Source organism: Capricornis sumatraensis, chromosome 3, assembly GCF_032405125.1.
Source record: "Capricornis sumatraensis isolate serow.1 chromosome 3, serow.2, whole genome shotgun sequence".
In the NCBI taxonomy this organism is placed as follows: Eukaryota; Metazoa; Chordata; class Mammalia; order Artiodactyla; family Bovidae; genus Capricornis; species Capricornis sumatraensis.
In genome coordinates, this window is record NC_091071.1 from 139077655 (window position 1) to 139144770 (window position 67116).

At 39.3% G+C, this 67116-nt stretch overlaps 1 protein-coding gene across 1 annotated transcript; it reads left to right on the plus strand.

Moving 5' to 3' along the window:
• Positions 1 to 789: 789 nt before the first annotated feature.
• Positions 790 to 35778, plus strand: ZDBF2 (zinc finger DBF-type containing 2). Its single transcript, XM_068968475.1, has 6 exons — positions 790 to 849; positions 2104 to 2231; positions 4122 to 6765; positions 6898 to 7202; positions 7320 to 11050; positions 35720 to 35778. The coding sequence occupies exons 1-6, from the start codon at positions 790 to 792 to the stop codon at positions 35776 to 35778; spliced, it is 6927 nt and encodes a 2308-aa protein (XP_068824576.1).
• Positions 35779 to 67116: the final 31338 nt, after the last annotated feature.

Here is a 67116-nt window from a genome sequence, read left to right on the forward strand (position 1 = left end):
ATTAGAGTATAGTAAGTATACTATTAGTAACAATTTAGGAATACTAATTTATCTTTATAAATTGAGTATTGTATTCAATACTGAACCACTTCCTGATAATTCTTAACAACTAACCAGGAAATCAGTAAAAATGTAGTCATCAAGGCTTCAAATATTGGCAACACATTATTCTTTTAGAAGATGCATAGGTCTCAGTGAAAGACAAATACTGTTTGATATCATATATATCTGCATATATGAGGAATCTAAAAAATAAACTAGTGAGTATAGCAGAAAAGAAACAGACTAGCAGATACAGAGAAGAAACTAGTGGTTACCAGGGTGGAAAGGGAAGAAAAGAGGGGCAAGATAAATGCAGAGAATTAAGAGGTACAAACAATTATGTATAAAATAGAGAAGCTACATGGATATGTAGTACAATACACAGAATATAGCCAATATTTTATAATAACTCTAAATGGAATATAGCCTTTAAAAATTGTGAATTGTGCTATGTTGTACACCTGAAACTTATATTATGCATCAAATATTCCTCAGTTTAAAAAAAAGATAGAAAGGTCTTAGTTCATTGCAGGCTCACTGATTGGTTCAGTAGCACATGGTAGCCTTTTCTATTCTCATAGTTATTAGAAATACTAGTGAGTAGGACTCAAGAACGAATTTCTGTTCTGTGGTGGTATCATAGCTATCTTCTTCATGGTAGTAAGGAATTATTGTGTTTTTGTCATTTTTCTTTTCTTCCAGTTTGAGTATTCAAGGACAATAGCCATCTGACTTTGGTTTTTCAACATGCAGAACAGATCAGGATATTGCGGTTTTTGTTGTGTATTCTATAATAACCTGGAGCAGGTGAGAAGATCCTATTACTATGGTTATACCACAAAGGACCTACTCATAACTTTCCCTTCTTTTACACAATCAAATTCATTTAACAGACCATATTGAGAATCTACTAATGAGGAGATGTGCCTTGTAGGGATATGGCTATGAACAAAATCAGTTTCTTTTATTCATGAGGCTTACAGTTTGACGCACTAAGACAGAAAATAAGCAGTCACATAAATTTAGTACATAGTATGTCAGATTGTGATAAGTGATATGAGGAAGGTAAAATAGGGAAGAAGGTCCGATTTTAGATAGAGTGGCCAGGTGAGGTTACAGAAGTGACATTTGAGCTGAGATTTGAATGAATTGTGGGGACCAGGCTTGCTTATATCTTGGGGGTGCAGAATTTCTAGGTTAGAGGGACAGGATAGCAAGGATAGAGACCCTGAGGCAGAAGGGTAGGATTACATCCTGATCATAATTTGAAAGTCTCTTAAGTTGATAATTTGTGTAACACACCTAACCTACTGAACATCACAGCTTACCTAGCCCACCCTAAAAGTACTTGGAATACTTACATCAGCCCACAGTTGAGCAAAATCATTTAATGCAAAGCCTGTTTTATAATGATTGGGTACCATGTAATTTACTGAATACTGTACTGAAAGTGAGAAACAATCGTTGTATGGGTCATTTACCCTTCCGTTAGAGAGAGTGGTTTCCCTTTGCCTTTGAATCCCCTCCCCTGAGCACAGGTGCAAACCACTTGCTTGTTTTTCTTCCCTTCGTACCCTTCCTGCCCTTCCTGTGTATCTTCCTTACAGCCATGGTTGTGCAGGAGTCCTTTTACTCATTTCCAGTTAGTTTTCAGTGAGAATTGTTTCACATGTAGATGTATTTTTGATATGTTCATGGGGAGAAGTGAGCTCCATGTCCTCTAATATTCTGCATTGATTTGCGCTCCCCTTAAAAGGTCCTCTGGAGAAGGAAATGGCAATCCACTCCAGTACTCTTGCCTGGAAAATCCCATGGATGGAGGAGCGTGGTAGGCTGCAATCTATGGGGTCGCAAAGAGTCAGACATGACTGAGCGTCTGCACTAAATGGTTTTCAGATGCGTATTTTAGAATTGCTTTATATAAAGGGTATATCAATTTATACTTTTACCAAGAGTATGATGAATCTATATTGTGATGCTGTCACTACTAATGAGTGTTACTCATTAGTATGTTTACCCATTAGAATATTTAGAAACATTCATTTTCTTTTTACTTCCCAGCATCTATCCAGTGACTACCACAGATCCTTGATCACACAGAAGAGACAACGGATGGGTGCTGCTAGTTTGATGGAACGTTTCTTGCAGGATGTACTGCAGCACCACCCATGTCATCATCAAGAAAGCAGGTAGAGTAACTGAGTGAAATAATACTAGTATATCCATGTGTGCTAAGTTGCTTCATTTGTGTCCAACTCTGTGCGACCCTGTGGACTGTAGCCCCACCAGCCTCCTCTGTCTGTGGGATTCTCCAGGCAAGAATACTGGAGGAGAGGGTTGCCATGCCCTTCTCTAGGGAATATTAGTACGTAGTTATATATCACAGTAGATGTTTGTGTTAACGTCCTAATATTTCCTAAAATGAATCTTTGAATCAGGGAATATAAAGTGAACCTTTATCTAGTAACTTATCTTTGCAGTTTAAAAATTTTTCTTAGGTTAAGTAACAAAAATCTCACTCTAAAAGATATGGACTACGCTATGCTTTTTCTAAAGAAAAGTCAGGCCAGTAAATATGTATCATCAAGGATGTCACAGGATTAAGCAGGGTAAAAAGGTGGGAACAAACATAACTTTAACAAGATTACCAAAAGTTGGTGATAGTAGCTAAGTAAGGATAGTCAAGGTAAAAATTAATTGCACATTAATGGAATGATTTGCTAACTCTATGCTACTCTGTAAAACAGAATTGATTATTTTTATAATTTGTCAGTATCTTGATAGCTTACTTTTTATTAATATATTTTGATTGTTTTAATAAAAAGAAATGTTTTGATAACATTTTAAAAAGTTAATGTCCTATGTTGAAGAAGAACTTTGGTAGAAAATCAGATTATGTACTCTGATGAGTTTGCTGCTACAGCTGTATAAGATAAAGCAACATAGATCATTAGCACACCTGTACAGTATTAGTTGACTTTAGTCCTAGCAGCAGAATAAAGGATAAACTTCTTGCACACTTTGCAAGTCATCAACCTAAAACTTAGCAAATTGACGAAAAAGTTATGATGGGGAAAAGTTAGGAAAAAATGTTTGTTTTCTTAGCTGGTGGAAAGATGGAATTAACCTATCTTGAGGTCAGTATAAAACTACCAGTTTATAGTGTATATAAGCAATGCTTCAACAAACATATTTGTACATCCAGCTCTTTCTGTGGAGTAGACTTCTAGACTGTGAACTTTGGGGCTAAAGTTTATGGACGTTAAAATATTTTTATTTTTTAACTTTGCATTTTAGAATAATTTCAGACTTAAAAAATTTAGTTGCAAAATGTTTCTTGTGTAACATTCACCTAGCTTTCCCAAATGTTAAATCTAAAATAACTGCAGTGGACTTCCCTAGTGATAGTGGATAGGAATCTGCCTGCCAGTGCGAGGGTCATGGGTTTGATCCTTGATCTGGGAAGATTCCACACGCCATGGAGCAACTAATCCTGTGTGCCGCAACTAGGGCCTATGAGCCGCAGCTACTGACGCCCGAGGGTCTAGAGTCTATGCTCTACAGCAAGAGACGCCAGCGCAATGAGAAGCCCGTGCCCCTCAAGGAGGAGTAGCCCTGTTCCCCGAAACTAGAGAAAGGCTGCATGCTAGCCAGGAAGACCCAGTGCAGCCAAAAATAAATAAGAAAAATAAAGTAACCACCCACTTGATCATGGTGTATGATCCATTAATGAATTGTTGGATTTGATTTGCTAATATTTTGTTGAGCGTTTTTATGTCTGTGTATCAATACATAAGTGATACTGACCTGTAATTTTTTCTTTGTGTGTGATATCTTTGTTTGGTATAGCATTAGGGTGATGCTGGTTTCATAGAATCCTTTGGGGTTTCCAACTTGTTTGATTTTATGATTTACCTTCCTTTCTGTCCTTAGCCAGATGTTACAAAATTAATTTATTTTGAAACTCTCTGTTCTAGGAATCCGGCCCAGGACAGAAGGAACATAGCATTTATTATGCGTTGAAAAATCTTAAATGGATGTCAAAATAGTTTAATGGAATTTTCCCCCTTATTTTTTAGATCAGTGCAAAATGAGAGACTTCATATGACTACTGTGTCACCTTCAGAAGTGATTCCTAATGATGATTTTAGTCCTGAAATAAAGACTGAGGATGTTGCTGGAGTCAGAGAAGAGATATCTACCAAGGCATCTGAACCCGTTGAAAAGTTGTTTTCTAGGCCTCAGGGATATATGCATAGTGTTTCAGATAGACCATCAGTTATTCAAAAACTGGAGAAAGGACAACAGCATTCCTTGGAGTTCATTCATAAAATTGGGAGCAGTATGAAAGAGTTTAATCCAGTTGGTATTGGTCACAGTACAAATAATAGACAAAGTGTAATATGTTCATCAGTGATTTCTAATGCTCCTGTTAGTTGTTTACCTGAAAGTTCTGATGAAAGACCAGTTACAACTGACACTACCACTGGTTTATCACTTGGAGTCCATTTGGATTTAGTTAACAAATGTGACCCAAACAAAGCTGACAAGTACCTTAAACAGCTAAACAAGGGCTCTAGAAACCCTATGCTACCGTCCCATCCAGAAACTTCTTCAGTTCCATATCAGAAATCTAAAGAGTTAAACAGAAAGTCTTTATGTACAAATTCAGATAAGTTGACCTTACAGGAAGATGTAAATTCTCAGACTAAAGCATTGTCAACTGGCTTTAAAGTCCATGAATTTGTGGGTACTGAAAACTCTTTAAAATTGGAATCTCTTTCTAAATTTGCAGTAAATCCAGTAGTCAACCTGAGTAAAACTGACATGCCTTCTAATATAGGAATCTTTGAAGATGACATTCCAAAGCACCATGAGAAATTCTTTCTTAATATGGATCATAACCAAGAAGGAAAGCATTTGGTTTTTAACAAGTCAGCCTTTTTGGAACAGAAGGTCGCAGTGAGTTCTGAAATGAAGTTTGCTGGTGGCTCTCTTCAGTCAGCATCTGATCACTGTGAAGAGGCTGAACCAGACCTTTGGAAGGGGGAGCAAACTGACCAAGAAGATAAGAACTGTGAATCAAGAGATTCTGAAGTAAGTTTTGATGGCAGTTCCTCTTTTTATCCACTGATGGACCAATCCAAAGTGACTGTTGAAGAAATAAAGCTTTCAAAGGAAGTACATACTGATTTGCAATATAAGAATAATACATCTTATAGTTCTGAAATAAGCTCTAATTGTGATGACTCCCTTCAGTTGACTACCAGCAGAACTCAAGTGAAAGAGGAAAGTGTTCAGAAGGTAATGCGTATTAGGCTGGTTGATGAAAGCTATGAATCCAGTGATTCTGAGATGAATTTTGATTGTGATGTCTCACTTCAGTCAACTGATGACTGCCGCCAACAGCCTGAGAAAGAAGTAAACCTTCCTAAGGGGGTGCTCGTTGGCTTGGTTGATATGAACTATGGATCTAGTAGCTCTGAAATAAGTGCTGATTCTGTTTCCTCCCTTCAGTCAATGCCTGGCCAATTCCCAGTGACTGTCACAGAAACAGAACTTCAGAAGAAGGTTCAGATCAGCTTGGTTGATAAGAACTATGGATCGAGTTGTTCTGAAACAAGTTTTGATTGTGATGTTTCTCTTCAGTCAGTCTTCGACCATCCTCACATGGCTGTCAGTGAAAGAAACCTGGAGGATAGGCCTGTCTCTCTAAAAGATAGGAATTATAAACCCAGGAGTGCTAAAGCATATCTTGATTGTGATATCTCTCTTGAGACCGTGTCTGATGGACCTCAGAAGGATGTTGAAAATATTAATCTTCAGAAAGAAAAGAATGGCCTTGGGGATATGAACTGTGAATTTCATGGTCCTGAGATAAAGTTTCATCTGATGAAAACAGATCCTCAGTTAGTGCCTGCCCAATCCCAAGTAGCAGTTAAAGAGGTAAATGCTCAGAAAGTAGCTCCTGACCTGGAGAACAAGAGTGTTAAGTCTAGCATTTCTGATCTCAGTTTTGATTCTCACCCTATAGGTGCTTGTGGTGAAATGAATCTGAAAGCATTAAATGTTGACATGGAAGTCAAGAGCTCTGGATGCTCCAGTTTTGAGTCCACTTTTGACTCTGATTCTTCTTTTATGTCGGTTTCTGAGTATCCTGAGCTGGATGTTGAAGAAATAAGTAAGAAGCATGTTAACCTGGAAGATGAGAGCTTTGAATCAATTAGTTTGGAAAGAACTTTTTATTCTGATAGTCCTCTTCACCCAGTAGTTGACCAATCTCAAGTAACTGTTCATGAGGAGGATCCTGTTGATCTGGAAAATAAGAGTAGTGAATCTTGCGTTTCTGAAATAACTTTTGATTCTGATGTGCCTCCTCATTCAGGAACTTATCAACCTGAAGTAGTGGTTAAAGAAACATTCATTCAGAAAGAAGTGTGTACACACTTAGGAGAGAAAGATGATGCACCCACCGGTTCTGAAATAAGTTTGGCTTCTTATATCCCTTTTCACTCAGTGATTAAGCAGCCAGAAGAAGCTGTTAAAAACCTAAATCCTCAAAAAGAAGAGTGGGTACACTTAGAAAATAAGGAAAATGAATCTAGTGATTCTGAAATTTTTGATTACGATATTTTTCGTTCAATGACTGGACATTCTGAATATCCTATTAAAGAAAGAAACCTTCAGAAAGGGGAGAATATACACTTAGAAAATAAGGATAATGTACCTGTTGTTTCTGAAAGCAGTTTGAAATCTGGTAGTACTTTTCATTTAGTGACTGGTCATCTTTCCATAGCTATTAAAGAAATAAACCAAAAAGAAGAACACATAAATTTAACAGATAAGAGTACTGAGTTAAAAGTTTCTGAAACAGGTTTGGATACTGATATCCCTGTTCAGTCAGTGACTCACAAACCGGAACTTATTGTGAAAGAACTAGGGCTTCAAAAAGAAAAGCATGCGAAGTTAAAAGGTCAAAGTGCTGAATATAGTGGTTCTGAAATAAGTTTAGATTCTGATTATTCAATGACTGAACCTCAAATAACTGTTAAAGAAAAAAGTGTTCAGAAAGAAGAACATGTTGTTCTAGAGAACAAGAGTGATAAATATAGTAGTTCTGAAATAATTTTGGACTCTGATGTCCCTCTTCAGCCAATGAATGAAAAACCTCAAACAACTGTTTTGAAGGAGGACCATGTTGACCCAGAAGATGAAAGTACTGGACCCAGAGGCTTTGAAAAACTACTGAATACTAATAACCTTCTTCATTTAGTCATTGACCAACCTCAGCTAGCCCTTTTGAAGGAAAAACATGTTCGTTTGGAAGATACAAACAATGAATCTAGTGATGGTAAAATAGGTTTTGATTCTGCTGACCCTCTTCAGCCATTGACCAAACAATTTCAGGAAGTGGCTGAAGAAACAAACGAGCAGAAAGAAGAGGATACGAGCCTGAAGAATAAGGTTGATGAACCTAATGATTGTAAATTAATACATAATTCTGATGTTTCCCTTCCAGCTGTGTCCAGTCAACCTAAAGTGGCTGTTAAACGAATAAACCTCAAGAATGAAAATCATGTGTGCTTGAAAGATAAGAACAGGCAAGATAGTGGTTTTGCGATGAGTTTGAATTCTGATCTCACGGATCAGTCAGTAGTTGATCATCCTCAGATAACTATTTTGGAGCAAAAGCATACTGAACTAGAAGATAAGCACAATCAATCTTGTGGTTCTGAAATAAACTTTAATTCTGATGACCCCGTTCAATCAGTGGCCAACCAGCTTAGACAAACTGTTAAAGAAATAAGCCCTTGGAGGGATGAAGTTGACATGGAAGATAAGAGAGACGAACCTAAGCATTTTGAAATTGAATCTGACTCTGATGTCTGTGTTCAGTCAGTGGCTGGCCAAACTGAAGTTGTTAAGGAGGTAAACCTTCTGAAGGAGCATGTTGACTTGGAAGATAAGGTTGTCAAACCTAGTGATTCAAAAATAAACTTTGTTTCTGATGAAGCTTTTCAATCTGTGGCTAATGAAGTTCAAGAGGCTGTTACAGAAATGAATCTTCTGAGGGAGGGACCTGTTGGTCTGAGTGCTAAGAGCTATGGACCTAATGATTCTGAAATCATTTTTGCTTCAAATACCCCTCTCCAATCAGTGGTTGAGCCACACCACGATTTGGAAGAGCAACAAACCAATTTGGAAGATAAAAGCAATGATCCTTGTGGTCCTAAGATAAATTTTGTTTCTGAATATCCTCTTCACTCAGTGACTGGCCAGCTTCAAAGAAAAGCTGTTAAAAAAATAGGTCTTTGGGAGGAAGACCATATTTACCTGGAAGATAAGAGATACAAACTAGGTGATTTTGAAGTAAGTTATGATTCTGATGTTGACTTTGTAGCTGGTCATTCTGCTGTGGCTGTCAAAGAAATAAACTTGCAAGAGGAGGATCAGAATAACCTAGAAAATAAGAACTGTGAACTTAGTGTTTCTGAAATAAAATGTGATTCTGGTGGTCATCTTCAGTTAGGAGTTGCCCAACCTCAGGTGGTTTGCAAAGAAATAAACCTTCAGATGGAAAAGTACCTTGGCATGCAAGAGGTTAGTGAACCTAGGGATTCTGAAATAATGTGTGATTCTGATGTTCCTCTTCAAATTGTGATAAACGAAGAGTCAGACAGAGAAACAGATAAGATGCTGTTTGTGGACCTGACAGCAAGTGATAATGACTGTGAAGTGATTTCAGATTCTGATGTCCCTTTTCAGCCAGTGATTGATTCACCTGAAAGGACTGTCAAAGAAATCAGCTGTATAAATGCGGAAAGTTTTGACCTAGATGAGAACTGTGACTCTTGTGATTCTGACCTAAGATATGTTTGTGAAGCCTCTCCTCAATCAGCGATAAACCATTCCAAAAAGGTCTTCAAAGTAGTAAAGCAGAAGCAAGACTATATTATTCTAGAAGAGACAAGCTGTGAGCCTTATGTTTCTGAACTGAGTTTTCAGATTGATTCCTCTCATCAGTCCATGACTTACCAGTCGCAAAAATCTGAAAAAAAAAGGGCAAAATATAGTGACCCCAAAGATAAGAGCTGTCAATATAGTGGTCCTAAAAGAAACTTTGAACGAGAGGAGACTTCTCAGCCAGTAACTCAGCAACAGCAGAAGGTTGACAAAGGAGTCAGCCTTTGGAAAGATGTAGAAAATATTGGCCTAAAAGATAAGAACTGTGAATCTGGTGTTTCCGCAACGGATTGTAATGCATCTCCTGGATTGGTGATCCATCAAATGCCTGATCAAGAAAACCTTTTGAAGTTAAAACATACTGATCTAGAAAGTATGAGCTGTGAACCTTGTGGTTCTGGGGTGAATTTTCAACATGATCCTTCTCTCCAGTCTGTCAATAACTGGCCTCAAGAAGCTGTTAATAAGATCAACCTATTTACGAAGATGTCTTTTGACCAGAGAGAAATAAACGATACTAATTCCCATTCAGACTCTGTTCCCATGATTGATTCTATAAGGAACTTGGCAAAAGCAAAGGAGGTCATAGAAGATGATCTTCATGAACTACTTCCTGAAGACTTGCCTCCTGTCCCTCCTTCATTTGTGGGGAAAACGCGGTCTCAGATAATGAAAGAAGATGATGTGCAAATGAGTGCTCTTGTGAAGGAATTCAAGAAAGATCATTTCTACTGTTACTTTGTTAGCGACTGTGAGATGAGAAAAATGAAAAAAAAAATTTTGAATGAAGAAAAAAAGATGACCTGGACTGACCTCAATCAGGATACCACATCAATTCAAGTTCTGTCAGATTGTGATGATAATGCAGGTGGTATTTTTGATGACTTTTCAGTGCCTTTAGATAAACCTAACCATTATCCTTCAACAGGAAGGAATCATGAAAAAACATGGCAAGTTGCCTCTCAAGGCCAGGCTATAAAAGTTAGCCATAGAACTCAAACCAATCTCACAAGTCAGCCAGGGACAAAAAGAAGAATTAGTGGACAAGAGAAAGACTCTCCAGTAAGGAAGTGTTTACTTTTACAAAACAACGGGAAAACAAGAGAGAAAGTTAAAAAAAATGAATTTCCTGAATCATGTATTAGTGTTTTGAAGCCTTTGCAAGGAAATACCTTAATTTATATTCTTTCTTCAAATATTAAGTTGAAGAAAGGTGAATCCAACAACTTCTCTAAAAGGAGGCACTGTAGTAGAAATAATTGGGGTATTGACATACAGTACAAATTTAACCAGAGTTCCTTTAATTGTTATGACCCATTGAATAAGAAAATTGTAATTGATCCTCCTCTGAACATAGAAGTACCAGGGTCTGACAGGAATAATTGTGTTGAAATGCATGTTAGCCCCTTAAATTCTAATGCAGAAGATAATGATCCTCATGCACAAAGCTCTGCTTCAGTACCTTTTATGACAGTGTCAGTAGGACATGAGCTAAAGTCACGGCAGGAGGCCAGTGAATCTTCTGTGTTTCCAGAAAAATCCAAGATTTTTAGTTCTAGTGAAATTTCAAAGGAAAGTAATTTCCAGTCAACTTTTTCAAGTCGTGATGTTGCCAAAACTTCATCAAAATCATTTAGAAAAAAGTTTTTGAAAAGTAAAAGCAAAAATCAGAGAAAGAAGGTATCAACAAATAATAAGCCAGATTCTCCCAAAAAAGGTTGTAGATCAGTTATTCCCCAGCAAAATATCAGAATTGCTTCAGAAAAACGGTCGATTTGGATTCAGAGCAAACTAAGTGATATAATTAAAAAGTATATTCCAAAATACTCTGTTTTTTTGCGTCACAAATATCAGCCCAGGAGCACTTTTGTTAGGACCCATATTAAGAAGAAAAAACCTAATGTGAGTAGGTTAAAGAGGGCGAAGAAACCTGCTAATATGCTCTCAAACTCCTCAGTTCTGTCAGCAGGAGCTGAAGAGCAGTCACGAGCTATAGCAGGCTCTTCTAAGCAACGTGTGCAGACGTCTTCCAGCGTTGCACGAAGTAAGAAGAATGGCAATAAAAAACACCCTAGAAAACAACAGAGAAAGCCATGTAGACCTATTAGAACATATGATTTGAGAAGTTTGTTTTCTGGTGTACCGTATTCGGACAGAGTGAAGACTCGATTCTCTAATAACAAATTATGAGGTAATGAAGTAAGCTAGAAGTGTTTCTGTTAAGGGCTGGTTGAAGATTCAGTGCTTCAGTTGAAAGTACATTTGGTACCTAGTGTACTACCTAGTTTACATAGCTTTCTTAACTTTGGTGGAAAAAATGAACCTTCAACTATTTTGCTATAGCCTTATTTTTCAGGGCTTTTAATATTCATTTAAAATTAGTGTTAGGGTCTCTTTTTTTTTTTAAATGCCCTTTGTCCCTTTGTTGTGGAAGAGCTTCATCTTAATTTATATTACATAATTTAGCACAATATATATACCATTTTCTACCTTCAATCATGTCCCATTTATTTTTTATGATTGTGTCTCATGTCAGCAGCTTAAAATATTGCAAGAATGAATGTGGCAAACATAAAATGCTCTCTTATTATTTACTTTTTAAAAATTGGAACAGATGAAGTTCCAATGTAGTTATGTAGTTATTTTCTGTGTGTTTCAAAGTAGTGTTGTCAATGTCATATTCTAACTGGGTAGTTAAAAAGAAGAAGTTCTAATAGATTATCTCAGCTTTTGAGTGGGATTAACCTAAATAATCACACACAAAATACAATTTATCTTTCTTTCAAAAGCATTACAGAGAATGAGATTTCATTTTTAATCCAGTTTTTAAAAAACTGCTTGGTAATTTAAATACATAACAGACTCCTGTTTCACTTAAACTGTATCTGCAGGCCTTCAACTTTCTTCACTGAGACACATGCATATTGTATATATACAATATCTGTAGGTTTTTCTTTAGCATTACTAGATCTTAAGGGGAAAATGATCTTGCCAGTGTGATATGCTTTTCTACCAGCTTCCCTGGTGGCTCAAGTGGTAAAGAATCCGCCTGCAGGAGAGCCAGGCTCGGTCCCTGGGTGGGGAAGAGTCCCTGGAGAAGGAAATGGCAATCCACTCCAGTATTCTTTCCTGGAGAATTCCATGGACAGAGAAGCCTGGCGGGCTGCAGTCCATGGGGTCGCAAGAGTTGAACACAACTTAGCAACCAAACCACCACCACCAATGAAACTGATAACCTAAGTGGAGCCCCATTTCGCTAGTGAAAAGCTGTATTTGTACATTGGTTTGGCCTTCTTTCAACTTGCTAACTGATTTTAATAGTTCAAATGAAAGATGTCAAGATATGCAGTTTAGGTCTGACGTACTCAAAAGATCTTCAGATCTTTTATTCAGGGACACTGGTTGTGCTGGTACAGGTTCATTTGGTTATTCTGCTAAGTCAAGGAAACTGGATCCTTTTCTGTCATTGATACTAAAAGGGAAACATGAATTTCAGCTTCTATATTGTATAAACCATATTTAATTGAAACGATCAGTACCATGTTTTCAGAAATAGAAATGTGTTACTTCAGAATTAGGTACAGTGTAACAGTTGGTTTCTAAATGTAGCTTTATTTCAGGTGCCATTATTTAGCCTGTGGGTATGTTATGGTGTTACGTTGTATTGTATTAATAATTTCTTCTAGTTCTGTTCAGTTGCTCAGTTGTATCTGACTCTTTGTGACCCCAGCACGCCAGGCTTTCCTGTCCATCACCAATATCCGGAGCTTACTCAAGCTCATGTCCATCGAGTCGATGATGCCATCCAACAATGTCATCCTCTGTCCTCCCCTACACCTCCTGCCTTCAATCTTTCCCAGCATCAGGATCTTTTCCATTAAGTCAGTTCTTCACATTAGGTGGCCAGAGTATTCCAGTTTCAGCTTCAGCATCAGTCCTTCCAATGACTATTCATGACTGATTTCTTTTAGGATGGACTGGTTGGATCTCCTTGCAGTCCAAGGGACTCTCAAGAGTCTTCTCCAACACCACAGTTCAAAAGCATCAATTCTTCGGCGCTCATCTTTATAGTCCAGTTCTCACATCCATGCATGACTGCTGGAAAAACAGTACCTTTGACTAGACGGACCTTTGTCGACAGAGTAGTGTCTCTGCTTTTTAATATGTTGTCTAGGTTGGTCATAGCTTTTCTTCCAAGGAGCAACCATCTTTTAATTTCATGGCTGCAATCACCATCTGCAGTGATTTTGGAGCCCCCTAAAATAGTCTCTCACTGTTTCCATTGTTTTCCTATCTATTTGCCGTAAAGTGATGGGACAAGATGCCATGATCTTAGTTTTCTGAATGTTGAGCTTTAAGCCAACTTTTTCACTCTCCTCTTTCACTTTCATCAAGAGGCTCTTTAGTTCTTTGCTTTCTGCCAGAAGGGTGGTGTCATCTGCATATCTGAGGTTATTTCTCCCAGCACTCTTGATTCCAGCTTGTGCTTCATCCAGCCTGGCATTTCTCATGATGTACTCTGCATATTAGTTAAATAAGCAGGGTGACAATATACAGCCTTAACATATTCTTTTCCCGATTTGGAACCAGTCTGTTGTTCCATGTCCAGTTCTAACTGCTGCTTCTTGACCTGCATACAGATTTCTCAGGAGGCAGGTCAGGTGGTCTGGTATTCCCATCTCTTTGAGAATTTGCCACAGTTGTTGTGATCCATACAAAGACTTTGGTGTAGTCAAAGTAGATGTTTTTCTGGAACTCTCTTGCTTATTCTATCAACGGATGTTGGCAATTTGATTTCTGGTTCCTCTGCCTTTTCTAAATCCAGCTTGAACATCTGGAAGTTCACAATTCATGTGCTGTTGAAGTGTGGCTTGGAGAATTTTGAGCATTACTTTGCTAACATGTGAGATGAGTGCAGTTGTGCAGTAGTTGTACATTCTGGCATTGCCTTTCTTAGGGACTGGAATGAAAACTGACCTTTTCCAGTTCTGTGGCCACTGGTGAGTTTTCCAAATAATTTCTTTACTTCTAACTTTAAAGCAGTAATTTGATTTTAAAATGGACAAATGTTTTTATTTTTAGTTGCAGAGCAACTTCAACTTACCCTATATTCAAATATTTTAATTTATTTTCTTAAAATATCACTGTCAGCTGCTAATTTGGAATAATCCTCCAATTTTAATTTAGAAAGAAAACTGTCCTACTGATTAGGAAGTAAATAAGCAATTAATTCATAAAAATATTCTACTTGTGGTTATTGGTGTCTTTTTTCCCTATGAAGTAGACATGTAATTCTCTTGAGTACTGTTAATAGACATTCTGCAAGCTTTTAGTGTCAGTTTAAAAGCAAGAGATCATATGGAAAAAAATGTACCACGTAATTGTGATGTATCATATCTTCTGTGATTACATCATGCAGAGAGGAAAGTTCTTATAATTAAACTGACCAAAAACTTGAAGAAAAGTTACTACCATTTTCACATTGGAAACTCTTCTAAGTACTTTTTTTTTTTCCCTAAGAAAAGGTTTATATCTAAAGTTTAAAGTATAAAATAGCCCTGATGATTTTAAAAAGTATTTTGAAATGTTTACTAAGTTCCTATAGTCATTGTTATTTTAGACAGGCTTGAAATCTTGAAATTGTAAATGTTATAATTTAAACTAAGTAGTGAATAACTTTCAGAGTTTGGTAGGATACAAGTGTGTCCCTTTGTCAAAATTTGTTTGGGCTTAATTTACATATTAGATAAAAATTGGATTTTTCTGTGTGTGTATTCAAGTATGCATTAAATTCTTTTAATAGTAAAAAATCAAGTGATAGCCATAGTCAGTGTTTTATTAATCTTGTCCTTGCTCAGTATCATACATAAATGTTTATTATAATTATTCCAAATTTTGTAGTATGTAGACAGTATGTAAAGTGTGTTTTGGACTTGTGTGTTTGAATTTTTGTGCAACTCAGGCTCTGACTGACATGATTTTGCTAAAGAGAAACTATATTTAAATACTCAAATGATTATATATTTCCATGTAAAATGAATGTGAAGAGTAATGTATTTTTTATAATGCAGTTTAAAGAGTAAATTTGTTTTCAAAGTTAACATGATAAAATTTATCAAATATTGAAATTTGCCTCTATTTTCTCTTCACGTTAGGAACTTTATCTGGGAATACTTAAGAAATGATAGAATAAGGAAAACAGAAGTTCATTTTATAAATCATCATACAGATAATATAGGGGAATATAAATGTTGATGCCGGTGAGAAAATAATTTAACCAAAGATACGTAGGCTATCTTCGATGAAGTAGTTATTTCAAAGGATTAAAATTAAACAACTTTTTCTTTGTCTGGTGGAGTGGTGAGTTAGCAGTTTTTCACTTTGTATACCTGTATGGAAAGAGTCCGTGAACAGATTGAGTTCAGGAAGCAGTACCTGTATCATTATTTGACACCTACTGGAAGAGAACTTGGTGCCTCCAATACCATAGCGCTGTTTTAAAGAATGAGAAAACGTGGAAGAGCGTACGTATCTGTCAGTGCCTTTCTCACCAGTATTGGCTTCTAGAGTTTTGGTTCAGGATTATATTGGATTATATAAGGAGAAGTCTCTCTTATATATGTCTCTTAAATAAGAGACTTCTCCTTATATAAAAATGTTAATAAAGTAAAAATGTTAGTTGAAGCCAATTTTCAATAAAGGACTTTTATGTATAGAAAAAATGTGGAAAACTGTGAAAAATCATGTAATTAAAAACATAGGAAATTACCCATCAAAATGTCAAGAAGATGAAAGGCTGAGGAAGAGTCTCAACATTTCCTTATACTTCACTGAGACCGCAAATATTAGGGAAATAACAGTATATTTAATAATTTTCATGTGTTCTTGTACTTGATTGTACGTATTTAAAAAGTTCTCCTAAAGTCTTTTAAATTATTTACCTTGATTAGGGTGAACTATACTTAATGCTGAATCTTTAAAGTATGAGCTTGTACTTTTCTCTATGTTTACCATTTATTACATGCATTTTTTTTACATGCATTTTATTTTCTGAATTTTTAAGCTGGACATGTGTATGTACATGTTGAGCCCTATGTACCAGACATTGTTTAGACTTTTGACCTGTGTTGTCTCCTTTGATCTTCAAAGGGCCCTTTTGAGCTAGGAACTGTAATTGTGACTAAATAGCCAATGAGAAAATTAAGGCATTGAGCTTCAGTTTGGCGATTTTAAAGATGAGTTGTTTTCTATAATCAAATGAGGATTACAAATAATCCCCATTCCCTTCCTCATCCCCAATTTCAGGGCGCCCCTAATCTATTGTCTGTCTTTATAGTTTAGCTTTTTCTGGACTTTTCATATAAAGGGCACCATATAATGTGTTGTGTTTTGTGTCTGACTTTTTTTCATTTCCTGTAATGTTTTTGAGGGTTATTCATACAGCATGTAACAGTATTTGTTCTTTTTTAAATTGCTGAGTAGTATTTATAATTAATTTTTGATAAAAATGGTAACAGAACACTGATCTTCTGATGACAAATATGATAAAAGCTATTAGGTGTGAGGTTAGATGTTTATGCGTCATATACCTGTTACCCTTGATTACTACCCTAGATCCACAACCAACTGGATATCTGCCTTTGTGAGTGCTCTTATTCCATACTTGAATGCTTTATACTTCCTGTTTTTGACTCTTATTTTCTTTATTGCCCTTCTTGGCATTCTTTTCATTGTGCTTTGTGAATTCTCATTTTCAGTGTCAACACATTACTTTCATTATGAATTCCTTGCAAGTAACTAAACAGAGAATCATATCCAAGTTGCCCATTTTCCTAATCTTACATGTATGATAAAGCCAGGAAGTGTTGATAATGGTACCGGTCATAGTGAAAGTTCTTGTTTAAAATGACTGTCCTACGGGGATGTCCCTGCCGGTCCGATGGTTAAGACTTCATCCTTCCACTAGAGGGGGTCTGGGTTTGATTCCCTAGTCAGGGAACTAAGAATCTGCATGTCGCTTGGTGCAGCCAAAAAAGAAAAAAATTACTCTCCTACATAACCACAGTGTACCTCATCAAAATCAGGAAACTAACATTGATATGATTATTACCCTCTACTCGACTGGTCTCACTTGGATTTTACAGACTGCTCCAACGCATCCTCTATAGGTCCAGGATTTAATTCGGGATCACACATTGTCATGATTCTGGTTTCCTTCAATATGGAACAGTTCCTCAGCCTTTCTTTGTATTTTATAACTTGACATTTTGAAGTGTACAAATTTCTTTGTGAAACGTCCCTTAGTTTGAGTTTGTGCAGTGTTTCTTTATAATGCTTTTTCTGTGGGCGGTGGGGTGGGGCAGAAAATCTGTGGACTTCTCAGTGTATTAGAACAAAAGTCATGTGATGTCAATATGAATAAATGTGATGATTGAAAATATCTAATTTTTGTTTTTATTTTAGAGTAAAAGCGTTTAATAATCTGAAATGGGGGCTCTCATATAAAGTAAATTATCAACAGTGGAAATAGTGTCAGACTTTATTTTCTGGGGCTCCAAAATCACTGCAGATGGTGACTGCAGCCATGAAATTAAAAGACGCTTGCTCCTTGAAAGAAAAGTTATGACCAACCTAGATAGCATATTCAAAAGCAGAGACATTACCTTGCCAACAAAGGTCCGTCTAGTCAAGGCTATGGTTTTTCCAGTAGTCATGTAAGAATGTGACAGTTGGACTGTGAAGAAAGCTGAGTGCCGAAGAATTGATGCTTTTGAACTGTGGTGTTGGAGAAGACCCTTGAGAGTCCCTTGGACTGCAAGAAGATCCAACCAGTCCATTCTAAAGGAGATCAGTCCTGGGTGTTCTTTGGAAGGAATGATGCTAAAGCTGAAACTCCAGTACTTTGGCCACCTCATGTGAAGAGCTGACTCATTGGAAAAGACCCTGATGCTGGGAGGGATTGGGGGCAGGAGGAAAAGGGGACGACAGAGGTTGAGATGGCTAGATGGCATCACCGACTCGATGGATGTGAGTTTGAGCGAACTCTGGGAGTTGGTGATGGTCAGGGAGACCTGGCGTGCTGTGATTCATGGGGTCACAAAGAGTCGGACACGACTGAGCGACTGAACTGAAGTGAACTGATGTGCCTAGCCCTATGGTGGGTGCCCAGGATCCAAACATCAATTAAACAGGTCTCTAGTTGATCACTTTCATTACTGATATGAATGAAAGACAATTTCTGTAGTGGTAAGTCTGTGGAATTGCAACATAATTCTTAGGCTTTCAAAAGATCATTAAAAAACCTTGTGTTAGATCAAGATAGTGCTCTTTGGCATTAAAGAATTCCCCAACTTTCTACATTGGGGCCCATTGCAAAGCATTTCTCATGATTATTTTGGAATGATTGTTTTTCTATATTTGCATTATTATGAATAGTCTCTCCTGTGTTGGTTGATGCCCCAGGTTCAAGTGTTATTTATATAGATTCACTTAGTTACACATCTTATCACAGCACAAAAATGACTTCCTAAGGAGAAGTTTCTATTTTCATCAGATGTTTATTTGAAAATATTCTAATTGAGGTATAAGATGATTTACAATATTACATTAGTTCAGTTCAGTTAAGTCGATCAGTCGTGTCCGACTCTTTGTGACCCCATGAATCGCAGCACGCCAGGCCTCCCTGTCCATCACCAACTCCCAGAGTCCACCCAAACCCATGTCCATTGAGACGGTGATGCCATCCATCCATCTTATCCTCTGTTGTCCCCTTCTCCTCCTTCCCTCAATCTTTCCCAGCATTAGGGTCTTTTCAAATGAGTCAGCTCTTTGCAGCAGGTGGCCAAAGTATTGGAGTTCCAGCTTCAACATCAGTCCTTCCAATGAACACTTAGGACTGATCTCCTTTAGGATGGATTGGTTGGATCTCTTATAGTCCAAGGGACTCTCAAGAGTCTTCTCCAACACCACAGTTCCAAAGCATCAATTATTCGGTGCTCAGCTTTCTTTACAGTCCGACTCTCACATCCATACATGAGCACTGGAAAAACCATAGCCTTGACTAGATGGACCTTTGTTGGCAAAGTAATGTCTCTGCTTTTTAATATGCTGTCTAGGTTGGTCATAACTTTCCTTCCAAGGAGTGTCTTTTAATTTCATGGCAGATAGATGGGGAAAGTGCAAACAGTGGCTGACTTTATTTTTCTGGGCTCCAAAATCACTGTAGATGGTGACTGCAGCCATGAAATTAAAATTAAAATATTATGTTAATGTATAGCATATTGATTCAGTAGTTTTGCAGATTATATTTCATTATAGGTTGTTAATGAGAATAATTCCGTGTGCTACATGGTATACCCCTGCAGCCTATCTATTTTATTATATAGAAATTTGTATTTGTTAATCCCATACACCTAATTTATTCCCCCCCCATTTTCCTCTCCACTTTGGTAACCATAAGCTTTTTTTGAAAAAAAATCTTGAGTCTGTTTCTCTTTTGATACATATATTTGTATTATTTTTTAGATTCCACATATATGATATCATATAATATGTTGTTTCAGGCTCTGTTTCTTCTCCGATATTTATGATTTCTTTCCTTCTACTAACTTTGGGTTTTATTTGTTCTTTTTTTTTCCTAGTTCTTTTAGGATTAAGGTTAAGTTGTTTGTTTGGTGGGAGTCTTCTCAACCCAAGTGGCTGGCATGTTTCTCCCTCACTTGGCCATCCGGTGCCTCCTCTGCAGGACTCAGCCCATATACTTTGAAATCTAGCTCTTGTTTATTTCTCCCAGTTACCTTTTAATTTTCAAAACTTTGGTGTGGTGTATGAATCTTTTTTTTTTTCAAATTTTGAAATTTAAGTAGAAGATCCTGAGGATGAAGAGGGTGAATTCACTGAGGGATATACACTTGAAGTGGCAGCATCCCTTTTCTTTCTTTACAATTTGTTTGAAAAAAAATTATACATTTATAACTATATAAATTATATATTAAAATTCAAACACATAGCATTGGGATTCTGGAAGAGTTAATCTCTTGTCACTTTCCAAGCAGTTTTTGATTTGTTATTATGAATAAGAGGTTCTTTTCCTTCCTTGAATTTTGTTATAAAGTCCTCTCTAATAACTTGCCATTGAAGGATCCTATGAGTTTGTGTGTGTGCGTGCATGTGTGTGTGTTCATATGTGTGTTTTTTCTTAACTAGGAGTGGTAGGAGAGAGGGCAAACCTCATATGGGAGAAGATTGTAACATAGATTAGATCTGTTATAATCAATAATCAATGAATGTTGAAGGAGTATTGTATTCCTCAGCAGCTAAGTGCCTGTTCTACATTCTGACCAGAAGCTTCTGGGGACACTGGTGTTTGGGTAGTAGTTTTCCTTTAGGCTAGTTATTTGGCGCCACAGGACACTTTCACCTCTTACAGCTAAAATGCAATGAGGGGAAGAGCTGTGGCTATCAAAATATTTATCTCTAGGATATCAACTATCTAGAAGTCATTTGTCACATTTACTTATTGATGTTCAAGTCAGAGATGTTGAGTGATTTTCTTTACAAAAAACAAAAGTGAAAGCAAAACTTTTAGAAATTTAAGATAAGAGAAAAATAAATTTCCTTGTTTGTTGTAGAAAAACCTGAAGCTATGGACAAAGTTAAAATCATCCAGAAATAACAGTTTTGGTATTTTGGTGTATATTTTTCCAGATACATTTTAATGAGATGATCCTGTAAATAGTGTATGGAGGATTGTTTTGTGACTAGTTTTCTCACCACTAAATACATTGTAATCATCTTTCTTGCCACATTTTTGAATAAGGTACTTTTTTTTTTTTTAGGCCTCGCTGGGCAGCATGCAGGATCTTAGTCCCCTGATGGGGACTGAACCTGTGCCCTTTCATTAGAAGCGTGGAGTCTTAACCACTAGACCACCAGGGAAGTCCATGAACAACATTCTTTTTAATGGTCTTGTTGTACTCCCTTGCATGCATGGTCACATGTTTATTTAAATAATTCTAGATATATTAGATGGTTTTCAGTTTATTTTTTGCAAGTATGTAAAAACTCTGCAACTACTATTCCTGTGGATAAAGCTATTGAATATTCATGATTATTTTCTTGAGATAAATTCCTAGAAATAAAACTGTTGGAACACAATAAAACCGTTGGAACACAGCCTATGTGCGTTTTTAATAAGTGCTTTTCCTAATGTAGACAAACTGGTTTTATAATTAGTTGCTACACCAAAAAGTGCAGCAGAGATTTAACATATGGCTTTTTCTTAAATTGTTCCATAATAAAAAGCTGAGGCTAATTTTTGTGCTATCATATTGTGAAAGGTAATTCTATTGAGGATAAGAGAGCAATATAGTACAGATAGGCTTATTCCTGGCAGTCTGTCTATTATACTGTCTCTCTAACCCCATAGAATGTAAGTTCCATGAAGAGAAGGATTTTTTTCTGGTTTCTTTAATACTGTATTTTCAATGCCTGTATCTAACACAGAGTAGGCATTCAATAAATAATTGTTGAAAAATAACTCTGGAGTTTTGGGCTTCCCTGATGAAAATGAAAGTAAAAGAGGAGAGTGAAAAAGTTGGCTTAAAGCTCAACATTCAGAAAACGAAGATCATGGCATCCGGTCCCATCACTTCATGGGAAATAGATGGGGAAACAGTGGAAACAGTGTCAGACTTTTATTTTTTGGGGCTCCAAAATCACTGCGGATGGTGATTGCAGCCACGAAATTAAAAGACGCTTACTCCTTGGAAGAAAAGTTATGACCAACCTAGATAGCATATTCAAAAGCAGAGACATTGCTTTGCCAACAAAGATCCGTCTAGTCAAGGCTATGGTTTTTCCAGTAGTCATGTATGGATGTGAGAGTTGGACTGTGAAGAAGGCTGAGCGCTGAAGAGTTGATGCTTTTGAAGTGTGGTGTTGGAGAAGACTCTTGAGAGTCCCTTGGACTGCAAGGAGATGCAACCAGTCCATTCTGAAGGAGATCAACCCTGGGATTTCTTTGGAAGGAATGATGCTAAAGCTGAAACTCCAGTACTTTGGCCACCTTATGCGAAGTGTTGACTCATTGGAAAAGTCTTTGATACTGGGAGGGATTGAGGGCAGGAGAAGAAGGGGACAACAGAGGATGAGATGGCTGGATGGCATCACTGACTCGATGGACGTGAGTCTGAGTGAACTCCGGGAGTTGGTGATGGACAGGGAGGCCGTGCTGCGATTCATCGGGGTCGCAGAGTCAGACACGACTGAGCGACTGAACTGAACTGAACTGATAGCTCAGTTGGTAAAGAATCTGCCTGCAATGCAGGAGACCCCGGTTTAGTTCCTGGATTGAGAAGATCCACTGGAGAAGGGATAGGCTACCCACACCAATATTCTTGGGCTTCCCTTGTGGCTCAGCTGGTAAAGAATCTGCCTGCAACGTGGGAGATGTGGGTTCGATCCCTGGGTTGGGAAGATCCCCTGGAGAAGGGAAAGACTACCCACTCCAGTATTCTGGCCTGGGGAATTCCATGGACTGTATAGTCCATGGGGTCATAAAAAGTCAGACACAACTGACTTTACTCATTGGACTTTTTATAGGTACATATTGAAGCCATTAACAAGTGCTTACACTGCACGGTGTTAAGTAGAGGCCCGTTGGCAGGGTAATAGTGAGGTATGAAATGTAAGGTATCTTTATTTAATTGATAAGAAAAATTTAATTATTGCATATATTCCAAAAAAAAAACATAGAGTTAGAAATGAAACTAGAGACTTATTGTGAAACATTCCTGTCAAATAAAAATGCCTGTGAAATATAAAGAGGGAGGGAGCAAGAGTAGGCAGAAAAGTTCTTCAGATGTAGTACATGTCTGATAGCTATGAAAGGAGAAGGGGGAAAGAAAGAGGGTTGGGTGGGGAGAGACACAGACTTGTACAGTCTGATAAAGTCTTGGCCAGACAGAAGGGAGCTCCAGTGACCCATAGAAGAGTTCCACATTGGGTAGCAATGGCTCGGTGGTAGGCTGAGGGTTGTCGGAGAGACTCATGGGCTCAGCTCAGATACTTAGTGGATCCTGAAGATTCTGCAGCTAGAGATGATAAGTTAACTGCACTCCTGGTTGCTGACCAGTGAATTCCTCTTAGAGCCAGGAGGTGTATCTTCTTGGTTACCATAGTCCTTACCTTGAGCTGTGCAAATCCTCCTCTTCACGCACATTTTTGAGGACACCTTCATCAAGGTTTGTTATGGACTATTGCCTTTAAGCTTATACCTTAATAAGCCATGTCACTGCTGTTTCAGACTCATTGCTGTTTGGTGGTACTGTGTGTATTATGACCAGTGATTCCCATGGTCATGAGCTCATTACTGTACTTCCTTTGCTTTGAGGTAGGTTGGATGCTATGTTGTGTGTGGTTTTATGGTTGCAGATTAGTCCCTCTAAGCCCTCAGATCAGGGATGTTGGCAGGAAAAGTGGAGGCAGAAAAGACATTGCCTTTACTTGAAACAATGAGAACGAATCACTGGCTTTTCAAGGACATAGGGGGTCCAGAGTAGTCAACTGGCCACCAAGTGGTTGTTAATAGTTGGTTTCATTAAGAAATAGTGCCCAATCATGGGTTCAACATTGGTCTCTATTGTTGGCAGTTTAGACATTCAGAGATAGCAGTACCTCAATTGGCCTTGGTAAGTAAAAGTTCTTGCTCTTGGGACCATGTGCAGCCTCTATCCCTGACATGGCAGGTACTCTCTTTGTATGTCCATCTTTGCTGTTCCCAAATGATTAATGATGAAAGCTATCTAATGTCACCATTCTATCTGCACTGTTGTTTATTGCCTCCCTGCTTTCTGATGGACGTTAACATTTGACATAAAAGTTTTTATACTTTGTACCCATCACCATCTGTCCATCCACTTGCCTCTTCTCCAGAACTCTTTCCTCCAGTCACTCAGAATTTTCCTCTCAACCCCTTGACCAGCCTATCAGGCCATTCTTTTTTGTTTGTTTGTTTTAATTATTTATTTGGCTGTGCCAGACTTTCACTGTGACATGCAAACGCTTATTTTTGGCATGTGAGATCTATTTCCCTGACTAGGGATGGAACCTAAGCCCCCTGCCCTGGGAGCTTGGAGTCTTAGCTATTGGACTACCAGGGAAGTCCCTATCAGGCCATTCTTTACTGCTTATGATTTTGTATGTATTCTCACCTTGGACCATTTCTCCTTCCACACAAGTGAGTGATCAGGTGTGCCAGGTGAGGCTCCTGTCATTTTATTTTTTTTCTCACCACTGTCTTTCAAAGTCACCCCTGGATGGGATGTAATGCAGCTTCCATTTATGTTCAGCTTTCACCAATATTCAGGGCCAATCCATCTGTGAACCTAGGTCAGGTTTTCTCCTCTTGATTCAGCTGTTCCTGTGGGACCCTCCATATCACCATGAGGTGTAAGCTAAAGGAGAAACATTGGTGCAACCAAGGAAGGCAAATCGGAATCTGAACTACTTCCCTGTGCAGCTCACATATGCTTTCTTGTCTTGCATAAGCTTGATCTCAGGCCTATCTTTTCAATCTTCTGCTCTTGCTGGGCAGTTATGTGCCTGGTCTTTACCATTTCAGGGACCCATTATCGCCACTGCTATCTCTGAGCCTCTCTGACTGGCTCTCCTATGGTCAGCCCTAATCTGCAGAGATGGACCACACTGAGCTTCCTAGTGACACTGGTGCATTTCCTCTCCCTACTGCATTTCCTTTTGTTGTATTTCTTTTTCTTAGGTCATATGGCTTAATTTCTACATTATGCAAGTCCAAACTAAATCAATTTTTTTTACATACATTAAAAACTCTACCTTTATATGCACCCCACCAAGAGATATCTAACAAAATCACAGACATGGGGCTAGATTCAAGACAGACGAAGCTAAGTCACAATACTAAAGAGAAACAGAGGGTCAGAGGAATCTAGGAAAGGTCAGAATCCAAAGGCAAGAACTTGACTGTAAGTCAGGGAGCACTGTTACCTCTGTAAGCGCCCCAGCACTCAGAGAGCAGAAATAGGTCAGGGGGCTCCTGTGGAGGGTCAGAAGGTTTACTTAAAATCCTGGCTCAGTTAGGAATACCTACATAGCTAGGGGCAAGTAATTAAATCTTTCTCAGGTTCATATTTCTCATATTAAGTGGGATAATAGCACACCTTTGCAGGTCTTTGTGAAGATGAAGTGAGTAAATGAGTTCTAAGTGCTCCCTATTGCATTTCTGATGGCCTTTATGAACAGCGCGTCCTCCTGGTTCTCCTGTGGAATATTACTCTCTGGTTGTCTTCTGGCCCCACATATATATGCATTCTAGCATGTTCAATTTCCTGAGGCTTTAAATGACTTTTGCCACTGCTTTTCAGGGCAACTCATGCATTTAAACTTACTTAGCATAGCTCATTGCTTTCTCCAGGTGTTTAAAGTCACCCTACCAGTGAGTTTCTATCATCTCTTTGGGTCCTTGCCAGGGTGCTAAATCTTGTGTTCTGAGACAGTGTCTCTTAAGCCAGTAAACTCTTGCTTGTATGGGAATTGATCAAGCACACTCAAAAATCCAGTCCTTTGTCTTCTACCTGTATGTCTTAGCTAATCCTTGCCGGTCCTTTAGGGTGTAATCTCTTCTTCCCTTATTATTTCCAACATGTTTTCAGGGATTTCACCCTAGTTATTGATCAGACAGCTGAGGAGGTGGAAACAGCTTGTGAGATGGGGTGCTGGTTGACACGCAAAGGGAGACATCTCCATAGTGTCTTTCTCATAGGGGAGGTGCTCACTCAGAAGGGAGCCCCATGGAGGAAATGCTGTCTTCATAGGGAGGGATAGGTAGTCTGGTCTACAGAGCCAAAGTCTTATGGGAGACTTCATTCTTATCCCATATTTTAAAGTCCTGTATTTTCTAACCAGAGCCCTGATCTTAGTATAACAGACTTGCCTTGGCTGAGTATACAATAGTCTTTGAAGACTGGCTATCCTAAATTGGCTCCACAGCTGTCTGTTCTCTGATTGTGGGAGATATATCTCTTTGGAAGCTGTTTTTTGTCTCACATGCTTAGTTTTAAAATAAGTGGCTTCAGTTTCTCATTGCCCCTTTATACCCTACAATAATAACCAGCCAGTTCCGTTGTCCTTGTGTGTATAGTTCACCCGCAAATGCCTGAATTAATGCAGTGGCCAGAGAAGTCTCCTGCATCAGGACACGCTCTTGGGTCACCACTGGTGAAAGTTTAACGAATAGCGCCATTTTTTGCTGGGAACTATCCATGCCACTGGGGCACAGGGTCCTCATTTGCAGCTGGGCAGTGAGTAACCTAAGCCTGAAAGTCCCTTTTGCTATCCATTGTTTTGGACCATTCTCAGGATCAACTGACTGAGTTTGAATCCTCAAGTCCAGGTTGACAGTGAAAGTGATGGGAGTGACTCTGTGAGATATAAACAGAAATAGGAACAGGCAGGTAAAAAAAGGGAGATAAATTAAGTAGGAAAGGGCTAACCCTCACTCAGCTCAATGGAGGGCTCTGGCATAAGGACTGTGGATAGAGGGGTCCTATGTTGGGAGATGACCAGTCCCTTGCATACCTGCCATGCACGGTCATTGGCTTGGGGTTGCCAGGCAGAGTGTAGCAAATCCTGAAGGTGTTGTAGTTGGAGGCTGTCAGCTAACTTGAGTTGGGCTTGAGCTGACTGACAAATCTATATGGCACACATCTACAGCTGCCATATTACATCAGTTATTTATACACAAACCCAGGTGTGGTAGATTGATAACTCACAAGTGTCCTTATTAGGAAAGAGGAAGGTCACACACACACATACGGTAAAGTGATATGAAGATAGAGGCAGAGTTTGGAGTAATATGCCCAAGGAACATCAGCAGCCATCAGGACTAGAAGAGACAAAGGTGAATTCTCCCCAGAAATCCCAGAGGGACCACAGCCCTACTGACACCTTGATGTCAGACTTTGGGCCCCTAGAATTGTGAGAATAAATTTCTGATGCTTTAAGTTACAGTTCTGTGGTTGTTACAGAAGCCCTAGGAAACTCATGCACCAGGCTCATAATTTCTTTTTTAATGTAATTTTTAGTTGAGATTTAATTCACATACCATAAAATTTGCCTTTTAGAAATATAGAATCGAGCGATTTTCTAGTATAATCACAAAGTTGTACAACCTTTACCACTCTCTAATTTTAGAACATTTTCACCATCCCCAAAAGAAACCCATACTTGTTCGCAGCAACTTCCCAATTTCCTTTACCCCATTCCTTAGCAGTCACTCATCTATTTCATGAACCTAATAGATTCGCTTGTCCTGAACCTTTCGTATAAATGGAATCTTGCCATGTGTGGCCTCTGATCTGGCTTATTTTGTTTGGGATAATGTTTTCAAGGTTCATCCTTATTGTAGCAATCATCAGTACTTCATTCCTTTTTATGGCCAAACAACATATCTCTTTCAGGACTCAATCTGTGGCTTTGGTTGAACTATGAAAAAAAAAATGGCCTTAAGTAGATGTCAAGTGGAACAAACAAGAAGTATTTTAAAAGTCTTGTCAGGTAATTGTGGACGTTTGTTTTTGAAATTACATTGAAACTTGACAAGTGGTAGTTTCTTAAAGGATAGTTGCAATGTGAAATCTAAAATTATACCAGTGATCATTTTATACTTTGTTACTTCAAGGTCCATTGGTTTATTTTGCATTTTGAATGAATCTTTAACCCTTGCATGATTTTGTAACTTAATATGCATTGATCATTTGGGAAAATGCCGTTTCACCGAGATATGCAGATCTTCCAAATGTTGACACCTATTATACAATATCAAAAAATTATTTCTATTACTGCTAATTGTATAAGAAAGTTCTTAAAGTACTGGCAAACTGTTAAGTTCACAGTGTTGGATACAGTTTTCTAAAATTCTAATTTTCAAGTGAAAAAGCTTGCACTTTATCATTGGTAACAATAGTGTCAATTGTTTTCCTTGAAGTTAAAGGTTCATTTTGTTTATTTTCAATAAAGTGTCTGCCAAATATATAAATCTGAATAAGCATACCTTGCTCTTTTTTGTTTTTTCAAGAAAAATGAAGTTATAGGAAAAAGTCTAGTTCACAAATCAACTGTGCAAATTCTCTTCCTGGAGACTATTTTAGTTTAGTGCACAATAGTTCTTTTTAATTTTATTTGATTTATTTTTTTTATTGAGTTATATTTGGTTTACAATATTAAGTTTAATATTGTATTAAGTTTAATAAACTTAATACATAGTTTTCAGGTGTAATACTCAGGAGATTTATGTTTACTTACCATTTCATTTTATGGAATATTTAAAAGACATGTACCTAACCACCCAGATAGACTATAACTAATAATTTTTACAGATTCATCAAAGGTGTTCTTAAATGAACCTGTTTTTCCCCTCAATAAGCACATTTTGGTAAAGACTATAATAACCATTGGTACAGCACCACTTTTATTATGTACTTATGTTCTAGCACTTTGAATCACTATCGTTTTTTGCTATCAATAGAAATGTTAACTTGGTGAGGCAAGCCCCTCAAATGATGTCTTAGTAATATTATAAAATTAATTTTTTGTCTTATGACCCCCTGAAAGGGTGGGCTTGCCTGGTGGCTCAGATGGTAAAGAATCCGCCTGCAATATGGGAGACCTGGGTTCAGTCCGTGAGTTGGAAAAATCTCCTGGAGAAGGGAGAATACTCCAGTATTCTGGCCTGGAGAATTCCATGGACAGAGGAGCCTGGCAGGCTATAGTCCATGGGATTGCAAAGAGTTGGACATGACTGAGTGACTTTCACTTTCCTGGAAGAGTATCCCTGATCTCCAGTGGTCCATGGGTCATGCTGTGAGAACAGCTGCCTTAGATCATCTTGTGTTCCGAGTGCAATGCTGCTAGGAGCTTTAAGCACCCCATTATCTCAGCTAAGAAGCCTTGATAGTGGAGGTAGGGGGCTGCAAACTTCTTAATTTAGCAGTGAAGATAGGCTTGAAACAAAGAAGCTTTGACTTGTTTAATCTACCAACTGTTTATCATCTGGCTTGTTTGCTTATTTATTTATATCACTTTGTTCATTTGGTTTTTATTATAAGCTACAACAGTGAACTCATCAATGCAATTTTATAAATATTTATATGGTATTAAATAGGTTGATGAGGTAAAATAAATTCTCAGCTTGACAAATGAAGCTGTTCAGTTTCCATAGAGCTCTAAGTCGTCCAAAGATAAAAGTCACTTATAAGAGCAAAGAACAGGGACAGAAATCAATTCTGGTATCTCAAGTGGGCAAAATCCATTTTCATGTTCCAAAATGATCGTTACACCAGAATCTAAAAGATGTCATATTCAGTATGAATTCTGTTTCTGTGAGTTGTTCAAAATGGATACCATTTACTGGTTAGTAGTTTCACAGAACAAGGAAGTTTCTTTCTTTTTTTTTTTTTTTAGCATATGTTTCAATTCAGGTCAGTTTCAGGGTAAAGCATCAAGATCAAAAAGCAGTTATGTGGGCAGGAGTTATACTATAAACATTTTTATTATGGTCGTGGAGATATACAAAAGGAGAATTTCAGGGTGTCTTCAAGTGCTATGAAAGGGCTTGCTTTATTTTAGTAGTAGCCAGTTAGAAAAAACTAGAAATCTATAGGTAATGATACTTTAAGGGAACTAAGATGTGATATGCAGTTGCCTTGAGAGAGAAATCAGAAGGTTTGACCAAATATCTGTAGGATTTCTTCTAGATAAAGTGCTTCTTGTAAGGGAACTTGCTTGAAATAGTAATCCTAAAAAGAGTGATACAGCTCATTCATTCAGACAACACTTATTTATTATGTTTTTTTAAAATGGGCTGACTATATTCCAGGCACAATGTATTTGATCTGATAGAAAATTATGAATGTGTGTCAAATCTGAGTGTTGGAGTAAGTCATAAGTTTGACAGTAGTTCAGTAATATAGTGATATGATACAGGAAAGTGGAAGCATGCTGCAAGCTCGAATGCCCGCTTAGTCTTCCAGTCCCTATTTATCTACTTTCACTCTGAGTAACTTGCACTTTTGCTCTTTTAGTCTTCCACCTTCTGAGTAGGTCCCAGGTGTTACACATCTCCTTCCATCCCACTTCACTCATTTATCCAACAAATATTTATTAGTCACTGGTGTGTGCCAGGTGCTCTGCTAAGCACTAAGCATGCAGCCATGAACAGGTCACATGGACCCATGTGGCACTTGCAGTCTATTTGAGGAGATAAAATTAGACACACACTTGGATAACTAACAAGCAGAGTTGTGATAAGCAAGAGAACTGACCTAGACATGTGATTTGGGACTTACTTACCCTCTGTCTTGTGTACAGTCCGGCAGCCAGAATCACCAGGAAGATGATCAGTTGTGCAAATCCAAGGACTGAGGGGTATATGGACCCATGTTATGGTGACCAGATTTGCCTGGGACTTGACATTTCTGGCACATGAGTCTGTTAGTGTAAACCCAGGTAATAAACCACGATCATCCCAAGCTACCCCTATCCTAGGACATTTTCTATCAAGGGGAAGGTCAGAGGCTCCTTTGGAATTGATGGACCTTAAAGACAGTGCCTGGTAGTGACACAGAATTTCCCCTTCTTGCCATTTAAAGGTGGGGGTGGGGGCGGTGGCCGTGGGTGGGATGCAAAGGGTTAGACTGGAAAATGTATAAGCTTGGTCACAGCAGGTGAGTCCCGAGGACAGGTCTCCTCTGCCAGTGCAGAACATTGTTTAGTGTGACTGGAAATTTCCAGTGGTTCCAAGCTCAGTAAATATTCTTCAGTTACAGAGGGAAGTGTGATTAAGTGATTTTACTATGGTTACAGAGCTAGTTGAGAGGATAGGTGATGCAAGGCTGGTTTCCATGGAAACAGAATCGAGATGATGATTCTGTTGCCAATGATTTATTAGAGCTTGCTCTTGGGAGCAAGGAAAGCAGGAAGAGAGATAGGGGAGAGATAGGTTGAATTGTGATGTGTTTAGCCAGGAAACTCTGAAGTGGGGATGGGCCTTCAGAGATGTGTGGATTGAGGCAAGAGATCTGGGTCCATGAGTCATTTTATGTAGATTGACCCTGGGAAGAAGTATAACCTTTTGACTGAGAGTACTTTCTTTCATTCAGCTGGGGCAGTGAGTACTTAGTTCTAAACACTAGACTGAGTGGCACATATTCTAGATACCAGGTCTTTGAGTTTCTGTTCAATGTTCCCATGATACCATGTGTCAGCACTTAATCAAGAATCGCCTGTTTCTTTCGACTGTTAACTTAGTATGTAATAAAAAAAAATTCCTGTCTTCAGAAAGATGCTGATTGATATGTAAAATCATAAAGTTGTTAATAATAAATGAATCTGTAGATGCAAATGGGATACAATTACTGTGTTGTGCTTTCACTGAAAAGACAGTGATTATTTCAGGTGGAAGCTGACTTTTAAAATATAAACTGTGATATACTCATGAACAAATAATCAGGTTTTTTGTTTTTTTTTTTTTACAATTTCAGCATCTACCAAAACAACATGTGAGGTGACATTTTCCTACCAGCTTAGAAAGTATTCTGTGGACATCTAAGAAATTTCAACAGTAAGTTAACAGAAGAAATTGGGGAAAGGTGTCTAAAAACTTAATTTTTCTTAAAGATTTTTTTTTGAGCAATTTTAAAAGTCTATTGAATTTGTCACAATATTGCTTCTGTTTTATGTTTTGGACTTATTTTTTGGTTGCAAGGCATGTGCGATCTTAGCTCCCTGCCCAAGGATGGAATCCATGCCCTTACACTGGAAGGCAAAGTCTTAACCACTGGACCACCAAGGAAGTCCCTAAAAACTTAACTTTAAAAGACTCCATCAATTCTTTTTTTAAGTAATAAGTCTCTAAATCAAGTTTAAAGACTTTATTCAATTTCTTGCTGTATGTCAATATAGCATAATGTAAAAAAAAGATCACCATGTTTCATTATATAAAATCTGTTCATTTAGAGTTGAGTTAATCATGAACAAAAAAGATAGATAACTGTTTTCTTGCCTCTAAATCTGCTATGGTGAAATTGTAGAATGGCAGCCTTTAAACACAGCTACATATTAGAACCACCAGGGGAATATTAAAAAATGCTCAGACTCCACCCCAAACGTAATGCATTAGAATCTTGATGTGGCCCTATATATAGCTTGTATTATGGCCAAGCTCTGAAAGTAATTCAAAATTTACAGTTAACTGGGCACTAGGCCAATGCCCTGCTTTACTTTGGGGAAGTTCTGTATGAGAGTATAGCTTCAGTTGTGGGTTGTGTTTTGTTGTAACTGACTTTTTTTTTTTTATCGTGGTAAAACATATATAACATAAAATTTACCACTTGAACCAATTTTAAGCGTACAGTTCAGGAGCATTAAGTAAATTCACATGGTTGTGGAGGTACCACCACAATCCATCTGCAGAAAATAATCAACTTCCCTGACTGAAACGTGTTACCCATTAAACAATAACTTCCGGTTCTCTTCTATCCCCAGCCTCCTAGCAACCACAGTTCTATTTTCTGTCTTTGTGGATTTGACTGTTCTAGGAATTTCATACCACTGGAAACATACAGTATCCTTTTGTGACTGGCTTAGTGTCTTCAAGGTTCATCCATCTTATAGCATGTGTCAGAATTTCCCTTCTTTTAAAGGCTAAGTAATATTCGATTGAATGTATATACAGCATCGTAGATGGATACTTGGATTGCTTCTGCCTTTTGCTATTGTTAATCATGCTGCTTGAAAATGGGGCAATCTCATCATTTTAGCCAGAAAAGGGCCAATTTTTCCTTATTATCATGAAAACTTGTTATTTTCTTTAAAAATAACCATCCTAATGGGTGTATAGTGGTATCTCAATTTGATTTACTTTTCCCTACATGGCGTCCGGTCCCATCACTTCATGGGAAATAGATGGAGAAACAGTGGAAACAGTGTCAGACTTTATTTTTTTGGGCTCCAGATGGTGATTGCAGCCATGAAATTAAAAGACGCTTACTCCTTGGAAGAAAAGTTATGACCAACCTAGATAGCATATTGAAAAGCAGAGACATTACTTTGCTGACTAAGGTCTGTCTAGTCAAGGCTATGGTTTTTCCTGTGGTCATGTATGGATGTGAGAGTTGGACTGTGAAGAAGGCTGAGCGCCAAAGAATTGATGCTTTTAAACTGTGGTGTTGGAGAAGACTCTTGAGAGCCCCTTGGACTGCAAGGAGATCCAACCAGGAGATCAGCTCTGGGATTTCTTTGGAAGGAATGATGCTAAAGCTGAAATTCTGGTACTTTGGCCACCTCATGTGAAGAGTTGACTCATTGGAAAAGACTCTGATGCTGGGAGGAATTGGGGGCAGGAGGAGAAGGGGACGACTGAGGATAAGATGGCTGGATGGCATCACCGACTCGATGGACGTGAGTCTGAGTGAACTCCGGGAGTTGGTGATGGACACGGAGGCCTGGCGTGCTGCAATTCATGGGGTCGCACAGAGTTGGACATGACTGAGCGACTGAACTGAACATGATTTCTATATGATTTGGGATGTAGAGCATTTTTTAAGTGCTTATTAGTCATTTCTCTTTGGAGAAATGTCTATTCCAATCAGTTTATATTTCAATAAATCCCCTAGATTTATTGAGATATAATTGACATATAAAAATGTACATATAGCACAATGTTTTAAAACATGTGCACATTGTGAAATGATTACCATAATCAAGCTAATTGACATATCCATCATTTCTCATAGTGCTCATTGTATGTATGTTGGTGAGAACACTGGAAGTTTATTCTCAGCAAATTTCAAGTAGAGATCTTCCTTGACTTACAATGAAGTTAAGTCCTGATGGTGAGTAGAATATTAGTATAAGCAGTATTTACAGTATACGTCAGTATCTCTTCAAGAGCCATATATATAACAATACATATATTCTCTTGGTTTAGTCATTTGTCATAATCCACAGGCTTAGTCACAGAATTAGCCCAGGCAATTTTGGAAAACTCCAGTCGTGATCGATAAAAGTTATCTAGGCAGGAAGGTAACAAGATGGCTTGGCAGTAGGTACCAGACACAGGGGCTTCCTGTAAAGAATGACTCAACAGGCAAAGAATCTGCTTCCAATGCAGGAAACACAGGAGATGTTAGTTCGATCCCTGGGTCAGGAAGATTCCCTGGAGAAGAAAATGGCAACCCACTCCAGGATTCCTGCCTGAAAAGTCCCATGGACATAGGAGCTTGGCCTGGTGGGCTACAGCCCAATGGGTCACAAAGAGTCAGAGATGAGCAACTAAGCATGCACCAGACATTAAGTACAAATACTTACATTTTCCCAGGGACCTTCCAGAGAATGATCTCATTTAATGGAAGGTTATAATAGTGAGGATTTCAGGTCCTATGTCAAGCCAGAAGTGCAAAAATTTAGGGGCAAATGGACTTGTCTCTCAAGTCACACTATCTAGTAGGTGATTGCTAGTTTTGATTTTATGAATAATTAGTCCCAAATCTGAACAACCAAATGTCTTTCAGGAAGTTAGACTACTTATTTCTTTATGAGGTACTTTGAATTGAAGAGTTCATTGGGCTGACGTAAGGCCAGTGAATTGGCAGGTGAGTAGAATTCTGCTTTACATTCAAGCCCCATTTTCTCTGACTAATCTCCCCACCATCCCTGTTCTCTCCACCCCATTTCTCACTTGTTCTCACATCTGCTGGAACTGTTTTCAGAATTTATTTTTCTGGCAACTTATTTTGACATAACTGGCAGGTTGACTCGTGAACAGTTAAATTAATCATGGGTTAAAAGTTTGTCATTATGGTAGCACATTAGAGCTATCATAACTCCAATGTTGTCTTTGCATGAATTTTCCTTCCTTGTCCTCAGCTGAACATCTCATTTTCAATTTAAATGAGAGGTTCCTGAATCTGTCTTTTCTGTCTTGTTCACTGTTCTGGTTTAATTCACTATCTTCATTGCTAAGCTAATTGGAGTTGGAATGTTGTTTCCTCTGTTTTAGAAGAGCTAGAAAGTGGCTAGACTATGATTCAGAATTAAATAAGATAGTTTCTGTATCTATTTTACAGTAAACACAATTATAATGTTTTTGGCATATTAAGTGTTCTGTTTCTAGGGGGTGTTAGGTTCAGAGCCTAGTATGTAAGTACTCATGAAATATTTGGCTGATTTAAAGGTGTTTCCCTTGTTTACCTCCCTTTATTTATCAGTCACCTACATAAACGGCATGATTTACGAGATACTGAAAGGCCCACTTGCTTTCTAGTTTTTGCCATGCTAGTTTGACATGGTATCTGAAATTTTTATTGAAATAATCATTTCCTGGAAGGTTTCTGAGAATAGGCAAATATTAGCATTTTCTGTTAGTACTTTCTGCCATTTACCTCCCTAGTAAATTCCTCACTATTACTGATGCTACTCTCACTTTGCCTATTCAGACCATTCATATCTCCTTCCAAAGAACTTTCTATAGCACAATATTTAACCAGATGGTGATTGTCTCTACTTCTGGTATGGTCCCATTTAACCTTGAAGTAAGATTTAGTTATTTTTCACGTTTCCTCAAAGATGAAGCTAATCAGGGTGTTATTTTAAGGAGTCTTCCAAGATTGTTTCTTTTCAGGTTCTTTTCTAATAGACCCACTTGATACTTCGGCTTGTACCTCATTGATTGGAACTTAGCTACAGGCCGTACCTATCTACGAGGAAGTCTGGGAAACATGGTCTGTATTTCAGGCAGCAATGTACTTGACTATAGATTGGATCTCTACCAAAGAGGAAGGTGTGAATAACTATTTGCAGGTAGCCAACTGTCCTTGCCCTGTGACTCCATACTGTCTTTCGGGTATTCCTTCTCACGTGGCCTGTCTGGGAGGTGTACTACTTGGGATGGCCGGATGAGCAGAAAAGCATATGACACGTGTAACTCTTCAGCTGCCACATGGAAACCACGAGTCAGCTGACGTCTCAGCCTTTCCGTGTGCTCTGCTTCCGTCACGGGGAATTTTCCTGTCCTGTTCCTTCCTGCTTGCCGTATCAAGGGCCCTGCCATCGCTGCAGATACCCTTGATGCTTGTTTCCTCCCTGTTTCCCAGCCTTACATCCTGCTTCTTCCTCTTCAAGGGTATGTTTTGTTTTGCCACCATTGGCTTGTCCTCAGTTTTCTCTTTTATACTTCCCACAGTTACTTTGAAATTAGCACCTCCAAAATAATTTTAGTCTTAGTGATGGGGGTTGGTGATGGAGAGAGTAGGCAGGCGTGTATGTGGCGACGTTATTAGGTCTTCTTCCAGACTTACCTCCTCCGCCATACCTGTCATGATTGTTGTTCTTCTGTAAGAGACTCTCGTTAAACTTGGCTTGAATTCCACCTAACAGCAATGCCAAGCATTACCTTAATTATTGTTAGTTACAACTGAATGAGTGAATATTCCCCCATTTTCTTTCTAGCATGAGGTCTTTATTTCAGATGGTTGGGGCTTTTAACTTTCCCTTCCCTCTCACGTCCCAAGCTCAAAATCAGTAGTTTGTGGAATCTTTTCCACTTTTGCCATTTTGTTCTCTTCCTACTTCCTCACTTATCTGTGTCCATTCTTTCAATCACTATTTTACCTGATTCTCAAATAGTAGCCCAGTAGCAACCAGGCACTTTATGCTGTCTTCCCTGACTCTTCAGTTCAGTCACTCAGTCGTGTCCAACTCTTTTTTTTTTTTTTTAATTAATTCTTTTTATTTAATTTTAAAATCTTTAATTCTTACATGTGTTCCCAAACATGAAACCCCCTCCCACTTCCCTCCCCATAACATCTCTCTGGGTCATCCCGATGCACCAGCCCCAAGCATGCTGTATCCTGCGTCAGACATAGACTGGCGATTCAATTCTTACATGATAGTATACATGATAGAATGCCATTCTCCCAAATCATCCTACCCTCTCCCTCTCTCTCTGAGTCCAAAAGTCCGTTATACACCGCTGTGTCTTTTTTCCTGTCTTGCATACAGGGTCGTCATTGCCATCTTTCTAAATTCCATATATATGTGTTAGTATACTGTATTGGTGTTTTTCTTTCTGGCTTACTTCACTCTGTATAATCGGCTCCAGTTTCATCCATCTCATCAGAACTGATTCAAATGAATTCTTTTTAACGGCTGAGTAATACTCCATTGTGTACATGTACCACAGCTTTCTTATCCATTCATCTGCTGATGGTGTGTCCAACTCTTTACGACCCCATGGACTGCAGCATGCCGGGTTTCCCTGTCCTTCACCATCTCGTGGAGCTTGCTCAAACTCATGTCCATCGGTGATATCACCCAACCATCTAATCCTCTGTCGTCCCCTTCTCCTCCCGCCTTCAATCTTTTCCAGCATCAGGGCCTTTTCCAGTGTGTCATTTCTACCCATCAAGTGGCCAAAGTCTTGGAGTTTCAGCTTCAGCATCAATCCTTCCAATAAATATTCAGGACTGATCTCCTTTAGGATTGGCGGTTGGATCTCCTTGCAGTCCAAGGGACTCTCAAGAGTCTTCTCCAACACTACAGTTCAAAAGCATCAATTCTTCAGTGCTCAGCTTTCTTTATAGTCCAACTCTCACATCTATACATGACCACTGGAAAAACCATAGCTTTGACTAGACAGAACTTTGCTGGCAAAGTAATGTCTCTGATGCTTAATATGCTGCTTAACATAGCTTCTCTTCCAAGGAGCAAGTGTCTTTTAATTTCATGGCTGCAGTCACCATCTTCAGTGATTTTGGACCCCCCCCCAAAATGATCTCTTTCATATTAGAATACTTTGAACATTGGTAGTTTGTATTACACACTCAAACAGTTGACTGTGCTGTGTCATTTATCTAGTTATTTCGTGAGAATAATAGCTCCTCAGTCGCACTGTAAGATTTTAGAGAGGAGGCACTATGTGACTGATCAACCTCCTACCTACCCCGCTACCTTTCTTTATCTATCATCTATCTGTCTATCTATCTTCTATCCGTCTGTCTATATTCTACTCAATATTTAGGGTAATATAGGAAAGATGGTTGTCATTATATAAATATCACCTTGACAAATAAAACAGAGTGAAGATAACCTATAAAGAAGAGATACTACACTTTAATGAATCATCGTGTTCATGCTCAGTTGCTCAGTCATGTCCGACTCTTTGTGACCCCATGGACTATAGACTTCCAGGCTCCCCTGTCCATGGGATTTTCCAAGCAAGAATACTGGAGTGGGTTGCTATTTCCTACTCCGGGGAACCTTCCTAACCCTAGGGGATCAAACCCACTTCTCCAGCATCTCCTGTATTGGCAAGTGGATCCTTTACCGTTGAGCCTCCTGGGAAGCCCAGTGAGCATATAGAAGGGCTATAATCCTGGCGATGAGATCACCTTTAGTCATCGTGATGACACAGCAAGGGCGGTATGAGCAGCAGTGGAGGGGCATGGCAGCTGTTGTGAAAGCTGCACCTGTTCTTCGTCACATCACTCTGGTATAGTGGGGAGGCCATGGTGCTGGTGCTACAGCAGCAGCAAGAGAGCCATCATGGCCTCTCACGAGAAAACACAAGCCGCCAGAGGCTCTGCCTGGCCAGTGGAGGAGATCAGAGGCACTTAAGGACCCTGTACCTTTATCTGTGATGAGACACTCTGAAGTCTTCTTCATTGGCTCCGAATTTCCAGAATGTTCCAGAATAATTGAGAAGGAATAAGACTGATTCACCATTGCCTAATAACAATAATAATCCTGATGATGAGAATAGCTAGCACACTCTGCTAATGGTGTGCTAGGTGCTGTTCTAAGGGCTTCACATACACATTAACTCAGGCCTACCACCACCCACTACCGAAACTCCCAAAGCACTTATTGGCCATTGCTGGCCTCTTGAGACTGGGAGGGTGCTGAAGAGTGTGTGGGGAGCAGAGAGGAGCTGAGAACTGTCTTGGAGAGCAAGCCTCTAGATTAGGTCTTTTTCCTTCTAAATCTACTCTTTCTGCTAAATTTTGAAAATTGCTAAGCAAACCAGTTTTTTTGTTGTTCAATAGTTTTCTCTCTCTTTATTCTAAATTAGGAAGTAATTTTCATTTGGAAATGCATTTTGGGGTTGCCCTGGAGAGCAAAGGATAACAGAGTAGTGGTGGGCAGTTATGACTCATAGGATGCATGATTTGTGCATCATTGATTTCCAGAAGAGCAACAGGGTTAGACGAGGAACATAACAGGGAGCTGACAGGTTGCACTTCTAGGACTATAGGTAGAGTCTTCAATAGTAGCTGATCATTTCTGCTTCTATTCCTATCTTAGAAAAACTGTTTATTAAGGGAAGGTTTCTCCACAGGCCACTGGGCAATTACCCATTGCTATCTGGTAAAGCGCGACACTTAGTGTACTTTGGGGAGCAAAGTAGTTTTTGTATTTCACTATTTTGACACAATATAAAGCATTATCTTCCTGGTATTTGACAGTCAAAGAAATAGTCAAAAACCTTATTCTTCATCCAAGTAATTAAAACCAGAGTTGATATTAAAGGAAAGCCAGTTATATTCTGCAGAAAATTAGTTGAAGAAATTGAATGTATTCTTATTTCTACTATTTTAAGTATTTATTGATCTTTCCTGGTAGCTCAGTGGTAAAGAACTTGCCTGCCAATGTAGGAGACGCAAGGGATACGGGTTCGATTGCTTGGTTGGAAGATCTCCTGGAGAAGGAAATAGCAACCCACTCCAATATTCTTTCCTGGAAATCCCACGTACAGAGAAACCTGGCAGGCTATAGTTCACACGGCTGCAAAAGAGTTAAACACGACTTAGCAACTAAACAGCAACAACAAAGTATTTATTATTGTAATCACTTTTTAATTTTTTATTGGAAGATAATTGCTTTACAACATTTCATGCAGAGATGGGCACAATAAAGGATAGAAATTGCATGGACCTAACAGAAGCAGAAGATATTAAGAAGAGGTGGCAAGAATACACAGAAGAACTGTGCAAAAAAGATCTTCATGACCCAGATAATCACGATGGTGTGATCACCCACCTAGAGCCAGACATCCTGGAATGTGAAGTCAAGTGGGGCTTAGGAAACATCACTATGAACAAAGCTAGTGGAGGTGATGGAATTCCAGCTGAGCTATTTCAAATCCTAAAAGATAATGCTATGAAAGTGCTGCATTCAATATGCCAGCAAATTTGGAAAACTCAGCAGTGGCCACAGGACTGAAAAAGGTCAGTTTTCATTCTAATCCCTAAGAAAGGCAATGCCAAAGAATGCTCAAACTCCTGCACAATTGCAGTCATCTCACACGCTAGTAAAGTAATGCTCAAAATTCTCCAAGCCAGGCTTCAACAGTACGTGAACTTCCAGATGTTCAAGCTGGTTTTAGAAAAGGCAGAGGAATTGCCAACATCTGCTGGATCATCGAAAAAGCAAGAGAGTTCCAGAAAAACATCTATTTCTGCTTTATTGACTATGCCAAAGCCTTTGACGGTGTGGATCACAATAAACTGTGGAAAATTCTTCAAGAAATGGGAATACCAGACCACCTGACCTGCCTCTTGAGAAATCTGTATGCAGGTCAGGAAGCAACAGTTAGAACTGGACATGGAACAACAGACTGGTTCCAAAAAGGAAAAGGAGTATGTCAAGGCTGTATATTGTCACCTTGCTTATTTAACTTCTATGCAGAGTACATCATGAGAAACGCTGGGCTGGAAGAAGCACAAGCTGGAATCAAGATTGCTGGGAGAAATATCAATAACCTCAGATATGCAGATGACACTAACCTTATGGCAGAAAGTGAAGAACTAAAGAGCCTCTTGATGAAAGTGAAAGAGGAGAGTGAAAAAGTTGGCTTAAAACTCAACATTCAGAAAACTCAGATCATGGCATCTGATCCCATCCCTTCATGGCAAATAGATGAGGAAACAGTGGAAACAGTGGCAGACTATTTTTTGGAGCTCCAAAATCACTGCAGATGGTGGCTGCAGCCATGAAATTAAAAGATGGTTGTACCTTGGAAGAAAAGCTGTGACCAACCTAAACAGCATATTAAAAAGCAGAGACATTACTTGGCTGACAAAGATCTGTCTAGTCAAAGCTATGATTTTTCCAGTAGTCATGTATGAATGTGAGAGTTGGACTATAAAGAAAGCTGAGTGCTGAGGAACTGATGCTTTTGAACTGTGGTGTTGGAGATGACTCTTGAGAGTCCCTTGGACTGCAAGGAGATCCAGCTGTCAATCCTAAAGGAAATCAGTCCTGAATATTCATTGGAAGGACTGATGCTGAAGCTGAAGCTCCAATACTTTGGCCACCTGATGCAAAGAACTGACACATTGGAAAAGACCCTGATGCTGGGAAAGATTGAAGGCAGGAGGAGAAGGGGATGACAGAAGATGAGATGGTTGGATGGCATCACCGACTCAATGGACATGAGTCTGAACCTGCTTCGTGAGTTGGTGATGAACAGGGAAGCCTGGTGTGCTGCAGTCCATGGGGTCGCAAAGTCAGACACGACTGAGCCCCTGAACTGGACTGAATTGCTTTACAATGTTGTGTTGGTTTCTGCTATACAACATTGCTAGTCAGTCATGACTATATATATATCTCCTCCCTCTGGAACTTTCCTCCCACCTGATTATATTCTTGCAAGTGCCCAACACTCCATGACTTTTGGTGTATTCTTTAATCAAACTGAAAATTTTAAGTGAATGGACCAGAATTTTTTATAAAAGTAATCATTTACATTTTTTTATGAAAAGCATCTCTTACACAAGAACCAATTTAGACAGATGCATAATAAATGGATAGACGGAGTAACATCTAAGATTTATCCTGAAAAGAAATGTTGTGTTATGTTGTCCCCATAGACAGCTTTGAAAATTTTAATTTTTAGGAAAACTTCCAGAGATGTAAAGGAAAGCAAAATTAGGCTACATGAAATAAGCATCTTTTCCTTTTTGATGATTATTATAATTTTGATGATTTTTTTGATGATAATGATAATTATTTTTGGTTAAAATTGTTGCTGTAGTGGTTAGAGTTAATATATCTGAGATCTGAGCTTTAGATCAATATAATCTGTGTAATGGAATTTAAAATGCAAGTTTTACTGTCTTTAAAAAAGAGATTTAAGTTCTTGTTAGTTGCAAGTGGACAATTTAAAATGATTTATAAAAATTCTCTCTCTTAGTGACGTAAAAGGGAACTCTGGTGCTATAGCTACTATTTTTAGGTTCTAAAGTACTCTTTGAGAAAAATTTATTTTGAAGACATTAAATCTAGAACATGGGAAAATCAGCCTGAAAATTAGAAGTATGAGAGTGAGCATGGCATATTTTAGGAATAAGAAATACAGGAAAGTATTTCAACTTTATCAAAAAAATAAAAGCTTGATTTAAAAAAATAAAAGCTTGATTGTGTGCTTCTTGCTACTCTGATATCCATGTAGATGGCATCTGTGCACAATATAACTTTATGTGGATAGAAAACATCCTCAAGGGTCCTCAGTTGTGTGCGTGCTGCTAAGCTGCTCGGTCGTGTCAGACTCTTAGTGACCCCATGGACCGCAGCCCTCCAGGTTCCTCTGTCCATGGAGTTCTCTAGGCAAGAATACAGGAATGGGTTGCTGGGCCCTCCTCCAGGGGATCTTTCTGATCCAGGGATCAATCTCTTACATCTCCTGCATTGGCAGGCTTGTTCTTTACCACTAGCGCCACCTGGGAAGCCCAGGGGTCCTCAGATGCTGCATTAATTTCCAACCAAATCTGGCAGACACAGCATCATGTCACAATTGTGGTACAGAATAAGATACTGCTTCAGGCTCTTTTCAGTTTTGTGTTATATTCATGGTGGTTCTAAGGCCAATATGGACCTTACTTTTATCCTGGTTGTCTGGTGGCTAACTTAATGAAGCCTTCCCTCTAGCTTTTACTAGGCCCTTACCATCTACACCTGGATCACCAAAACCCCACCTAACCAGGCCTAGACATGAAGCCAGACATGCTTCTAAAATGCAGTGCTGATCACGCCATTTATCATTTAAAAATCATCCCCATCCAGTTTTCTGGCAGAGATGCAAGCTTGTACACATCTGTTGGATGAGTGTTGCAAATATTTATCAAGAATTTAACAAATATATCTGTCTTATAATTCAGCAATTCTATTTCTCAGCATCCGTCCTCAGCAGATAGTCCTAAGCAAGGTGTTTTGAATACAGAGATGTTTAATGCAGCATTATTTAAGATAATAAAAATTGGAAACAAACTTAATATACATTTACATGGTTAAGTAGGCCATGATCAATAAGATTTTTTTCAGCAACTAAAAATACTTAATTACAGTATTTTATAGCATTGAAAGATCTCCTGTAGAAGGGAATGGCAACCCACTTCAGTATTATTGCCTGGAGAATTCCGTGGACAGAGGAACCTGGTGGGCTACCATCTATAGGACTGCAAAAAGCTGGACACGACTGATTAACACTTTCACTTTTATAGCCTGAGACTATAATAATGTTTAGTAAACATCTTAAAATACAAAACTGTATTAAAATCCAAAGCCATAAAATATAGAGAAAGAGTTGAAACCTTCTCTTTCCTCTTCTCATTTCTGCATACCCTGCCCCCATCCCAACCATCCAGGGTGGAGTAGGGAAGGATAATAAACCTCATGTTGCCTTTTACTACTGACAAACCTAGTCTTGGAGATAGATGCCCTACCTAAGACAACGATTTGATATAATAGAAAAGCAAGTGATTTCAACGCCTTGCTATTTCTTTGTGGAGCCAGATGTGGCCATCTCAGATGCTTGAAAAAGATGCAGAAATTACAAACCTGGGAAGGATTTGTGAGCAGGAAGACTCACAAGAGTGAGTTTGACTCTTTGCGACCCCTTGGACTTGTAACCCACCAGGCTCCTCCATCCATGGGATTTTCCAGGCAAGAATACTAGAGTGGGTTGCCATTTCCTTCTCCAAGAGATCTTCCTGACCCAGGGATTGAACCCAGGTCTCCTGCATTGTAGGCAGACACTTTACCATCTGAGCCACCAGGAAAGTCTATAATAGAAAAGCAAGTGATTTCAACGCCTTGCTATTTCTTTGTGGAGCCAGATGTGGCCATCTCAGATGCTTGAAAAAGATGCAGAAATTACAAACCTGGGAAGGATTTGTGAGCAGGAAGACAGGAAGCAGTTGTGGGGTGGTGAGGTTGTTTTGTGTGATAAGGTAAATAGTATCTTCGGTATATGTAAGGCCCATGTTAACTCACATCTAGGAAACTGTTTCTCTAACTCCTTGGTATGAGCTGAGACTGAACTCAGAATTTTCTTTGTCTCTCTGTGTGTCTACATTTGATTCAATGATTACTTGCTGAATCTGTCAGGAAGAAAGCTGCCTGTTTTTACCTTACAATGGTAGACACCTTTCCTGGAATATTATTCTGACTTTGGGAGATTTCTCCTGAGAGTGTCCCGTGGACTGCTTACGAGAGAAAGGAGCTGAAGGCAGAGGTCTGGGTCTGCCCACAGACTGCTTTGGTAGTGATGGCTCTTTTTCCTTGAACTGTGGAGCCTCATCTCTGGTGTCTGATTTGCACTTTTCTTTGCTCTGTGTTTCACTTCCATTACCTTCGACCTTCCAGAAAGTCTATTCTCTCTTTTAGGCTTGTGCAGCACTGTTGAAGGGAGATTAAGGAGCAGGTCAGTAAAAGGGGTTTGCCTGGTAGCTCAGCTGTAAAGAATCCACCTGCAATGCAGGAGACCTTGGTTCGATTCCTGGGTCAGGAAGATACACCTGAGAAGGGATAGGCTACCCACTCCAGTATTCTTGGGCTTCCGTGGTGGCTCAGCTGGTAATGAATCCACCTGCATTGTGGGGGACCTAGATTCGATCCTAGATTGGGAAGATCCCCTGGAGAAGGGAAAGGCTACCCACTCCAGTATTCTGGCCTGGAGAATTCCATGAACTGTATAGTCCATGGGATGGCAAAGAGTCGGACACAACTGAGTGACTTTCATTTTCCCAGTAAAAGCATCATGTAGCTCACTACTGTAGTAGCTCACTGACTTACTATGCATGAACTCAGCAGCACAAATAGCAACATTGTCCCAGGAAGGACTCTAGGTGTGATTCCAGGCACTGGTGGGCGGAAGAATGGGCCACGGCCAGAGCAGGGCTGGGCGTAGGGGAGTAACTACTCCTTAGGAACAGGGGGCTGCCAAATGGGTGGCTCCATGGTGTACTGAGACCATTTGCTTCTTCACCAAAGAAATGAAACAGGTTCTGCTCCAGGTTGCTCTGGAACAACCTAGGAGTTTTCAAAGCTACTGATACCCGGGGCCCAATTTGTAACAACTGAATCTGAACCTCTGGAGATGGGGTCTGGGCATCAAGATTTTGTAAGAGGTCCCCAGGTGATTCTGATGTGCAGCCAGGTGGAAACCACTGCCATAGAGATGGTGATGAGGAATGGGAGAGGCTGACCTGGGTAAGAAATATATATCATACAGATCTCAACAGCAATAGTGCAAAAAACTGAAGCATATTAAAAAGTCTGGGAGAAAATGCAGTCCACTTTCAAACTGGTAGTTATATTCCATAAAGTCTGGAAACACTGAATTAGTGAATACTGAATCACTGTTGCTAGGAGAAATACGTTCTTGCGTATACATCTCTCACATACATCATAATCTTAAATACTAAAAACAAATCGTCCTCATAGAAAACCATGAGGTTCAGCGGTGTTAAGTGACTTGTCTGAGACCCTCCCATCACAGGTACCAGAGTTGAGATTCAAACCGTGTCCAGGTGATCGCAGAACCAGAGCTTCTTTCGCTACACCACACTGCCCCCTACTGGCTCCATCCTCTGGTCTTCTTTGCAGGAGAGCTGAAATAGAAGGCGAAGAGTGACCTTCCTAATCTGGAAACCAGTGCAGCTCCAGTAGACTGCTCAACATTTTTCACTCTATATCATACCCACAAGTATTGATTTCGGAGTTCCAAATAAATTTTAGAGAGTAGGTGCATTTGCAAATTTAGAATCCACTAATAATGAACATCAATTGTAAATAATCATATTACTGGCAATTATAATTAATTGACTTTTTCTTTCTCATTTTTCTATTTTTCTAATATCCCCTTAATGTGTATGTATAAATTTTATAAGGAGAAAAATGTAAAAAAGACAAAGTAAACAGGTTCCCCACTGCATTTGTCTATAGCTCTTTTTCTTCCCAAAGTGTGGCTTTGACATAGTTCCATCAGAATCACTTTAACTGGTAGCTGAAAAAGTTTAATACTGTCCCATCCCTTCCAAAAGTACTAACCTAGAATTTCAAATGAACCCAGGAAAATCTGCATTTGGCAAATTCCCCCCAATTATCCTTATGCATGCTGTGTGAAAAACATTTGCTATTGCAGTCTCTAAAGAGTGAGGATGAAATAATGGTATTTCAGATAAAGTGACTGAAAAAATTTACCTGTCACAAACCTTTGCTAAAAGAACTACTTAAGGATATACTTTGTTTTAAGAAAAGAATTAAAACTAAAAGGAAGGATTGGGATGCAAGAGGTAATGGTGAGCAAAATGATGGGTAAACATATGGTAAAGCTGAACAATTACATATAGCAAATGAACAACAACAACAAAAAACTAATAAAAGGGGAGGAAAATGAAAATGAGGTAAAATTAAAAGGCAACTGTAACAAGGAGAGTGAAAAAGTTGGCTTAAAGCTCAACATTCAGAAAACTAAGATAATGGCATCTGGTCCCATCACTTCATGGGAAATAGATGGGGAAACCATGGAAACAGTGTCAGACTTTATATTTTGGGGCTCCAAAATCACTGCAGATGGTGATTGCAGCCATGAAATTAAAAGTCGCTTACTCCTTGGAAGGAAAGTTATGACCAACCTAGATAGTATATTCAAAAGCAGAAACATTACTTTGCCAACAAAGGTCTGTCTAGTCAAGGCTATGGTTTTTCCAGTGCTCATGTATGGATGTGAGAGTTGGACTGTGAAGAAAGCTGAGCACCAAAGAATTGATGCTTTTGACCTGTGGTGTTGGAGAAGACTCTTGAGAGTCCCTTGGACTGCACGGAGATCCAACCAGTCCATTCTGAAGGAGATCAGTCCTGGGTGTTCTTTGGAAGGAATGATGCTAAAGCTGACACTCCAGTACTTTGGCCACCTCATACAAAGAATTGACTCATTGGAAAAGACTCTGATGCTGGGAGGGATTGGAGGCAGGAGGAGAAGGGGATGACAGAGGATGAGATGGCTGGATGGCATCACCGACTCGATGGACGTGAGTTTGAGTGAACTCCAGGAGTTGGTGATGGACAGGGAGGCCTGGTGTGCTGCGATTCATGGGGTCGCAAAGAGCCGGACACAACTGAACAGAACTGGGTAACGAGGAAAAAGACATGGTATAAGTGGTGCCAAAGCATGCTGAAATCTTTGTAGACTTTGGAAGAAGAAAGGAGACACTCTTCAAACCTTTTTTTGGAGGCACATAAGAATAACCTAAGGATAATAAAAAAATAAAAACATAAAGTATAATTTTGAAATTAGTAGGGAAAAAGGAATTTAAAAACTATGATAAGCAAATAAAGAGAAAAAGAAGAAACAAAGAAGCAAAAGTAGGAAGAAAGAGTGTTTCAAAAGAATGTGTGGGCAATGGAATAGAAGTGGAGAAGAAGCGCCACCATCAGGTACATTTGATTTTACTCTACTTACCTGCTAATAACTTAGCCTATTATAGCTCCCTGGATGTTGGCAGAAGACACAAGATTGTTGGGTAAGATACAAAGGGCAATGTTACTCACAGCCTGGTTAATAGTGTAAGCATCAGTCAGCATATCTGTTTCCGTCCCTGTGTTTCCTAAGTCCCATAGCAGTGATACACAGGGTTCAGATGCATGTTTGCACATGTAGTGGGTTGTGTTACAGGAGAGAAACACTGAATCCATTGATGATGAACATCAACTGTAAATTGTATTATAAGCAATTGTATTTGATTTGATAGCAAGCTGTAAGGAAGTCTGTTCTTTGTCCCAGAGGAAAACGTTGCCTCATCTCCACAGGTCATAGATAACCCTGAGAAATGGTGCTGGTAAACATCAGCTAGGGCTTTGCATTCTTGGCACAATAGGCATGTAAGAACATGAGAACCTCAATGGAAGCGTAAGAGTAGAAAAGAAGTTGTATGTTGTTGTTCAGACACTCGGTCATCTCCGATTCTTTGGGGCCCCATGGACTGCAGTCCATGCCAGGCTTCCCTGTCCTTCGCAAAGTCATGGAAAGCTCCAGGGCGAAGGGACTTGTGTGGCTACTTGGGCTGCTATAGCAAAATACCATACACTAGGTGGCTAAAACCACAAACATTTATTTCTCACAGTCCTGGAAGCTGGGATGTCCAAGATCAAGGTGTCAGCCAGGTTTTTATAGCATCTTAATAAAGAACAATGAATGAAAGAGCCTAGTGGGCTAGAGTTCACGGGGTCGCAAAGAATCGGACGCGACTGAGCACAATAAAGAATAATAAACTTGTAATGACAAAACAAAGGAAAAGCACTGTGAGCTTCTAGGGGATGGCAAATTATGAAAAGATAAATATATAAAGGAAACTAACAAACCTAGACAGAGTATTAAAAAGCAGAGACATTACTTTGCCAACAAAGGTCCGTCTAGTCAAGGCTATGGTTTTTCCAGTAGTCATGTATGGATGTGAGAGTTGGACTGTGAAGAAAACAGCACTGAAGAATTGATGCTTTTGAAGTGTGGTGTTGGAGAAGACTCTTGAGAGTCCCTTGGACTGCAGGGAGATCCAGCCAGTCCGTTCTGAAGGAGATCAGTCCTGGGTGTTCTTTGGAAGGAATGATGCTAAAGCTGAAACTCCAGTACTTTGGCCACCTCATGTGAAGAGTTGACTCATTGAAAAAGACTCTGATGCTGGGAGAGATTGGGGGCAGGAGGAGAAGGAGATGACAGAAGATGAGATGGCTGGATGGCATCACCAACTCAATGAACGTGAGCTTGGGTAAACTTCGGGAGTTGGTGATGGACAGGGAGGCCTGGTGTGCTGCGATTCATGGGGTCGCGAAAAGTAGGATGCAACTGAGTGACTGAACCCAGGGCTGATGGTATAAGTGGTGCTAAAGTATGTTGAAATCTTTGTAGACTTTGGAAGAAGAAAGGAGACACTGATCAAACCTTGTTTTTGGATGGCATCACTGACTCAGTGGACAAGAGTTTGAGTAAACTCTGGGTGATAGTAAAGGACAGGGAAGCCTGGCATGCTGCAGTCCATGGGGTCACAAAGAGTTGGACAACACTGAGCAACTGAACAACTACAGAAATGGACAAGTGTTTTTAGCAGAGTTTGTTATGTAGTATTCTCTGCGCCATCTCTGGGCTGATTAGAGTTTAGTGTTGTCTCTATTGATTGAGAGTCTATCTGCCCTTTCTGGTAGAGAGGGGAAGACAGGAAGTTTTTCTTGCATCTGATTGTGGTTTGTTTTTTATATCTTTAGTTATAGAAAACTTTTCTGGTAGGTTATGGCCTTTTCCACTGATGGTTGTTCTGAAAATAGTTGCAATTTTGGTGTACTCCGCTATCTTATCTCTAAGTGCAGACCTTTCATTGGGTTGGTGAAAACGTTTGTTTGGGTTTCCCCATAAGATAGTACAGAAAACCCAGAATGAATTTTTTGGCCAGCTCAATAAAATAGACTTAGTCTGTTTATATCCCATGCCAGTATTTCCTTTTTGAGGAGAGATACCTCTAAGAGCTCTTTGTGAATGAAGAAAATTAGCCCTTTGTTACATGTGCTGTAAATATTTTCCTGAATTGTTCCTCCTCCTTTTTTATTGAGTTATAGTTGATATACAATATTATATAAGTTGCAGATGTACAAAATAGTGATTCAGAATTTCTTTTTTTGGCTGTGCCTTGCAGCATATGGAACTTCCTCAACTAGGGATCAAACCCGCAATGGAAGCACAGAGTCTTAACCATTGGACCACCAGGAAAGTCCCAGTGATCCACATTTTTTATCTCTAGGTCTGCACTTAGAGATAAGATAGCGGAGTACACCAAAATTGCAACTATTTTCAGAACAACCATCAGTGGAAAAGGCCATAACCTACCAGAAAAGTTTTCTATAACTAAAGATATAAAAAACAAACCACAATCAGATGCAAGAAAAACTTCCTGTCTTCCCCTCTCTACCAGAAAGGGCAGATAGACTCTCAATCATTAGAGACAACACTAGACTCTAATCAGCCCAGAGATGGCGCAGAGAATACTACATAACAAACTCTGCTAAAAACACTTGTCCATTTCTGTAGTTGTGTTTCACTATAAAATATTGGTTGTATTCTCTGTGTTTTGCTATATGTCCTTGTGAAGGTGAAAAGTGAAAATGAAAGTGACTCAGTAATGTGTGACTTTGCAATCCTGTGGACTATACAGTCCATTGAATTCTCCAAGCCAGAATATTGGAGTGGGTAGCTGTTCCCTTCGCCAGGTTGATCTTCCCAACCCAAGGATCAAACCCAGGTCTCCTGCATTGCAGGCGGATTTTTTTTTTTTACCAGCTGAGGTATCAGGGAAGCCTATATGTCCTCGTAGCTTATTTATTTTGTATATAGTAGCTTGTACCTCTTAGTCTCAAACCTCTATCTTGTCCCTCCACCCTTCCCTTTCCCCACGGAGTTGCCCTTTGTTTGTTGAATTGTTTGTGGCCTTGGAGAAATGTTTAATTTCTTATTCTTTTTTTTTTTTAATGTAGTCAAATGTTCCATCAGATATTCAGTTCAGTTCAGTTCAGTCACTCAGTCATGTCCGACTCTTTGCGACACCATGAATCACAGCACACCAGGGCTCCCTGTCCATCACCAACTCCCGGAGTTCACTCAGATTCATGTCCATTGAGTCGGTGATGCCATCCAGCCATCTCAACCTCTGTCATCCCCTTCTCCTCCTGCCCCCAGTCCCTCCCAGCATAGGGGCTTTTCCAATGAGTCAACTCTTCGCATGAGGTGGCCAAAGTCTAGAGTTTCAGCTTTAGCATCATTCCTTCCAAAGAAATCCCAGGGCTGATCTTCAGAATGCACTGGTTGGATCTCCTTGCTGTCCAAGGGACTCTCAGGAGTCTTCTGCAACACCACAGTTCAAAAGCATCAATTCTTCGGCGCTCAGCTTTCTTCACTGTCCAACTCTCACATCCATACATGACCACTGGAAAAACCATAGCCTTGACTAGACGGACCTCAGTCAGCAAAGTAATGTCTCTGCTTTTCAATATGCTATATAGGTTGATCATAACTTTTCTTCCAAGGAGTAAGTGTCTTTTAATTTCATGGCTGCAGTCACCATCTGCAGTGATTTTGGAGCCCCAAAAAATAAAGTCTGCCACTGTTTCCACTGTTTCCCCATCTATTTCCCAGGAAGTGATGGGACCAGATGCCATTATCTTAGTTTTCTGAATGTTGAGCTTTAAGCCAACTTTTTCACTCTCCTCTTTCACTTTCATCAAGAGGCTTTTTAGTTCCTCTTCACTTTCTGCCATAAGGGTGGTGTCATCTGCATATCTGAGGTTATTGATATTTCTCCTGGCAATCTTGATTCCAGCTTGTGTTTCTTCCAGTCCAGCATTTCTCATGATGTACTCTGCATAGAAGTTAAATAAGCAGGGTGACAATATACAGCCTTGACCTACTCCTTTTCCTATTTGGAACCAGTCTGTTGTTCCATGTCCAGTTCTAACTGTTGCTCTCTAAGCCATTTCCTTCTCCATGAGCATTACTGTGCCTTAATTTTTTCATGTAGAAATCATTAATATATTATTTGAGGCTTAAATGAGATGCAATATTGGAATAGTGCTTGGCAGAGAGTGAGTGCTTCCTAAAAGAGAAAGAGAACTTGGGTTAGGTTTCAGGTGGACTGGAAAAGAATAGACATAGAGAGGCTTGTAGATTGTAGGTGAGTGAGTTCAAGAGGAATGAATGATCAACTGTCTTTCTGTGATTAAAATCATGACCATATTATGAAAACAACAATCAAATGCTGTGGCTTGGAGGTTCAACATAGAGACTCTAGAACCAGACTGCTTATTCTAACACTAGCCCATTACTGGTTTCATGACATTGGGTAAATCACTTAATGTTTCTCTCTCTTGGTTTCTTCAACTAAAGATGTGGAATAATAATTATACCTATCTTATAGATGAAGAAATGAAAAGTGAGCTAAAATGTATAAAGCACCTAGAAAGCCACCTGACACAGAGTCTGTGCCCGAAAAATAGTTATTATATGACTACTAATCATTTGCACATTTTGTATCATGCATTTTTACTATTACCTCATTTGAGTTTTCTGAGATACTTGTTCTTTTCAATATATATCCACCTATTGCCAAGATACTGTTCCTGATCTCACCAGGTCCTAAATTTGGGGACTGACTTAAGCCTGCTTTTCCATGCTCTGGATCTTTCATATGCTCTGCTAAGATAATCATATTCTATGTTATTAATAGGTATTGATAACTTCATGTTATCCTTCTCAGATGACATTTGCATTTTAACAAGAATTTTCAAGGCCTTGACTCAAAGGAGTGAGTAATGTGGTTATTTTAGGGATCTTGGCAGAGAGAACCAGTCCTTGGGTTGGGAGAGCTTTCCTAAACTCTAAATTTATATCAATCTGGCAGCTGCCTATTCTTTTCACTCAGAATATGGTGTGGGGTTGCATTGGTGACCTGGGAGTGATTTAAATCAATTAATCAATATTTTCATCACTAGTTATATGCCAGGAGCTGTATTAGATAATATGGAGAAGAATATAAAAATGAATACCCTTGTTTCAAGGAATCTATGATCTAACTGAAGAGCTTAAGATGTGGAAAAATAGAAAACATAGTTATTCTCATTGCCAAGGTCAGAACAGACCTGAGAATCTTGCTTTCCATGCATGCATGCTAAGTTGCTTCAGTCATGTCTTATTCTGTGTTATCCTACGGACTGTAGCTCACCAGGCTCCTCTGTCCATGGGATTCTCCAGGCAAGAATACCAGTCCATATGCTGGTGTGAGGTCTTGAGGGCCAGGTCAAACCAGGAGGATGATTACCTAGAAGCTACTTATAGGATTGTTTTACTGCAGGGCCATAGTGAGAGCAACTGCTTAGAAATGGGTCTGGCTCTGCAGTCAGAACCTCTGAAGGGGGAGATACTGCACTCAGTTATGCAGTGGATAGAGTCTGGATGAAGCATTATTAGAGAGGGAGAGCCTGAAACAGGATGGGAGTGCAGGGCAAGTGAAGGTGGAGGATCCATGTGACTTAGCAGGGACCTCTATATGAATTCTGGCCAGACTTTTGAGGTAAGGATGGCATCTTAAAGAAACAAAACTGGGATGAACAAATAATATCTCTTTTCTCATTTGTGGGGTTTCCCTGATAGCTCAGTTGGTAAAGAATCCACCTACAATGCAGGAGACCCCGGTTCGATTCCTGGGTCAGGAAGATCTGCTGGAGAAGGGATAGGCTACCCACTCCAGTATACTTGGGCTGCCCTTGTGGCTCAGCTGGTAAGGAATCCTGGGTTTGATCTCTGGGCTGGTAAGATCCCCTGGAGAAGGGAAAGGCTACCTACTCCAGTATCCTGGCCTGGAGAATTCTACAACTGTATAGTCCCTGGGGTCGCAAAGAGTCGGACATGACTGAGTGACTTTCACTTTCACTTCTCATTTGTAAAATAAGGAAGGTTGAAATACATGACTACAAAGAAATTGCCCAGCTCTAGAAGTTTATAAGTCAAGCATTCTAGAACCAGACAAAAAGCATTAATAGGTAGTATTCAGATCAGCTATATAGACTGATGTTTCCAAATCATAGCCCATCAGAGTTCTTTTATTCATTTGCTGTGAAATCTTTTAAGTTTCTTACACTATCACTTGAATGTGTTGAGGAAAGGTAGATTCATAGTTCTCCAAAATTGAAGTGATCTTCTTTTCAGAAGAAAAATAAACTTAATCCAATTCAGTGATTTAAACCTAAAGTTAAGCATGTTGAGTCAAAATGATAGTATCCCTTCTCCATTTTTTTCTGTTGAGCATCAGATCAGCTCTGATAATAGCATTTTTTTAATTATCCTTCTCTGTTTTTAATGTATTAACAGCTCATCACTTGTTTATTGTATAATTCTTCAAAAAGGCCTCCCAAAAAGTATTGCTGAAAGGAAGAACAAAAAGTATTACTGAAAAGAAAAACAAAAAGGAATCTATGAGTATGAAAAAAACCAATTTAACTAATCTTATTGGTCTTTGGTCTTTCTTCGTCCTTCTTGTTTCACTGCAAGATGGTGTCTTGGTGTATTTGCTCAGATAATCTTATGGTATTGAGAGGAGGATGTCCTTGTGTTCAACCATGTCCTCTGCCTCTTTAGTGCTATCAGTTCTCTACTCGATTAGTGCCAGACCTGATTGCACTCCACGGTGAAGCCTAGGGTAATTTGTGTCCTGGCCTCTCTAGTTTGATCAGGGCCAGTGTTTCCCCTGGTTGACAGGATCTATGGAAACCTCTATAGCCTGGTTTTGACTCCCATTTGGCCCTGGCCCACAACACTCGTCCCTCTCATTACACATTCAACTTCTACCCTGACTTGTACTTTTTCTTTCAAACCCCCTTGCCAGTTTTCAATGATAAATGAACCCCATCTATACCACATCTCCCAAACCATGCTTACCACCTGATTCACTTTCAGGAGTTCACGTGTCTCTGGGGGGTGCTGGGGCAACTGGAAAGGTGATTGCATTCCAGATGTTCAACAGGAAGCAGAACGAAAGTCTTCTGCCCATGGAGGTCTCCAGCTTATATGAGTGTTTCCAAGTCTCCCTTAGTTTCTTCACTCATTCAATCAATATATGTTGAGAACAAGATAAGGTCCCTATCCTCTGGGACTTTATAGAGTAATGGGGGCTGAGAAGTACACGTGATAAAGAGCTCAGGAAATAAGTGAATAAATGCAATTTTTAAAATTGCTATGAAAGAAACAGGATTTTGTGTCCCAAATAATAAGTGAGAGTTACTAAAAAAACAATTTTAGAAGTAGTTTGGTGAAGATTTCTCTGATAAGACGATCTGTTAAGGATGAGAGGCAGCCAACCATGTGAAGATGGGAAGAGTAATGCCCAGTAAGGAACAGCAAATGCAAAGGGCTTAGATCATAAAGAGCCTCCAGATGGGTTGGGAAGTGATCTGCAGATGTAAGATTCTCCTTACATGCTTATAGAAAAATGACGTGATTTTTGAGGTATGATTAAAACTAGAAACTAGAAAATTGCTGAGTTTTAAACAAGGCCCAGGCTAGAGTAAGACAAGTGAGGCACTCACCTCAGGTACAAAATTTAAGGATGCACCAAAAAAAACTGAAGTTTGGAAGAAATTACCTTTATGAATGCATTACTAGTTTTGACTTGATTTGGTAATGGAGTTCTATTGTTATACATATATTCATTCACTTAACAAACATTTATTAACATAAGAAAATTATCACTAGCTTTTCCCTTTGTTAGATTTTTTCCTTATATCATCTTGATGATTCTCAAATTCTTTTTCCATTGAAAATTAAGAATGAATGAAGGTCAAGCTTCTCACGTGACACAGTGGTAAAGAATCTGCCTGCCAATGCAGGAAATGCAAGTTTGATCCCTGGTTTGGGAAGATCCCCTGGAAAAGGAAATGACAACCCACTCCAGTATTCTTGCTGGAAAATTCTATGGGCAGAGGATCCATGGTGTCATTAAGAGTCAGATACGGCTAAGTAGGCTGCATAAAAAATGTTTGAACAGTGCCAATATGGCCCCCAAATCAATGTTTGAATTATTTAGAAAGGCTTTATGGTAATCTAAGACAGAAGGATGGCATTAAGATTTAAGCTGCTATTTGAGTCACTTGCCACTTCGACGAAGAATGAACAGGGCTGTGGCAATAGAACTGAGACGTGGAATAGGGGCTCCAACCGTATTCTGTGATGAAGCTAGAAATGTAAACAAAGCTGAAAACTGTTGTGCAGGAGTTCTGAGATTTAAGGGCTCCTAAGGCAAGCTCTGGGGGTAGCCACAACTGAAGGCAGCTAGGACAGCCATGTTGGAAGCGAGTCATGACTTCTGCAATCTCACATCCTCTGGGTAGCAGCTGGAAGCTTTACTAGACTGGGAGCCCTGAGGATATTAAGGGTAGAACCAGACAGTATCACCCACTTAGTTATTCTCCTTCAAAGCCATCTGAACTGTCACCTTCCCTTGCTCTGTCTTCATGCGTGTATGTACGTGCTAGTTGCTCAGTTGTGTCCAACTCTTTGGGACCCCAGGGACTGTAGCTTGCCAGGCTCCTCTGTCCATGGAATTCTCCAGGCAAGAATACTGGGTAGCCATTCGCTTCTCCAGGGGGTCTTCCCCACCCAGGGATCCAACCTGGGTCTCCCACATTGTGGGAAGATTCTTTGCTGTCTGACCCACCAGGGAAGCCCTTGTCTTCATGCCTTTGCTCAACTGTACTTAGAAAGCCAAATTATTGTAATTAGGCAAGCTACAGAAAGGGCAGGGTAGATCTCCTGGCATATTTTTTTCTACTCTTCTTTCTTCTTTTTAATCCACCTTCCATTTTTGTCTTATTCTACAAACTATACACCTTCGCCTGCACACACAGACCACACACATTGTGAGTCCCAGGACATCTGAAAACTCATGCGGACATAACTTCAGAACACACCCAACTCTCAGCACTGGTCTTCTCGGGTAGGAAGATAATATTTCCCTGCTGTTAATTTCTAAACTGAAAAAAGGAACCCGGTTTGCCTTGAGTTCAGAGTCCTTTCCACTGGCTTTACGGATGAAGACACTTGAGCAGGTAGGATCCAGTGTACCTGATACATTGTGTACATGGGTACATATCCCACGTACCGTAGAGAGGAAAGAGATGACCGAGGGCTGCCACAAAGAGAGAACCAGGACTGGATCAGGTCTGGGACCAGGTCCCGGTATATTCTTTACCAACCTCACCACTAGAAGTCAGTGTGCTGCTAACTCCTCATTTTCTGGATTGCTGAACTATCTCCTTCGGATAATCAGAAATCCTGAGGTATTCCCATAGACAAAGGCTTTGGATATTGGTTGGCCAAATTCAAGACACATTACTCTCTTGATCTTGCATGTCCATTTGGTAACTATAATTAGCTCAGAAAGCCAGGAACTTTGCTGTTTTTCCCCTAAAACACAGCTGCAGTCCCTGTACCCTTGATTCTGAATGTTGTGCTGGGACTGAGGCCACCTGTCCCTGTATCTGTAATTTTTTTCTCAAAGAGCTGAGTGATTGCCTTGAACAGCTGTGGGTATTTGTGTTTTATTTTTATAAGCCCTAAGCAACTGAGTGAAAAGCAAAGCCAATTATGTCATTGAGTCTTTTAATATGTATGAACAGAAGAGCAGAAAACTGAGTTAGCCATGGCAAATCCAAGGTTTACATAGAAGCAGCAGCGCTGAGTTTTACTGGGAAATCAGTGAACAAAGAGGCAAAATGTTTGCTTTTGGGGGGGGGGGAAAGACTATTTTTATTTTGTTTATGTTCGTTTAGATAAACTATCTTTACACAAAGTCTCTTTAAATCCTACAAACACTGAATTCATCAATACAAAATGGTAGAGGAAGCGTGTTTGGAGGACACGCAAAATCTAAGTCCAGCAAAGAGAATTAGGCCTCTAAAGGCAGTAATCCCTACAGACTTATTTGTTCTTGGGGATGTTTAAAGTAATATTCCCTTTTTCTGTGATTTTTTTATGGAGTTTAAATGTTACAGTCAAGTTCAGTATCCCCTCTGAAAACCTACTTGTAGCATCATCTCAGTAAATCAAGAATTTGGAGAGCTGGAGCCTGATTTCTGGCATTCATTTCAGATGCCACTGGGTCTTTGATCACTGACTATCACTGGAGAATCTTCAGGTCAGTGTTTAAGGCAGAAGGCAGTTTAACGTAGTGTTGTGTAGCATCTTGTTTGAAATTACAGGACATATCTTTGATGGCTACATTTTTAGTTATGACGATGGTGGTGAGTGGTGATGTTCTGGGAAGTTAAATACATGGACCTTCCAATCTCCATATGAAAACTTGTAGAAGCATTCTACTTAAAAAATTATGACAAAATTTGAGACGTTTTAATCTCTTTTTCTCATTATTTTCCTTCTTATTTTAAGGTGAGTGCAGTTTATCTCAGTTGCATTTTTTCTTCTTTATTATGAAAATGCCACTTAATTATTGCCTTTTAAAATGATAGAAAATATAGGAAAACTAAAGATAAGAAAAATTCTATTCCAAAAGGCAGTGTTTCAAGTACCTTATTCTTGGCCCAGATTTTTTATGTGTGTGTATGTGTGTTTGAAATCGCTCAGTCGTATCCGACTCTTTGCGACCCCATGGACTGCAGCCCACCAGGCTCCTGTGTCCATGGGATTTTCCAGGCAAGAATACTGGAGTGGATTGCCATTTCCTTCTCCAAGGGATCTTCCTGACCCAGGGATCGAACCTGGGTCTCCCGCATTGCAGGTGGATTCTTTACCATCTGAGCCACTGTGTGTGTTTCTGTATTCATAATTGAGTCTGTATTGTATGTACGCTTTTGAGTTCTTTAAAAAGTTAAGCATCATAAGCCTTCTCCAATGTTATTAAAAATTCCATAAGCAATTTGGCCACTTCTCCTTTTACTTCTCCTTCCCTACCTTTCCATTCACTTTCTTTTCATTTAAAAATTCATCTATCTTTTTATCTTGGCAGCCCTGGGTCTTCATTGCTGTGGGTGGGCTTTCTTTAGTTGCTGCTGGGACAAGTGGGGGCTGCTGTCTAGCTGTGGTGCAGAGGTTCTCACTGCAGTGGCCTCTCTCGCTGCAGAGCACAGGCTCTGGGCGTGTGGACTTCAGTAGCTGCAGCACACGGGCCCTGTAGCACAGACGCAGCAGTTGTGGCACGTGGGGTTAGCTGCCCCATAGCACGTGGGATCTGCCCAGACCAGGGGTCCCCTATGTCCCTGATGTTGGGAGGTGAATGCTTATTCACTGTACCACCAGGGAAATCCCCATTCTCTGTCTTAAACAGTATTTATTTTCTTACTTTTTCTTTCTTTCTTCCTTTTTGCTTCATCAAAATGCCATTAAGAAAATGTTTGCTTTTGGACAAGACAGACTAGGAACTGGATTTTCCCTGGAGCCTAAGAGGAGGAGGCAGTGTGAGTCCAGTGGGGCCACAGCAACTGGGACTCATGGGGTATAGTAGCAAAGAGATAACTGCACAGAAATAGAGCTCTAAAGATCTGAAGACCATCAGAGTTTTCACCTGAGTACTGAACGGCATATTAGTGTGAGGAAATTATGAAATTTGGGGAAAGAACCGAATAAAAGGACTAGAAGGAAAAATCACGGGGATTCACATAGGGCTTAGAAGAGCCTGTAATCCCACTGGCCAGGGTGAATAGATGGCGTGAGTTATGGATGTCAGAGTTATATACCAGAAGGATAAGGCTGTGCATCAGTGGGACAACATTGTCCTCAGAGTAAAAGCTGTTCTGGTCTCACATAAAAAAGTATAAAAGCAAGCCTCAAAAAACTTGAAATCTTTCTAAGTATTGTTACTCCAAGAACAAAGCTCAAGAATATTTGTATAAATATGGAAAAATAAAAGCCAGTACCCAACAGTGTTTGATAGCCTATAAAAAGTTAGCAGTTATACAAAGAAGTAGGAAAATATGAACCATAATGGAAAGAAATTGGTCAATAGAAATAGACTCCGAAATAACATAGGTTATAGAATTAGTAGACAAGGACATCAAAACTGGATATTGTAATTATATTTTATATATCTGAGACAGTAAGTTAAAGTATGAATAATTAAGAAGAGTCATGAAAAAGTTTTAAAAACTCAAACAAACTTCTCAAGATTAAAAATATATATGGAAGTGACTTCCCCAGTGGTCCAGAGGTTAAGACTCTATGCTTCCAATGCAGGGGGTATGGGTTGTATCTGTGGTCAGGGAACTAAGATCCCATGTCCTGCAGGGTGCAACCGCCCACAAAAAAGTCTGAAATAAAATATGCATTGCATGGAATTAACAGTGGATTGGTCACTGCAGAAGGGAAGATTAGTAAATTTTAAAGCATAACAATAAAACCATAAAAAATGAAACACAGAGAAAAAGAAAAAAACTGAAAAAAGTGAACTCAGCTTCAGTGAACTTGGGACAAGTTCAAACAGCTTAATACACATATAAGGGGAGATCCTAAAGGAGGTAAGTGAAGATAGAAAAAGATGCAAATAAATAGTGGGTAAAAAGTTTCTAAATGTGATAAAACTCTAAATCTACATCCGAGAAGCTCAATGAACTCCAAGTATAAGGTTTTCCTTCAGTTCAGTTCAGTTACTCAGTCATGTCCGACTCTTTGCGACCCCATGGACTGCAGCACGCCAGACTTCCCTGTCCATCACCAACTCCTGGAGTTTACTCAACTCATGTCCATTGAGTCGGTGATGCCATCCAACTGTCGTCCCTCTGTCGTCCCTTCTCCCGCTCTTAATCTTTCCCAGCATCAGGGTCTTTTCCAATAAATCAGTTCTTCTCATCAGGTGGCCAAAATATTGGAGTTTCAGTTTCAGCATCAGTTCTTCCAAAGAATATTCAGGACTGATTTCCTTTAGGATGGACTAGTTGGATCTCCTTGTTGTCCAAGGGACTCTCAAGAATCTTCTCCAACATCACATTTCAAAAGCATCAATTCTTTGGTGATCTGTTTTCTTTATAGTCCAATTCTCACAGTGATAGAAAAATCTTAAAAGTAGGCAGAGAAAAAATTTATATGTAAAGGAGAAGAAAGATAAGGGTAACCACAGACTTCCTCGCTGGAAACAATGCAATTAAAAGAGACAACTAGATGGAGGAATATACTGTGTTCATGAATTAAAATAGTAGATATTATTAAGATGCCAATGCTCCCTAAACTACAATCCAGTATGAATCTCAACAGTTTTTTTTGTTGTTGTTTGTTTGTTTGCAAATGACAGTCTGATTTTCCAGTTTATATGGAAATTCAAAGGGCTTGGAATAACCAAAAATTTGAAAAACAAAAAGAAAGTTTAGGGGCTTATAATGCTTGATTTCAAAACTTATAAAGATACTATAATCAAGGCAGTGTGGCATCAGCATAACATTGGAAAAATGGTGAAAAACTATATATAAAACTGCTTCCATAAGAGTCTTGGGTACCAGGTAGGAGATCATGAAAACTTGGTACAGTTCAAGACCAAGGAGAGCTGTTTTGGCAAGACAAGCTCATAGTCAGGTGACTGACTAGCTGTGGTCCCAACTGCAGAAACACAAAACAATAGTATTTAAAACAGCATGATAGACATAAAAATAGACACATGGAACCATAGAACAGGACAGAGAGCTCAGAAAAAATCCACACATTTATCATCAACTAATATTTGACAAAGGAGCCAAGAAAATTCAAAGGGGAAAGGATACTCTATTTTGATAAAGTGTTGGGAAAACTAGAAATTCATAAGCAAAAGAATGAAATTTGATTTCTGTCTTATAACACTCACAAAATCACAATGTTTCACTTGAAATGGGTTAAACACTTAAATGTAAGGCCTGAAACTGTAAAACTCCTGGGAGAATATATAGGGTAAAAACTTCTTGACACTGGTTTTGATAACAACTTTTTGGATATGATACTAAAAACACAAGTCACAAAACCAAAAATAAACCAGTGGGTCTATATCAAACTAAAAAACTTCTGCACAGCGTGTCAACAAAATGAAAAGGTTATGTACAAGATGGGATAAAGTGTTTGCAAATCATATATCTGATAAAGTGTTCATATCCAAAACATGTAAGAAACTCATATAACTCAATAGGGAAAAATAATCAAATAGTTTGATTTAAAAAATGGGTAGACATTTTCCCAAAGATATACAAAACAGGTTAATGAAAAGATACGCAACATCACTAATCATCAGGGAAATGTAAATCAATACCATAATCAGATATCACCTCACACCTGATAGAATAGCTGTTACCAAAAACAAGAGATAACAAGTATTGATGAGGTTTTTGGAGAAATTAGACCTCTTGTATATTGTTGGTAAGAAAGTAAATTAACAACAGTATGGAGTTTCCTGAAATTTAAAATTAGAATCCCCATATGGTCCAACAATCTCACTTCTGGATATAGATCTGAAGGAAATGAAATCAGTATCTTGAAGAGATACCTGCACCCCCATGTTTGCTGCAGACTTATTCACAATTGCTAAGACATAGAAATAGCCTGAGTGTTCATCTACATATGAATGGATAAAGAAAATCTGGAATACATACACATAGTAGAGTATGATTCAGTTATAATAAAAGGAAATCCTGCCCTTCACAATAATACAGATGGAACTTGAGGACATTATGCTAAGTGAAACAAGTCAGAGAAAGATAAATACTGTATGATCTCACTTACATGTGGAATCTACAAAAGTCAAACTCAAAGAAGCAGAGAGTAATATGGTAGTTGGCAAGGGCTAGGAGGTAGAGGAAATGGAAATAATTGGTCAAAGGGTAAAAACTTCTCATATAATTGAGATGTATCAATTATATCTCACTAAAGTCAGATAAATAAATAAATAAACAAGAAGGCTAGAGAAAGTCCTTTGAATAGAAAGCTGATTACTACATGTGGAAGAATTGATGATATTAGAAAATCTCCATTTGGCAAAAATTAGAGTAATGATTAATATTAATGGGTGTCAAAACTAGTGAGTGAAAGTGACGTAAAGAATCAGATTCTATATAGTTATCTCTCTAGGAAATACTTACTGATGACAAAAGGGGAAAAACACAGCTTTACACTCTTAAGGATCTGGCAAATACTGTCTTGACCATGCGAAGTTAACACCTCAAGTAGCAGGGTTTTTGTAGAGATGAGATGGACCACCTACCCACAGTTGGTTCAGATGTTAAGACTGGTGATCACACACACACACACACCAAGAGGACAAAAAGAGGTTTATCAGTCACATTTTGAGACATTTTGAAAAAAGTAGCAAGCCTGTCTCAAAATGGCTTGAGAGAACAAGAAATGTGACTGCTTTTGGCTTTTATTGGGTTAACGGGTGGGGCTACAGATGTGGCTTCCAAGGCATGGGCCAGGGCTTGTACAGTTGGAACTTAGCTGCGTGAAAGAAGGGAGCATATGTGCTTTCTTACCAGCTTGCCCAGATGTGGGGCAGCAGAGGGAGAGAAATAAGACTTGAAAACCGTCAGCTTGTATTCAAAAATAAGTTGTCCAAAGTCTATTTTACTGCACGTGAATGCATCATTTTAGCATTTCAAACATCTTTGTTAACATGTAGACAAAATGTTATCCTGTTTTAATTTTTATTTCTTTGATCTCTTTAGAGGGTGAAGTATTTGCAAATTTTGTTGCTCATTAGTGTTTCCTCTTTTGGAAATAACATTTATACCTTTTTTTGATCGAGGTTATAATCTTTCTCCCAGAGTTTTATATAAGTGCTTTATCATAGTCATTGCAGTATTGTGCCAATTTGTGGTTTGCCTTTTAACTTCGATTATCTTACTCTTTAAGAGAAATAACTTTTTTCTTTTTGAAATGAGAAAATAAGCTGCTGCAGCAAGAAAAATTGCCAAATTCAAGGCTAGCTCTATATCTGGAAGGAGTTCCTAAGTCAGAGGAGGACAGAAATACTGCCAGCTTTGGCTAAGGGGCTCTGAGTTTTGTGCTCTTGAGTTATACGGGAGTGAGGAATGTAGGTGGTGCTAGTGGTAAAGACTCTACCTGCCAGTGCAGGAGACATAAGAGATGCGGGTTCAGTCCCTGGGTAGGAAAGATCCCCTGGAGAAGGGCATGACAACCCACTCCAGTATTCTTGCGTGAAGAATCTCATGGACAGAGGAGTCTGATGGGCTACGGTCCATGGGGTTGAAGAGAGTTGGACACAACTGAAGTGCCTTAGCATGCTTGCAATATGGATCAAACTCAATAAGTTTTGTTTTTTTCTTTTTTAAAAAAATATTTTACTTTATTTATTTTTGGCTCTGCTGGGTCTTTGCTGTCATGTGCTGGCTTTTTCTAGTTGCAGTGACTGGGGGCTACTCTTCGCTGCAGTTCAAGGGCTTCTCATTGCAGCGTCTTCTCTTGTCGCAGAGCATGGACTCTTGAATGTGGGGTCAGTAACTGTGGTATTTGGGATTAGTTGTTCCATGGTATGTGGGATCTTTCTGGACCAGGGATTCAACCAGTGTCCCCTGCATTGGCAGGTGGATTCCTAACCAGTAGGCCACCAGGGAAGCCCTTATTTTGTTCTTAATTATAGGTCTAGATGACTTGTTTTGAGAACTAGTTTAGAGTAAATTACACACACACACAAGTCATTTTTCTCCTCTGTCATAGAATATTTGGAAAGGCTGGTACTAAGTTAATTGTATCACAGCCCTAAACATTAAAAAAAAAAGCTCAAAAAATGAGTTCACATAAATAGTGCCATGTAGGTTGACAAAAACAGACAGAAAAGAATAAGCAGATTGTACAATCTATTATTGAGAAAAATTCTTTGCTAACCCCAGTCATAAATACTGTGATATTCAATATTTCAGGATAAGAACTCATCACAAAATAATGTTATTTCAGAAAACACTATTTAAAAAAAATCAAAAGAAGATAAATGGATTGCACACAGAGTTGAGAAGTTCAGAATAGCTAGGAAAAAATGCAGCCTACCCATCCGGGTGAGCAGAAGGTTTCAGCCACTTTGTTGTTCAGTTGCTCAGTCGTGTCCAAAGTTGCTCTTTGCACCCCTATGGACTGCAGCATGCCAGGTTCCCTGTCATTTACTATCTCCCTGAGCTTGCTCAGACTCATGTCCGTTGTGTTGGTGAGGCTAACCATCCATCTTGTACTCTGTCATCCGTCCTGCCTTGAATCTTTCCTAGCATCAGGGTCTATTCCGGTGAGTCAGCTCTTTGCTTCAGGTGGCCAAAGTATTGGAGCTTCAGCTACAGCATCAGTCCTTCGGATGAATATTCAGGGTTGATTTCCTTTAGCACTGACAGGCTTGATTTCCTTGCAGTCCAACAGACTCTCAAGAGTCTTCTCCAAAACCACAGTTCAAAAGCATCAATTCTTCGGTGCTCACCTTTATAGTCCAACTCTCACATCCATACATGACCACTGGAAAAACCACAGCTTTGACTAGATGGACTTTTGTTGGCAAAGTAATGTCTCTGCTTTTTAATATGCTGTCTAGGTTTGTCATAACTTTTCTTCCAAGAGGCAAGCGTCTTCTATTTCATGGCTGCAGTCACCATCCACAGTGATTTTGGAGCTCAAGAAAATGTCTGTCAGTGTTTCCATTGTTTCCCCATCTATTTGCCATGAAGTGATGGGACGGGCCACTTCAGTTCAGTCCAATTCAGTTGCTCAGTCGTGTCCAACTCTTTGCGACCCCATGAAACGCAGCACGCCAGGCCTCCCTGTCCATCACCAACTCCCGGAGTTCACTCAAACTCACATCCATCAGTCAGTGATGCCATCTAGCCATCTCATCCTCTGTCGTCCCCTTCTCCTCCTGCCCTCAATCCCTCTCAGCATCAGAGTTTTTTCTGATGAGTCAACTCTTCGCATGAGGTGGCCAAAGTACTGGAGTTTCAGCTTTAGCATCATTCCTTCCAAAGAACACCCACGGCTGATTTCCTTTAGAATGGACTGGTTGGATCTCCTTGCAGTCCAAGGGACTCTCAAGAGTCTTCTCCAACACCACAGTTCAAAAGCATCAATTCTTCGGCGCTCAGCTTTCTTCACAGTCCAACTCTCATCCATACATGACTACTGGAAACACCATAGCCTTGACTAGATGGACCTTTGTTGGCAAAGTAATGTCTCTGCTTTTCAATATGCTATTGAGGTTGGTCATAACTTTCCTTCCAAGGAGTAAGCGTCTTTTCATTTCATGGCTGCACTCACCATCTGCAGTGATTTTGGAGCCCCCAAACATAAAGTCTGACACTGTTTCCACTGTTTCCCCATCTATTTGCCATGAACTGATGGGATCAGGTGCCATGATCTTAGTTTTCTGAACGTTGAGCTTTAAGCCAACTTTTTCACTCTACTCTTTTACTTTCATCAAGAGGCTTTTTAGTTCCTCTTCACTTTCTGCCATCAGGGTGGTGTCATCTGCATATCTGAGGTTATTGATATTTCTCCCGGCAATCTTGATTCCAGCTTGTGCTTCTTCCAGCCCAGGGTTTCTCATGATGTACTCTGCATAGAAGTTAAATAATCAGGGTGACAATATACAGCCTTGACCTACTCCTTTTCCTATTTGGAACCAGTCTGTTGTTCCATGGCCAGTTCTAACTGTTGCTTCCTGACCTGCATATAGGTTTCTCAAGAGGCCGGTCAGGTGGTCTGGTATTCCCATCTCTCTCAGAATTTTCCACAGTTTATTGTGATCCACACAGTCAAAGGCTTTGGCATAGTCAATAAAGCAGAAATAGATGTTTTTCTGGAACTCTCTTGCTTTTTTGATGATCCAGCAGATGTTGGCAATTTGATCTCTGGTTCCTCTGCCTTTTCTAAAACCAGCTTGAACACCTGGTAGTTCATGGTTCATGTACTGCTGAAGCCTGGCTTGGAGAATTTTGAGCATTACTTTACTAGTACGTGAGATGAGTGCAATTGTTCGGTAGTTTGAGCATTCTTTGGGACTAGAATGAAAACTGACCTTTTCCAGTCCTGTGGCCACTGCTGAGTTTTCCAAAGTTGCTGACATATTGAGTGCAGCACTTTCACAGCATCATCTTTCAGGATTTGAAATAGCTCCACTGAAATTCCATTACCTCCACGAGCTTTGTTTGTAGTGATGCTTTCTAAGGCCCACTTGACTTCACATTCCAGGATGTCTGGCTCTA

Coding starts and splice junctions, on each gene's coding strand:
- ZDBF2 (XM_068968475.1), top strand. CDS start 790: ATGCAGAACAGATCAGGATATTGCGGTTTTTGTTGTGTATTCTATAAT. Junction 7,203..7,319: donor GTCCCTCTTCAGCCAATGAA/TGAAAAACCTCA, acceptor TCATTTAGTCAT/TGACCAACCTCAGCTAGCCC. Junction 11,051..35,719: donor GTCTTCCAGCGTTGCACGAA/GTAAGAAGAATG, acceptor GTTTCTTTTCAG/GTTCTTTTCTAATAGACCCA.